This window comes from Cherax quadricarinatus, chromosome 15 (genome assembly GCF_038502225.1).
Source record: "Cherax quadricarinatus isolate ZL_2023a chromosome 15, ASM3850222v1, whole genome shotgun sequence".
In the NCBI taxonomy this organism is placed as follows: Eukaryota; Metazoa; Arthropoda; class Malacostraca; order Decapoda; family Parastacidae; genus Cherax; species Cherax quadricarinatus.
Window position 1 is genome coordinate 18460949 of NC_091306.1, and position 72089 is coordinate 18533037.

Sequence of the window (72089 nt, forward strand, 5' to 3'; positions counted from 1 at the left end):
AACGTACCACCTGCACGAGGCACGGCAGGTAGGAACGTACCACCTGCACGAGACAGGGCAGGTAGGAACGTACCACCCGCACGAGGCACGGCAGGTAGGAACGTACCACCTGCACGAGGCACGGCAGGTAGGAACGTACCACCTGCACGAGGCACGGCAGGTAGGAACGTACCACCTGCACGAGGCACGGCAGGTAGGAACGTACCACCTGCACGAGGCACGGCAGGTAGGAACGTACCACCTGCACGAGACAGGGCAGGTAGGAACGTACCACCCGCACGAGGCACGGCAGGTAGGAACGTACCACCTGCACGAGGCACGGCAGGTAGGAACGTACCACCTGCACGAGACAGGGCAGGTAGGAACGTACCACCCGCACGAGGCACGGCAGGTAGGAACGTACCACCTGCACGAGGCACGGCAGGTAGGAACGTACCACCTGCACGAGGCACGGCAGGTAGGAACGTACCACCTGCACGAGGCACGGCAGGTAGGAACGTACCACCTGCACGAGGCACGGCAGGTAGGAACGTACCACCTGCACGAGACAGGGCAGGTAGGAACGTACCACCCGCACGAGGCACGGCAGGTAGGAACGTACCACCTGCACGAGGCACGGCAGGTAGGAACGTACCACCTGCACGAGACAGGGCAGGTAGGAACGTACCACCTGCACGAAGGTATCAGAAACACTGCTAGAACAAGTGTAGAAGTCTTCAAGAGAGAACTAGACAAATATCTTCACCAGGTGCCAGATCAATTAGGCTGTGATGGATATGTGGGGCAGCGAGCCTCCAGCAGGAACATCCTGGTTGACCAGGCTAGCACCAGACGAGCCTGGCCCATGACCAGGCTCCGAGAGTAGAAAAACTCTCGAAACTCATCAAAAGTATATCAGAGGTGAAGGTATTACTACCGGACCAAAATCTTCACGTGTAGTGATCTGGTGTATACTTGATGTTGGGTTGGTACGTGTTCAGGCTGTGTCCCTTGTGATCCCATCGTCTCTCTCTCTCTCTCTCTCTCTCTCTCTCTCTCTCTCTCTCTCTCTCTCTCTCTCTCTCTCTCTCTCTCTCTCTCTCTCTCTCTCTCTCTCCCTCCCTCTCATCCTTCTCATCCTTCTCTTATCAAATCTTTTGTTTGTGTTGGGAGTGAACTCCTCTGGTGGTGTGGCTTAGGTCATGAGACAGTGTGATGCCTAGAAGGTGTGCCCTGACATACCATGGCACACTGGTGGATGTGGTCTGGCATACCATGACACACTGGTGGATGTGGCCTGACATACCATGACACACTGGTGGGTGTGGCCTGACATACCATGGCACACTGGTGGATGTGGTCTGGCATACCATGACACACTGGTGGATGTGGCCTGACATACCATGACACACTGGTGGGTGTGGCCTGACATACCATGGCACACTGGTGGATGTGGTCTGGCATACCATGACACACTGGTGGATGTGGCCTGACATACCATGACACACTGGTGGGTGTGGCCTGACATACCATGACACACTGGTGGGTGTGGCCTGACACAGTGGTGGGTGTGACCTGACACGGTGGTGGGTGTGGCCTGACACGGTGGTGGGTGTGGCCTGACACGGTGGTGGGTGTGGCCTGACACGGTGGTGGGTGTGGCCTGACATACCATGACACTGGTGGGTGTGGCCTGACATACCATGACACGGTGGTGGGTGTGGCCTGACATACCATGACACACTGGTGGGTGTGGCCTGACATACCATGACACACTGGTGGGTGTGGCCTGACATACAATGACACACTGGTGGGTGTGGCCTCACATACAATGACACACTGGTGGGTGTGGCCTGACATACTATGATACACTGATGGGTGTGGCTTGACACGGTGGTGGGTGTGGCCTGACAAACCATGACACACTGGTGGGTGTGGCCTGACACACCATGACACATTGGTGGGTGTAGCCTGACACACCAGGACACATTGGTGGGTGTAGCCTGACACACCAGGACACATTGGTGGGTGTGGCCTGACATACCATGACACACTGTTGGATATGGCCTGATACACTGGTGAGTGTGGCCTAACACACCATGACACACTGGTGAGTGTGGCCTAACACACCATGACACACTGCTGGTTGTGGCCTGATACACTGGTGAGTGTGGCCTAACACACCATGACACACTGGTGAGTGTGGCCTAACACACCATGACACACTGCTGGTTGTGGCCTGATACACTGGTGAGTGTGGCCTAACACACCATGACACACTGGTGAGTGTGGCCTAACACACCATGACACACTGCTGGTTGTGGCCTGATACACTGGTGGGTGTGGCCTGACACACCATGACACACTGGTGGGTGTGGCCTGATATACCATGACACACTGGTGGGTGTGGCCTGACATACCATGACACTGGTGGGTGTGGCCTGACACACCATGACACACTGGTGGGTGTGGCCTGACATACCATGACACACTGGTGGGTGTGGCCTGACATACCATGACACACTGGTGAGTGTGGCCTGACATACCATGACACACTGGTGGGTGTGGCCTCACATACAATGACACACTGGTGGGTGTGGCCTGACACGGTGGTGGGTGTGGCCTGACATACCATGACACACTGATGGGTGTGGCTTGACACGGTGGTGGGTGTGGCCTGACATACCATGACACACTGGTGGGTGTGGCCTGACATACCATGACACACTGGTGGGTGTGGCCTGACATACCATGACATACTGCTGGTTGTGGCCTGATACACTGGTGAGTGTGGCCTGACAAACCATGACACACTGGTGGGTGTGGCCTGACACACCATGACACACTGGTGCGTGTAGCCTGACACACCATGACACATTGGTGGGTGTGGCCTGACACACCAGGACACACTACTGGTTGTGGCCTGACATACCATGACACACTGGTGGATATGGCCTGATACACTGGTGAGTGTGGCCTGATATACCATGACACACTGGTGGGTGTGGCCTGACATACCATGACACACTGCTGAGTGCGGCCTAACACACCATGACACGCTGGTGAGTGTGGCCTAACACACCTTGACACACTGCTGGTTGTGGCCTGATACACTGGTGGGTGTGGCCTGACACACCATGACACACTGGTGGGTATAGCCTGACACACTGGAGGGTGTGGCCTGACACACTGGATGTTATGGCCTGACACACTGGTGAGTGTGGCCTGACACACTGGTGGGTGTGGCCTGACACTGGAGGGTGTGGCTTGACACACTGGAGGGTGTGGCCTGACACACTGGTGGGTGTGGCCTGACACACTGGTGGGTGTGGCCTGACACACTGGTGGGTGTGGCCTGACACACTGGTGGGTGTGGCCTGACACACTGGTGAGTGTGGCCTAACACACCATGACACACTGCTGGTTGTGGCCTGATACACTGGTGGGTGTGGCCTGACACACTGGTGGATATGGCCTGACACACTGGAGAGTGTGCCCTGACACACTGGAGGGTGTGGCCTGACACACTGGATGTTATGGCCTGACACATTGGTGGGTGTGGCCTGACACACTGGTGGGTGTGGCCTGACACACTGGTGAGTGTGGCCTGACACACTGGTGGGTGTGGCCTGACACACTGGAGGGTGTGGCTTGACATACTGGAGGGTGTGGCCTGACACACTGGTGGGTGTGGCCTGACACACTGGTGGGTGTGGCCTGACACACTGGTGGGTGTGGCCTGACACACTGGAGGGTGTGGCCTGACACACTAGTGGGTGTGGCCTGGCACATTAGTGGGTGTGGCCTGACACACTAGTGGGTGTGGCCTGACACAATAGTGGGTGTGGCCTGACACACTAGTGGGTGTGGCCTGACACACTGGTGGGTGTGGCCTGACACACTGGTGGGTGTGGCCTGACACACTGGAGGGTGTGGCCTGACACACTAGTGGGTGTGGCCTGACACACTAGTGGGTGTGGCCTGACACACTGGTGGGTGTGGCCTGACACACTGGTGGGTGTGGCATGACACACTGGTGGGTGTGGCCTGACACACTAGTGGGTGTGGCCTGACACACTAGTGGGTGTGGCCTGACATACTAGTGGGTGTGGCCTGACACACTGGTGGGTGTGGCCTGACACACTGGAGGGTGTGGCCTGACACACTAGTGGGTGTGGCCTGACACACTGGTGGGTGTGGCCTGACACACTGGAGGGTGTGGCCTGACACACTAGTGGGTGTGGCCTGACACACTAGTGGGTGTGGCCTGACACACTAGTGGGTGTGGCCTGACACACTAGTGGGTGTGGCCTGACACACTGGTGGGTGTGGCCTGACACACTGGAGGGTGTGGCCTGACACACTGGAGGGTGTGGCCTGACACACTGGTGGGTGTGGCCTGACACACTGGAGGGTGTGGCCTGACACACTAGTGGGTGTGGCCTGACACACTGGTGGGTGTGGCCTGACACACTGGAGGGTGTGGCCTGACACACTAGTGGGTGTGGCCTGACACACTAGTGGGTGTGGCCTGACACTAGTGGGTGTGGCCTGACACACTAGTGGGTGTGGCCTGACACACTAGTGGGTGTGGCCTGACACTGGTGGGCGTGGCCTGACACACTAGTGGGCGTGGCCTGACACACTAGTGGGCGTGGCCTGACACACTAGTGGGTGTGGCCTGACACACTAGTGGGTGTGGCCTGACACACTAGTGGGTGTGGCCTGACACACTAGTGGGCGTGGCCTGACACACTAGTGGGCGTGGCCTGACACTCTAGTGGGTGTGGCCTGACACACTAGTGGGTGTGGCCTGACACACTAGTGGGTGTGGCCTGACACACTAGTGAGTGTGGCCTGACACACTAGTGGGTGTGGCCTGACACACTAGTGGGCGTGGCCTGACACACTAGTGGGCGTGGCCTGACACTCTAGTGGGTGTGGCCTGACACACTAGTGGGTGTGGCCTGACACACTAGTGGGTGTGCCCTGACACACTAGTGGGTGTGGCCTGACACACTAGTGGGTGTGGCCTGACACACTAGTGGGCGTGGCCTGACACACTAGTGGGTGTGGCCTGACACACTAGTGGGCGTGGCCTGACACACTAGTGGATGTGGCCTGACACACTAGTGGGTGTGGCCTGACACACTAGTGGGTGTGGCCTGACACACTAGTGGGTGTGGCCTGACACACTAGTGGGTGTGGCCTGACACACTAGTGGGCGTGGCCTGACACACTAGTGGATGTGGCCTGACACACTAGTGGGTGTGGCCTGACACACTAGTGGGTGTGGCCTGACACACTAGTGGGCGTGGCCTGACACACTAGTGGGTGTGGCCTGACACACTAGTGGGTGTGGCCTGACACACTAGTGGGCGTGGCCTGACACACTAGTGGGTGTGGCCTGACACACTAGTGGGTGTGGCCTGACACACTAGTGGGCGTGGCCTGACACACTAGTGGGTGTGGCCTGACACACTAGTGGGCGTGGCCTGACACACTAGTGGGTGTGGCCTGACACACTAGTGGGTGTGGCCTGACACACTAGTGGGTGTGGCCTGACACACTAGTGGGTGTGGCCTGACACACTAGTGGGTGTGGCCTGACACACTAGTGGGTGTGGCCTGACACACTAGTGGGCGTGGCCTGACACACTAGTGGGTGTGGCCTGACACACTAGTGGGCGTGGCCTGACACACTAGTGGGTGTGGCCTGACACACTAGTGGGTGTGGCCTGACACACTAGTGGGTGTGGCCTGACACACTAGTGGGTGTGGCCTGACACACTAGTGGGTGTGGCCTGACACACTAGTGGGTGTGGCCTGACACACTAGTGGGTGTGGCCTGACACACTAGTGGGCGTGGCCTGACACACTAGTGGGCGTGGCCTGACACACTAGTGGGTGTGGCCTGACACACTAGTGGGTGTGGCCTGACACACTAGTGGGTGTGGCCTGACACACTAGTGGGTGTGGCCTGACACACTAGTGGGTGTGGCCTGACACACTAGTGGGCGTGGCCTGACACACTAGTGGGTGTGGCCTGACACACTAGTGGGTGTGGCCTGACACACTAGTGGGTGTGGCCTGACACACTAGTGGGTGTGGCCTGACACACTAGTGGGTGTGGCCTGACACACTAGTGGGTGTGGCCTGACACACTAGTGGGTGTGGCCTGACACACTAGTGGGTGTGGCCTGACACACTAGTGGGCGTGGCCTGACACACTAGTGGGTGTGGCCTGACACAACATGAGTGTGGTCTTGTGTATTTTTACCGCGTATTGCTACATTTATTCTTTTGTTGATAGTTCAATGTGTTTTTGTTTCTGTCCTGTCCTCTCTCTCTCTCTCTCTCTCTCTCTCTCTCTCTCTCTCTCTCTCTCTCTCTCTCTCTCTCTCTCTCTCTCTCTCTCTCTCTCTCTCTCTCTCTTTCTGTAAATGTTACTGGTAACGTTTAAGGTTTGTTAAAATTTTTTTTTTTTCTTTCCGTTGCGTGTGTTCCGTGTCTTTCAGTTAGCGGGTAAACGTTTGTTAAGCTGACTGATCCTCGCCTCATCTCATTGCTCTCTCTCTCTCTCTCTCTCTCTCTCTCTCTCTCTCTCTCCGGCTGTGTCTACATGCGCCACACACTTTAATACCTCTCTCATCTCGGGTAAACATTTTAAATCTTTTCCTTGGTTGTCGTTGGTGACCCCTCCCTCCCTTACCTCTCTCTCTCTCTCTCTCTCTCTCTCTCTCTCTCTCCCTCCCCCTCCCCCTCCCTCCCTCCCTCCCTCCCGCCCCTTGCCATTCCCTCCACGCCCGTTTCTTTGTGTGATAAACGTTATTTTTTTTAGTCTGACAATCCCCTTTGTTGTTTATCTTGGTGTTGAATGTAAGCCTGGTGATGACCGCCTCTTGTGTGGCCCTAATGCTGGGATTAAGGGTATCCCTGCTAGGATTGAGGGGTATCCCTGTTGGGATTGAAGGTATCCCTCTTGGGATTGAAGGTATCCCTCTTGGTATTGAGGGTATCCCTGTTATAGCTATGTTAGGCTATTTTGCTTCTCTTACTGGTTTCCATGCGACGACTTGAGGTAGTTTGACCACACATTCTCTCTTTCTCTTTTTCTTTTGCCTTCTCTGTTTCTCTCTCTGTGTAACAACAGCGTGGCGTCGTGCCGTGGCTGCTGAAGCAATATCTGGCGTGTGTTGTGCCATGCAGTAGTCCGTAAGGGTTAACGGATTGCTCTCCACTGCACGTTTTTCACCCTTTTCTCCGTTCACCAACTTTGTCCAAATTCCTCTTTTCCTGCACAACCTTCCAATATATTTCTTGTTTCCTCTTCCATTTGGGCTTTATATTTTGTTGAGTTTGGAACAGTGTTGGGGATAACCAGTTTGGTGGTACCTGTGGTAGTACTAGTGGTGGTACTTGTGGTAGTAGTGGTGATGGTACCTGTGATAGTAGTGGTACCTTTGGTAATAGTGGTGGTGGTAGTTATTGTGGTACCTCTGGTAATACCTGTTGAGAGGGTGGTACCTGTGGTAGTGGTGGTTGTGAAACCTGGGGTAGTACCTGTGGTAGTGGTGGTTGTACCTGTGGTAGCAGTGGTCGTGGGATCTGTGGTAGTAGTAATGATGTTGGTACCTCTGGTGGTGGTACTTATGGTAGTAGTAGTGGTGGTAGTACTTGTGGTAGTGGTGGTACCTGTGGTAATAATGGTGGTGGTGGTACCTGTGGTAATGGTGGTGGTGGTACCTGTGGTAGTAGCAGTGGTGGTGGCGGTATCTGTGGTAGTGGTGTTGGTAGTGGCGGTGGTACCTGTGGAGTGGTAGTGGTGATACCTGTGGTAGTAGTGGTTTTGGTGGTGGTAATACCTCTTGTAGTAGTGGAGGTTGTGGTACCTGTGTTAACAGTGGAGGTGGTGGTGTTAGTACCTGTGGTAGTAGAGGTGGTGGTGATACCTGTGGTAGCCGTGGTGCATGTGTTAGTAGCGGTGGTGATGGTAATGGTACCTGTGGTGATGGTGGTAACTGTAATATCAGTGCTGGTGGTACCTATGGTAGCCATGGTGCATGTGTTAGTTCCGGTGGTGGTGGTGGTAGTGGCACCTGTGGTAGTAGCGGTGATGGTGGTACCTGTGGTAGTGGTTGTGGTGGTTGAGACTGTCAGTAATACGTGCTCTAGACTGCACTCCCCTGAGCTAGGCTCACCTGTATTGGGCTCCTCTGACAGTTACACTGTCCGCTGGGTTCAGCTTAACACCTGTATGACATTCTGTAATGAGTCTGAAGTATTATCTTGCCGTGTGTGCACCCTCACCAGGTGAGGTAGAACTTGTAGGTTACTTGTAGTGGTTTGCTGGGCGTCATCGCCCGCCTTCCCTCCGGCGGCCTCGTCCCAGACTAGACCTGGTTGCTGACCTGATTGATCAAGCTGTTGGTGCCTGCTGTACACAGTCCAACGTTAGCACAAAGGCCGGCTAATCAGAACTTGCGGAGTTTGTCGAGTTGTCTCTTGAAGACAACCAGGAGTTTGTTGGTAATTAACCTTATGCACGAAGTGTGTTAAAGAGTCGTGGTCATCGCTCTCCTACTTTTTATTGGAGGTATCCTTCACCGTCTCTGCCAAGCCTTTTGCTTTCATATGTAGTGACTTTGGTGTGTAAGTTTGAGATCAGTCCCTCCAGAATCTTCCAGGTGTAGATTATGATGCATCTTTCTCTCCTTAAAGAGGGCCGTTAGTACATAGCAATATTCCAGGCAAGAAAAAGACGAGTGACCTGAAGAGTATCATCATTGGCTTGACATCTCTTGTTTTGAAAATTCAAGTTACAGAATGTCATTTTTCTCGTGGTTGTGATAATACTGGTGTGCTCTCTGAATGTGAGATTCCCTGGTACTTACTACCAAGTCTTTCATATTAGACTTTATGAAGTAGTGATTTTTGAGTTTGTCAGCTGCTCTGAGGTCCTTTCATTTCCTCATTTATACCATAACCTAGTAACTGGAATTCGTCCTCATTGAATATCATATTGTTGTCATTGGCCCATTGGAAGGAAGACTTACTGCGCATCATCTTGAGCGGGTAATCTCTCATTATTACCGTAATAGTTTACTTGTTTATGGTGGTTCGGCTGCTGTCAATACTGCTGCTCTTGGTTATAGAAGTGATAGTGGTGGTGGTACTAGTGGTGGTGCGAGCACCGCCGCGCTGCTGTTGGTCAGTGTGGTAGTGGTACTGCTATATTTTTATGGTGCTACTGCCTCTGGTGCTGCTGTTGCTGCTACTTGTGCTGCTTCTGATGCTGCTGCTACTCTTAGTCCAACACTGTATGTAGTGCTATTTTATTCAGGAATTAATCTGTTCAATAAAGACTGTAATACTTGGCTGGTGTATTTACGTGGCAGTGTAGTGACACGACGACGACCACCTGCCTCCCTGTTAATCTCTTTCCTTCAGCTCTACACTAACAACTTTCTCACCTCCCGCAGTCACTCCCTCTGTCACTGACTGGGAACCCACTCCCAATTTGCCGCTGGTCACTCCCAGAAGGACCTGTCTTAACGGAAGTAGCCGCCAGTGGCAGATAAGGAAAGGGAAGTGTAGATGGGTGGAGATTGGATGGCAGATACCGAGGGAAAGTGTAAAAGGGTGAAGATTGGATGGCAGATACCGAGGGAGAGTGTAGATGGGTGGAGATTGAATGGCAGATACCGAGGCAGAGTGTAGATGGGTGGAAATTGGATGGCAGATACCGAGGCAGAGTGTAGATGGGTGGAGATTGGATGGCAGATACCGAGGGAGAGTGTAGATTGAATGGCAGATACGGAAGATATTTTTTTTTAATCAATTTTGGGTTCATCACCATTGTCCTGGTCCTCTTATTTTATATAATAGTGAGATATTGGGAAGGAAGAGTAGGTATATCGCCGTGTCATATTCCATCGCACAGGATGGGTTTCCTACGTCATGTGATGAAATAGGACTGGAAGAGGGAGGGGGCCGAGTGGTAGATAGTTGAGGATAGGAAATTTATTGGTGGTGTGTGAGTGAGGGAGAGAATTTTACAGTCTTGTAAGGGGTGTGAGAATGAATAGAGAGAATAACAGTGTATGACAGCGGCAGTTGCCTGTGTTCACCTCTGTTGTTGAGAGTGAGTGAGCCAGAGTGTTGTTTGTTGTACTGTGCGCTATGCAGTGTCTTGCTCTGTAAGCTAAGCTGCCAGGTAAACTGAACATGTCTTATATAAACCTTCAGGGGACCTTTGATCATGATCCTGCATGACCCTGTCTGACACTGCCTGACACTGCCCGACACTCCCTGACCCTGTCTGACACTGCCTGACACTGCCCGACACTCCCTGACCCTGGCTGATCCTGCCTGACACTGCCTGGTCCTGCTTGACCCTGCCAGGCTCTGCCTGACCCTGCCTGACACTGTCTGGCTCTGCCTGACACTGCCTGGCTCTTCCTGACACTGCCTGGCTCTGCCTGACCCTGCCTGGCCCTGCCTGGCTCTGCCTGACGCTGCTTGACACTGCCTGACGCTGCCTGACTCTACCTGACACTTGCTAGGCTCTGCCTGACATTGCCTGGCTCTGCCTGACCCTGCCTGGCTGCCCGACCATGCCTGACCCTGTCTGGTCCTGCCTGACACTGCCTGGCTATGCCTGACTCTGCCTGGCTCTGCATGACACTGCCAGGCTCTGTTTGACACTGTTAGACTCTGCCTGACCCTGCCTGGCTTGCCCGACTCTGCCTGACCCTGCCTGGCCCAACCTGACACTGTCTGGCTCTGCCTGACCCTACCTTCCCTGCATGGCCCTGCCTGACCCTGCCTGGCCCTGACTGACCCTACCTGGCTCTACCTGGCCCTGCCTGGCTCTGCCTGACTGTGCCTGACCCTGCCTGACACTGCCTGGCCCAGCCTGACACTGCCTGGCTCTGCCTGACCCTGCCTGCCCTGCCTGGCTCTGACACTGCCTGGCTCTACCTGACCAGTATCCAGTATATGTGTGGTAAGTGTTGCGTGCATGAAGCAAGTCCTGAGGCAGGTGTGGCCTGCATGCGGCAGTACCCTCTGACGCAGTTGTAACACCTACAGGTTGTCGTAATAACTGTGGGTTTTCCCTCGAGCAGGATGTGATCCTCCTCGCCGTGTTAGCGATCCTCTCTAAGTACGTTCTGATCTTCCTATAAAAGCCTTGATCCTCCTGTATTGCTACCTCCCCCCCCTCCCCTCTTCTACCTCCATGCACTCTGCATCGTTGCTTCTTGCAGTAACCTGCTGAACAGCCTTGGCATCAGGAGGGTAGGGGAAAAGGGTGTGGACGAGTGATGGGGAGAGGGGAAGATAGGGCATGAAGGAGAGATGGGGAGAGGGGAAAATGGGGTGTGGAGGAGAGATGGGGCGAGGGGAAGATAGGGTGTGGAGGAGAGATGGAGAGAGAGGAAGATAGGGTGTGGAGGAGAGATGGGGAGAGAGGAAGATAGGGTGTGGAGGAGAGATGGGGAGAGAGGAAGATAGGGTGTGGAGGAGAGAGAGAAAGGGTGAGGAATGTGGGGGGGGGGAAGTTTGGATGGACAAGGTATAAGAATGGTGGGGTGGGGGAGGAAGAATGGAGAGGTGGTACTAATGGGGGGTGGTGAAGAAGTGGGGTTACGGGAGAGGGAAGGGGATGCTGCTGTTGTACACCAGATCCTCTTATTATACTCCTTGATCCTCCTTTAATTACACTGATGCTCCTATTATACTGATGTCGGATCCTCCTTTCCCCCCCTCCCAGTGCCTCCTCCCCTTCTAGTGCCTCCCTTCCCTGTTAATTGTTGCGCAGTTATTTAACTGTTGTGGTGGTTTTAGGGATTGTGACTGGTGACTATAATTGTTATTGCGGTGGTTATAGTTATTGATCGTGGTGGTTATAATGGTTACTGTGAATGGGGTGACTATAAAGGTTGTGGTAGATATATGGATGATTGTGGTGACTATAATGGTTGTGGTGCTAGGTATATTAGTCGTGATGACTGTGGTTATAGTTGTTGTGGTATATTGGTTGTTAAGTGTGGCAGTTATAATGATTGTTGTTGTATATTGCTTGTTGTGATGGGTGTGTTTTTTTGATTATATATTGTGATGACTGTGTTGGTTATAATGGTTGTTGTAGTTATAATGATGGTGGTTGTTGTTATAATGGTTGTTGTGGTTATAATGATTATAGTTGTGGTTATAATGGTTGTTGTGGTTATAATGGTTAACATAAGAATAGCTAGAGAGGAGAGTTAGTCTTCAGTGTTTCCACGAGCTTATAATGTCACTGGTGTTAAGATGATCCACTCTTAAGAACAGACAAGACTTGTGGTGGTGGTGTTGGTTACTGTGGTGGTGTTGGTTACTGTGGTGGTGTTGGTTACTGTGGTGATGGGTACTGTGGTGGTGTTGGTTACTGTGGTGGTGTTGGTTACTGTGGTGGTGTTGGTTACTGTGGTGGTGTTGGTTACTGTGGTGATGGTTACTTTGGTGGTGTTGGTTACTGTGGTGATGGTTATTGTGGTGGTGTTGGTTACTGTGGTGATGTTGGTTACTGTGGTGGTGTTGGTTACTGTGGTGGTGTTGGTTACTGTGGTGGTGTTGGTTACTGTGGTGATGGTTACTGTGGTGGTGTTGGTTACTGTGGTGGTGTTGGTTACTGTGGTGGTGTTGGTTACTGTGGTGGTGTTGGTTACTGTGGTGATGTTGGTTACTGTGGTGGTGTTGGTTACTGTGGTGGTGTTGGTTACTGTGGTGGTGTTGGTTACTGTGGTGATGGTTACTGTGGTGGTGTTGGTTACTGTGGTGGTGTTGGTTACTGTGGTGGTGTTGGTTACTGTGGTGGTGTTGGTTACTGTGGTGGTGTTGGTTACTGTGGTGGTGTTGGTGGTGTTGGTTACTGTGGTGGTGTTGTTACTGTGGTGGTGTTGGTTACTGTGGTGATGTGGTACTGTGGTGGTGTGGTTACTGTGGTGGTGTTGGTTACTGGTTACTGTGGTGATGGTTATTGTGGTGGTGGTGATGGTTACTTTGGTGGTATTGGTTACTGTGGTGATGGGTACTGTGGTGGTGTTGGTTACTGTGGTGATGTTGGTTACTGTGGTGGTGTTGGTTACTGTGGTGGTGTTGGTTACTGTGGTGGTGTTGGTTACTGTGGTGGTGTTGGTTACTGTGGTGATGGTTACTTTGGTGGTGTTGGTTACTGTGGTGATGGTTATTGTGGTAGTGATGGTTACTGTGGTGATGGTTACTTTGGTGGTATTGGTTACTGTGGTGGTGTTGGTTACTGTGGTGGTGTTGGTTACTGTGGTGGTGTTGGTTACTGTGGTGATGGGTACTGTGGTGGTGTTGGTTACTGTGGTGATGGTTATTGTGGTAGTGATGGTTACTGTGGTGATGGTTACTTTGGTGGTATTGGTTACTGTGGTGGTGGTTACTGTGGTGGTGATGGTTAGGTTGATGGTGGTTACTGTGGTGATCTTGGTTACATTGATGGTGGTTACTGTGGTGATGGTTACTTTGGTGGTATTGGTTACTGTGGTGGTGGTTACTGTGGTGGTGATGGTTAGGTTGATGGTGGTTACTGTGGTGATCTTGGTTACATTGATGGTGGTTACTGTGGTGATGGTTACTGTGGTATTGTTAATGTAGTGATGGTTACTGTGGTATTGTTAATGTGGTGATGGTTACTGTGGTATTGTTACTGGTGCCATATACTGACATTACCAATGAGGTTGGCTCTTTTCTCTTGTAAACACTGCAGCAGTACAATATTAGAAGAGTTCACGCTTTTCACAAGGATTCGATTCCCATCCTCTCCCAGAACGAGGGTCTCCAAGTAGCATCAAGTGCTACTTCCTATTTCTTATTACAATATAGTAGTAGTCACGAAAACACTTGGAATTTCACTATTTCACAGTGGTTGTTTTGCATATTTTAAAATCACCTGTTTACTGTGATCTTATTGTGTGTGTGTGTGTATATATATATCTATATATATATATATATATATATATATATATATATATATATATATATATATATATATATATATATATAGCACATACACACGCGGCGAATTTTGTTATTACCTGACTGTAATCTCTTTAAAATTGTTGGGTTAAATGATTTCGGCCGCTAAGTGATCATTGTATGCAGTATAACTATTTTTGATTAGCAATTATCGAGAATTAGAGTGACATTAATTACCAAACTGTTGCAGGGTAATTTAATGCTCTCGGTATAATTATGCATAATTGAGAATCGATTGAGATTTACTCAATCTGTTCATTGCAATCACACACTCAAGAATAAAAAAAAAAACACGGTTTACGTTAGACAGTCTCAGAAAGTTGATTATTAAGTTTGATCAGAATTGCACTTCGTTAGAGACGTTGATTTTAAATGATCTTGACCAGGCGGTAAACAATGTCTGGTTTCAGGCTGGTCTTCCAGGGAAGAGTAACTCTGGAAATGGTTTGTGGATATACAATAACTTTATTTTTTTGGGAAATATGAAACACATGACCATCTTCCTTACTCCCCCATTTTCCCCCTCATCCGTTGTTCTTCCTCTTCCTTCCTTCCTCTCCTCCCTCCCATCTTTCTCCCCGTGTCAACTGCACAGACTTTACCTTACAGTCTGAAGTGGCCGTCCCTTACCCTTGGCTAGACCATTACTGGCTCACACCTGTTTATGTTAGAAGACATTGGTCATACATCACCGGTGACGCCAGGTGCCTGGTCATACGTCACCGATGACGTCAACTGCCTGGTCACCTTGCAGGTCACATTATCACATCTGGCCACAACTAGTGGATGGGAATCGATTTAGATTTTCACTGAAGCGTTTAGTTTGTAGTGTCGGCCGTGATGATGGTGGGGATGGCAGCGCACGAGCATGTGCATCACCACCTTCATATATTTTAACTTCCATTAAATAATTACTGAAAACTTGTCCAAGTAGCTGTGTAACTGTTGCTCTTCCTTAGTTAACACTTGTTTCCCCTCCCCTCCCTCATCATTCATAGTCCTCACCATAGTCAGCCCTCCCTCGCTCCCTCAACTGTAGTCAGTACTCCATCCCTCGCCCATAACCAGCTCTCCCTCCCTCCGCTGGCTCATCTATAACCAGCTCTCCCTCCCTCCCTCCCTCCCTCCTTGACTCACCTATAACCATCTCTCCCTTCCTCCCTGACTCACCTATAACCAGCTCTCCCTCCCTCCCTGACTCACCTATAACCAGCTCTCCCTCCCTCTCTCCCTGACTCACCTATAACCAGCTCTCCCTCCCTCCGCTGGCTCATCTATAACCAGCTCTCCCTCCCTCCCTGACTCACCTATAACCATCTCTCCCTTCCTCCCTGACTCACCTATAACCAGCTCTCCCTCCCTCCCTGACTCACCTATAACCAGCTCTCCCTCCCTCCCTCCGCTGGCTCATCTATAACCAGCTCTCCCTCCCTCCGCTGGCTCATCTATAACCAGCTCTCCCTCCCTCCCTCCCTCCCTCCATGACTCACCTATAACCAGCTCTCCCTCCCTCCATCCCTGACTCGCCTATAACCATCTCTCCCTCCCTTCCTCCCTGACTCGCCTATAACCAGCTCTCCCTGGCTCACCTATGACCAGCTCTCCCTGGCTCACCTATAACCAGCTCTCCCTCCCTGACTCGCCTATAACCAGCTCTCTCTCCCTGGCTCACCTATAACCACCTCTCCCTCCCTGGCTCACCTATAACCAGCTCTCCCTCCCTGGCTCACCTATGACCAGCTCTCCCTCCCTGGCTCACCTATGACCAGCTCTCTCTCCCTGGCTCACCTATGACCAGCTCTCCCTGACTCACCTATAACTAGCTCTCCCTCCCTGGCTCACCTATAACCAGCTCTCCCTCCCTGGCTCACCTATAACCAGCTCTCTCTCCCTGGCTCACCTATAACCAGTTGTTCCTCCCTCCCTGACTCACCTATAACCAGCTGTCCCTCCCTCCCTGACTCACCTATAACCAGCTCTCCCTTCCTGGCTCAACTATAACCAGCTCTCCCTCCCTGGATCACCTATAACCAGCTCTCCCTCCCTGGCTCACCTATAACCAGCTCTCCCTCCCTGACTCACCTATAACCAGCTCTCCCTCCCTGGCTCACCTATAACCAGCTCTCCCTTCCTGACTCTCCTATAACCAGCTCTCTCTCTCCCTGGCTCACCTATAACCAGCTCTCCCTCCCTTCCTCCCTCCCTCCCTCCCTGACTCACCTGTAACCAGCTCTCCCTCCCTGACTCACCTATAACCAGCTCTCCCTCCCTGGCTCACCTATAACCAGCTCTCCTTCCCTCCCTCCCTGACTCACCTATAACCAGCTCTCCCTGGCTCACCTATAACCAGCTCTCCCTCCCTGGCTCACCTATAACCAGCTCTCCCTCCCTGGCTCACCTATAACCAGCTCTCCCTCCCTGGCTCACCTATAACCAGCTCTCCCTCCCTGACTCACCTATAACCAGCTCTCCCTGGCTCACCTATAACCAGCTCTCCCTGGCTCACCTATAACCAGCTCTCCCTCCCTGACTCACCTATAACCAGCTCTCCTTCCCTCCCTCCCTGACTCACCTATAACCAGCTCTCCCTGGCTCACCTATAACCAGCTCTCCTTCCCTCCCTCCCTGACTCACCTATAACCAGCTCTCCCTGGCTCACCTATAACCAGCTCTCCTTCCCTCCCTCCCTGACTCGCCTATAACCAGCTCTCCCTGGCTCACCTATAACCAGCTCTCCTTCCCTCCCTCCCTGACTCACCTATAACCAGCTCTCCCTGACTCACCTATAACCAGCTCTCCTTCCCTCCCTCCCTGACTCACCTATAACCAGCTCTCCCTGGCTCACCTATAACCAGCTCTCCCTCCCTGGCTCACCTATAACCAGCTCTCCCTCCCTGGCTCCCTCGCTCCCTGGCTCCCTCGCTCCCTGGCTCCCTGGCTCCCTGGCTCCCTGGCTCCCTGGCTCCCTGGCTCCCTGGCTCCCTGGCTCCCTCGCTCCCTGGCTCCCTGGCTCCCTGGCTCTGGTTCCTCGGAGTTTGGAGCTGGTAAAAAATGCTTCCTGGTATTTATAAAATGACTGCATCAGGAATCCTATTTTCCGGACGATTCCCCGCGTGTCGTCGACATCCTTCTTTCTTCCTCCCCTACCCTTTTCCTTCTCTCCCTTCCCCCTTCTCCTCCCATTTTTTCTTCCCCTCCTTTTTCTCTTCCACACCCTTTTACCCCTTCCTTTCGTCCCCTCTTGCTTTCCTTCCCTGTCCTTCTCCTATCACCTTTCCTTTCACTGTTCCAGTGCCTCCTCCACTTCTTTTCTTCATCTCTCCTCCTTTTCCTTCCATCCACTTGCTGCTTCTAATTATCTCTACTTCCTTTCTTCTCCTCCCCACATTTTCTTTAATTGTTCTTCCCCTCACCACCCTCTATTCCCCCCTCACGCCCTCCTTCCCAGCCCCCCCCCACCCGTCCCTGCGAGTTCTTTTATTGGTTTGAAGTGCCTCTTTTGTTGATCCTCCTTCACTTTCTCCCGCTTCTATTCCTTTTCCTTCCATCTCCTGCCTTTTCCCTGCTTCCATTTCTCTGCCGCCTCCCCTCCCTCACCTCCCTCCTTCCATTTCTCTCTTCCTGCTTCCCCCTTTTTGCAGCATCCCCATCCTCCCTCTCCCCCTCCCTCTCATTGCTGTCACTTTCACAGGGCTGACAGGGCATGGTGGGCCTCCCTCCCTCACACTGCTTCTCACTTCCCTCAGTTATACAACTTTCAGAATACTCTTCTCGTCACCTTCCAGTTGTGTCTTCTGGTGTTCCCTCACACCTCAGCTGTGTTTCACATGATAGTCCCTCGCCCCCAGTTGTGTCTCACCTGCTGTTCTGTCAACCCATCTGTGTCTCACTAAGTAATTCCTTTCCTCCGGCTAAGTCTCACTTAGTATTCTTCTTCACTAGTCTCTCACCTGGTATTCTCCAACAGTTTCTCGCCTGGTATTCTTCTCCAGCAGTCTCTTATCTGGTAGTCTCCAGTAGTCTCTTATCTGGTAGTCTCCAGTAGTCTCTCACCTGGTATTCTCCAGCAGTCTCTCACCTGGTATTTTCCAGCAGTCTCTCACCTGGTATTCCCCAGCTATCTCTCACCTGGTATTCTCCACCAGTGTTCTCACCTGGTATTCTTTTCCAGCAGTCTTTCACCTGGTATTCCCCTCACTCGCTCAACACATCGTGCGATGCTTCCTCCTTGAGCTTACTCCTTGCACGTTGTCTACCTGGAGTCTACCTGGAGGGCATTCCGGGGATCAACGTCCCCGCGGCCCGGTCCACGACCAGGCCTCCCGGTGGATCAGGGCCTGATCAATGAGGCTGTTACTGCTGGCCGCACGTAATCCAACGTACGAACCACAGCCCGGCTGATCCAGCACCGTCTTTAGGTATCTGTCCAGCTCCCTCAGGCTGTGTTCCGTGCCTGGTCTTTTTGTACTCCGATCTTTCATTACTTTGCGGCGTAGTCTCTGGTTATTAGTGTCTTCACATTTAACTCGTCCACCTGGTGGTGTAGTGCCAGTCTCTTCTTGAGTTCATAAGAGCATTTATTGTAGCAGTGAATGTGGTAGTGGGTGGCTCTCTTAGGTGACAGGTGGCAGCCCCAGTTGGCAGGTGGCTGTCCCAGATGGCGTCACTCTAGGTGACTCATAATACTAGGTTATAGCAGGAGGCAAGTAGCCGCCCACTGTTAAATTATATGTAAATACAGACCAGCATGGCGGCAGCCAGCTGGGGTGGGTGTTGGCGACCAGCTGAGGGTGAGTGGAAGCACGCTGCTGGGGGTGGGTGGCCGCGACCACCTTTGGGTGGGTGGCCTGTAGGATACATGAAGTCATTTCCGGAGGTCATGGCCCCCGCAGCCCGGTCCCAGACCACGCTTCCTGGTTGCGGGAGTGATCGATCAGGCTGTTGGTGGGCGCCACTCTGCTGTTCAGGAACTGATTTAAGAAATTTACCAAGGTCCCTCTTGAAGACAGCCGCGGAGGGGTGCGGGGTCGGTAATCTCCCTTGTGCATGGAGGGAGTTTCTATACCCTTATGAAATATTTGTCTTTACTCATCGCGTATCCGTATGTTATACCGGAGGTTTAACATACCTCCAGTGAAAGACTCTTGTATTCATAAGTAGTAATTTCGGTGTGCAGGTTTGGGACCAATCCCTCCAGTATCTTCCATATGTAGATTATAATGTATCTTTCTTGCTTACGTTCGAAAGAATGCAGTTCTAGGGGCTTCAAGCGCTCCCGGTAATATAGGTGTTCAAGTTTATACGAGCTGTGAAGGTTCAATGTGCATTTTCCAGCTAGGTAGTTTCACTTGACTTGAAGTGGGCCGTTAGTACACAGCAGTATTCCAGTGTGGAGAGAACGAGTGACCTGAAGAGTGTCATTCTTTATCCAGCAGATGATCCCAGGAATTGGAGCCACCCTTGCCAAAAATCAGATATATATGACTAATATATTACTTAGCACGCTAGTTAGCAACAGTGACTTTTAAGCAGGTCACTGTTGCCACCCTCAACATTGCTACAATAATCTGTATTTTTATTTATGTACTAAATTCGCCTCTCAGCGAACTTAAATATTCCAAGGTTTTGTAGGACTGCTCCATAAGTAAGACATATGTGCGTGCAGCAGTTACATATCTTTATTCCGAAACATTTCGCCTGCACAGTTAGCTTCTTCAGGCAGATACAGAGGAGGCAACTGCAGGAGTGGAGATGTAGAAACGATGATGGGTGATGGACTGGTTACATCGTCTCCATCTCTACTGCTCTGACTGAGGAAGTCTACTGTGTGCGCGAAACGTTTCCGAATAAAGATACCTAACTGTTGTACATGTGTCTTATCAACTTGTCGGCATTGTATACCATTATTATATTCACACTATCTGCTCCTTCAGCTTTATTTTTCTGAAAGTTAGTTAATAATTCCTTTACTTATAATTATTTCAGCAGTCCTTGTGTCAGTCGGCCTGAGAGGTAAATACCCTGTCCTGAAAATCCTTTTCTGTACATAGTCTTAAGACCTCGTATTTAATATTTCACATCTTTAATTTTCTAGGTCAGATATTTTGTTATCTTTCAGTATTCTTTGTATGTTTCCTATTTTTTTTCAGAACTTTATGAAAGCTCCCTCCATTAAGTCAAACACAGGTAGAGCCTCTGAAATCATTTCTCTCTCTCTCTCTCTCTCTCTCTCTCTCTCTCTCTCTCTCTCTCTCTCTCTCTCTCTCTCTCTCTCTCTCTCTCTCTCTCTCTCTCTCTCTCTCTCTCTCTCTCTCTCTCTCTCTCTATCTCTCTCTCTCCTCTCTCTCTCTCTCTCTCTCTCTCTCCTCGCTCTCTCTCTCTCTCTCCTCTCTCTCTCTCTCTCTCCTCTTTTCTCTCTCTCTCTCTCTCTCTCTCTCTCTCTCTCTCTCTCTCTCTCTCTCTCTCTCTCTCAGTCGATAATTAAAAGCTTTTACAAGCTAGATCGCCTTGCATTGTTTTACATTTTTTTAATTACATTAATATTAACAGAACTTTGTATACAAATCACACTTCTCTCTCTCTCGCGCGCGCGCGCGTGTGTGTGTGTTTGTTTTTGTGTACTCACCTAATTGTGTTTGCTGGAGTTGAGACTTGCATCTTGGCCCCGCCTTCTAAACTACTTTCATCGGCATCACTGATTTCTGGCTTCTTGGGCCTTATCATATCTAATCTTGAAGCTGTGTATTGAGGTTGCCTCCACTGCCTCGTCCAAGCCATTCCACTTTTCAACCACACTGAAACTATAGAGATACTTCCTGACGTCACTGTGGCTCATCTGTGTCTTCAACCGCCACTGTGTCTACCTACCTGGAGTCTACCTTTCGATCTTTCCCTATCTACTCTCTCAATTCATATTAAGATTTTGCATATCATAATCCTGTCTCCCCTTGTCCCTCTCTCAGTTATCTTACTAGCCTGATTGCGAACCTTTAGACCATCTCGAGTTTCTTCACGTGCGTGGCCAGGTGTGGGTTACCTGCTGGGGCAGAGTACACAGTGACTGGCCTAACATCTTCCTGTAATGTTCTGAAGAATTCTTTTGCTAGTTCCTGTATTCTGAGCTTTGTTAATCTTTCACATGCAGCTGAAGTTATACAGTTTATATAAAAATCTAATGCAAGTTTTACCTATTCGACACCACATATACACACACACATTATATATAATATGCTTAATAATTCGCAAACAGGCGAAATTGTTGACAAACATTGTCTCTACGTCCACAGTAGGACTCGAACCTGTAAACTCTGTGTCAAAGTCCACAGTACTTTACTAAGGTTTCGTGGTAAAGTACTGTTGACTCTGATATAGAGTTTGCAGATTCGAGTCCTGCTGTGGACGTAGAGACAATGTTATATATATATATAATATATATATATATATATATATATATATATATATATATATATATATATATATATATATATATATATATATATATATATATATATATATATATATATATATATATATATATATATATGTCGTGCCGAATATGTAAAACTGGTCAATTAGCAAGAACTCATTTAAAATTAAGTTCTTTCTGAAATTTTCTCTTATATGTTTAAAGATATATTTTTTTCATTAATGTTAATGTAAAAACTTTTAATTTTGCACCAAAAGAATCTTAGAAAACTTACCTAACCTTATTATAACAAGAGCAATTTATTTTAGCCTAACCAAACTAAATATATTTTATATTTGTTTACAGTAATTTAATACTAAACAAACACAGTGAAATATATTTTTTTCGTTAGGTTCAGAACGATTTTGGCGAAATTACTGCATACACAAATTTTCACTTGTCCTATATGGCAAGATTAACGTTGCTATTTAAGCCAAGATCGCAAGTTCTGCCTATTCGGCACGACATATATATATGTATATATATATATATATATATATATATGTGTGTGTGTGTGTGTGTGTGTGTGTGTGTGTGTGTGTGTGTGTGTGTGTGTGTGTGTGTGTGTGTGTGCGCGCGCGCGTTGTGTGTGTATGTCGTGCCGAATAGGTAAAACGTGCGATTTTGGCTTAAATAGCAACGCTCTCCTTGCCGAATAACACAAGCGAGAATTTGTTTATTCAATAATTTAGCAAAAAAACATTCTGAACCTAACGAAAAAATATATTTAATTGTATTTGTTTATTATTAATTACTGTAAACTTATCTAAAATATATTTAGTTGGATTAGGCTAAATTAAATTGCGCTTGTTATATTAAGGTTCTTTTGGTACAAAAAAAAATATACCTTTAAATGAAAAAAAATATACCTTTAAACGTATAAGAGAAAATTTTAGAAAGGACTTAATTTTATACGAGTTCTTGCTAATTGACCAGTTTCACCTATTCTGCACGACATGTATGGCGATGTGTTTAGTGTTATATTCACCCCAGGTCCTTTTCACTCTCCCATATTAGCAGTTTCTCTACTCCAGTTTACATGACCTTGCATTTCTTAGGGTTGAACTCGAGAAGCCACTTGTTTGACCATACCTGTAGGCTGTTATGGTCTCCATGAAGTTTATATATGTCCTCTGATGATCTTATAATTTTGTTAGTTTAACATCTGCAAACTGTGGCGCATATGACTCGGTTCCCTCTGATATGTCGTTCAAGTTTATTATGAACAATAGCAGTCCTAGTACTCATTCCTGCTGAACTCCACGTGTTACTTTCTCCTATTCTACTGTTTCATCCCTTAGCATTACTCTCTGCCTGCTGTCATTCAGGTACTCTCTGACCCACTTTGTGTGTGTGTGTGTGTGTGTGTGTGTGTGTGTGTGTGTGTGTGTGTGTGTGTGTGTGTGTGTGTGTGTGTGCGTGCGTGCGTGCTAGATGCAGACTGCAGCAGTTGGTGTAGGGTCAATACAAGACCCTGGGAGGGTGGGGCGGCGCATGGATGGGAGGGAGGGAGGGATTGCCCCGGGAAGGAAGGGAGAAATGGCGGGGAGGGAGGACGGAGGGAAGGCAGGAGAGGGGAAGGAGTGAGGGCTTTGGAGAGGGAGGACCCTGGGGAAGAAGGGTCCTATGATGTAGGAAGGGCTCATGGGAGGGATGTATGGAGAACTCAGGGGAGGAATGTAGGGAGGACTCAGGGGAGGAATGTAGGGAGGACTCAGGGGAGGGATGTAGGGAGGACTCATGGAAGAAAGGTAGGGAGGACTCAGGGGTGGGATGTAGGGAGGACTCAGGGGAGGGATGTAGGGAGGACTCAGGGGAGAAAGGTAGGGAGGATTCAGGGAAGAGATGTAAGGAGGACTCAGGGGAGAAAGGTAGGGAGGACTCAGGGGTGGGATGTAGGGAGGACTTAGGGGAGGGATGTAGGGAGACTCAGGGGAGGGATGTAGGGAGGTCTCAGGGGAGGGATGTAGGGAGGAGTCAGGGGAGGGATGTAGGGAGACTCAGGGGAGGGATGTAGGGAGGTCTCATGGGAGGGATGTAGGGAAGACTCAGGGGAGGGATGTAGGGAGACTCAGGGGAGGGATGTAGGGAGGTCTCAGGGGAGGGATGTAGGGAAGACTCAGGGGAGGGATGTAGGGAGACTCAGGGGAGGGATGTAGGGAGGTCTCAGGGGAGGGATGTAGGTAGAACTGAGTATACTACAAACTCTGATCATGCAATAGGGCGGAAAAGTAATGTGAGGGACCTGGGAGTGGTAATGTCTGAGGATCTCACTTTCAAGGATCACAACAGTCCCACCATCACAACTGCAAAGAAAATAATAGGATGGACAATGAGAACGTTAAGAACAAGAGATGCCAAGCCAGCGATGATCCTTTTCCAATCGCTTGTTCTCTCAAGGCTGGAATATTGCTGTACATTAACATCTCCATTCAAAGCAGGTGAAATTGCAGATCTAGAGAGTGTACAGTGAGCCTTTACTGCACATATAAGTTCTATCAAACACTTCAACTACTGGGAACGCCTGGAAACATTCGCCTTGTACTCGTTGGAACACAGGCGAGAGACATATATCATAATCTACACTTAGAAAATCCTAAAAGGAATGGTTCCGAATCTGCACACAGAAATCACTCCCTACGAAAGTATAAGACTGGACAGGCGGTTAAAATACCCCCAACGAAAAGTAGGGGCGCCATTAATACACTAAGAGAAAACACCGCAAGTGTCCGGGGCCCAAGACTCTTCAACAGACTCCCACCATGCATAAGGGGAATTACGAATAGGCCCCTGGCTGCCTTCAAGAGGGAGCTGGACAGATACTTAAAAGTCAGTGACGGATCAGCCAGGCTGTGGTTCGTACGTTGGACTACGTGCGGCCATCGGTAAAAGCCTGGTTGATCAGGTCCTGATCCACCAGTAGGCCTGGTCGTGGACCGGGCCGCGGGGGCGTTGTTCCCTAGAATACCCTCCAGGTAGGTAGACTCCAGGTAGGGGTAGGATGTAAGGAGGACTAAGAGGAGGGAAGTAGGGAAGACTCAGGGGAGGGATATAGGGAAGACTCTGGGGAGGGATGTAGGGAAGACTCTGGGGAGGGATGTAGGGAAGACTCAGGGGAGGGATATAGGGAAGACTCAGGGGAGGGATGTAGGGAAGACTCAGGGGAGGGATGTAAAGAAGACTCAGGGGAGGGATGTAGGGAAGACTCAGGGGAGGGATGTAGAGAAGACTCAGGGGAGGGATGTAGGGAAGACTCAGGGGAGGGATGTAGGGAAGACTCAGGGGAGGGATGTAAAGAAGACTCAGGGGAGGGATGTAGGGAAGACTCAGGGGAGGGATGTAAAGAAGACTCAGGGGAGGGATGTAGGGAAGACTCAGGGGAGGGATGTAGGGAAGACTCAGGGGAGGGATGTAGGGAAGACTCAGGGGAGGGATGTAGGGAAGACTCAGGGGAGGGATGTAGGGAAGACTCAGGGGAGGGATGTAAAGAAGACTCAGGGGAGGGATGTAGGGAAGACTCAGGGGAGGGATGTAAAGAAGACTCAGGGGAGGGATGTAGGGAAGACTCAGGGGAGGGATGTAGGGAAGACTCTGGGGAGGGATGTAAAGAAGACTCAGGGGAGGGATGTAGGGAAGACTCAGGGGAGGGATGTAAAGAAGACTCAGGGGAGGGATGTAAAGAAGACTCAGGGGAGGGATGTAGGGAAGACTCTGGGGAGGGATGTAAAGAAGACTCAGGGGAGGGATGTAGGGAAGACTCTGGGGAGGGATGTAAAGAAGACTCAGGGGAGGGATGTAGGGAAGACTCAGGGGAGGGATGTAGGGAAGACTCTGGGGAGGGATGTAAAGAAGACTCAGGGGAGGGATGTAGGGAAGACTCAGGGGAGGGATGTAGGGAAGTCTCTGGGGAGGGATGTAAAGAAGACTCAGGGGAGGGATGTAGGGAAGACTCAGGGGAGGGATGTAAAGAAGACTCAGGGGAGGGATGTAGGGAAGACTCAGGGGAGGGATGTAGGGAAGACTCTGGGGAGGGATGTAAAGAAGACTCAGGGGAGGGATGTAGGGAAGACTCAGGGGAGGGATGTAAAGAAGACTCAGGGGAGGGATGTAGGGAAGACTCTGGGGAGGGATGTAAAGAAGACTCAGGGGAGGGATGTAGGGAAGACTCAGGGGAGGGATGTAGGGAAGACTCTGGGGAGGGATGTAATGAAGACTCAGGGGAGGGATGTAGGGAAGACTCAGGGGAGGGATGTAGGGAAGACTCAGGGGAGGGATGTAAAGAAGACTCAGGGGAGGGATGTAGGGAAGGCTCTGGGGAGGGATGTAGGGAAGACTCAGGGGAGGGATGTAGGGAAGACTCAGGGGAGGGATGTAGGGAAGACTCTGGGGAGGATGTAGGGAACACTCAAGGGAGGATGTAGGGAAGACTCAGGGGAGGGATGTAGGGAAGACTCAGGGGAGGGATGTAGGGAAGACTCAGGGGAGGGATGTAGGGAAGGCTCTGGGGAGGGATGTAGGGAAGACTCTGGGGAGGGATGTAGAGAAAACTCAGGGGAGGGATGTAGGGAAGACTCAGGGGAGGGATGTAGGGAAGACTCAGGGGAGGGATGTAGGGAAGACTCAGGGGAGGGATGTAGGGAAGACTCAGAGGAGGGATGTAGGGAAGACTCTGGGGAGGGATGTAGAGAAGACTCTGGGGAGGGATGTAGGGAAGACTCTGGGGAGGGATGTAGGGAAGACTCAGGGAAGGGATGTAGGGAAGACTCAGGGGAGGGATGTAGGGAAGACTCAGGGGAGGGATGTAGGAAAGACTCAAGGGAGGGATGTAGGGAAGACTCTGGGGAGGGATGTAGGGAAGGCTCTGGGTAGGGATGTAGGGAAGACTCTGGGGAGGGATGTAGGGAAGACTCTGGGGAGGGATGTAGGGAAGACTCAGGGGTGGGATGTAGGGAAGACTCTGGGGAGGGATGTAGGGAAGACTCAGGGGAGGGATGTAGGGAAGACTCTGGGGAGGGATGTAGAGAAGACTCAGGGGAGGGATGTAGGGAAGACTCAGGGGAGGGATGTAGGGAAGACTCTGGGGAGGGATGTAGGGAAGACTCAGGGGAGGGATGTAGGGAAGACTCTGGGGAGGGATGTAGGGAAGACTCTGGGGAGGGATGTAGGGAAGACTCTGGGGAGGGATGTAGGGAAGACTCTGGGGAGTGATGTAGGGAAGACTCAGGGGAGGGATTTAGGGAAGACTCTGGGGAGGGATGTAGGGAAGACTCTGGGGAGGGATGTAGGGAAGACTCAGGGGAGGGATGTAGTGAAGACTCTGGGGAGGGATGTAGGGAAGACTCAGGGGAGGGATGTAGGGAAGTCTCTGGGGAGGGATGTAGGGAAGACTCTGGGGAGGGATGTAGGGAAGACTCAGGGGAGAGATGTAGGGAAGACTCAGGGGAGGAATGTAGGGAAGACTCAGGGGAGTGATGTAGGGAAGACTGGGGAGGGATGTAGGGAAGACTCTGGGGAGGGATGTAGGGAAGACTCTGGGGAGGGATGTAGGGAAGACTCTGGGTAGGGATGTAGGGAAGACTCTGGGGAGGGATGTAGGGAAGACTCTGGGGAGGGATGTAGGGAAGACTCTGGGGAGGGATGTAGGGAAGACTCTGGGGAGGGATGTAGGGAAGACTCTGGGGAGGGATGTAGGGAAGACTCTGGGGAGGGATGTAGGGAAGACTCTGGGGAGGGATATAGGGAAGACTCTGGGGAGGGGTGTAGGGAAGACTGGGGCGGGATGCAGGGAAGACTGGGGAGGGATGTAGGGAAGACTCTGGGGAGGGATGTAGGGAAGACTCAGGGGAGGGATGTAGGGAAGACTCTGGGGAGGGATGTAGGGAAGACTCTGGGGAGGGATGTAGGGAAGACTCTGGGGAGGGATGTAGGGAAGACTCAGGGGAGGGATGTAGGGAAGACTCAGGGGAGGGATGTAGGGAAGACTCTGGGGAGGGATGTAGGGAAGACTCTGTGGAGGGATGTAGGGAAGACTCTTGGGAGGGATATAGGGAAGACTGGGGAGGGATGTAGGGAAGACTCTGGGGAGGGATGTAGGGAAGACTCTGGGGAGAGATGTGGGTGAGGGATGTAGGGAAGACTCTGGGGAGGGATGTGTAGGGAAGACTCTGGGGAGGGATGTAGGGAAGACTCTGGGGAGGGATGTAGGGAAGACTCTGGGGAGGGATGTAGGGAAGACTCTGGGGAGGGATGTAGGGAAGACTCTGGGGAGGGATGTAGGGAAGACTCTGGGGAGGGATGTAGGGAAGACTCTGGGGAGGGATGTAGGGAAGACTCTGGGGAGGGATGTAGGGAAGACTCTGGGGAGGGATGTAGGGAAGACTCTGGGGAGGGATGTAGGGAAGACTCTGGGGAGGGATGTAGGGAAGACTCAGGGGAGGGATGTAGGGAAGACTCAGGGGAGGGATGTAGGGAAGACTCTGGGGAGGGATGTAGGGAAGACTCTGGGGAGGGATGTAGGGAAGACTCTGGGGAGGGATGTAGGGAAGACTGGGGAGGGATGTAGGGAAGACTCTGGGGAGGGATGTAAGACTCTGGGGAGGGATGTAGGGAAGACTCTCAGGGATGTAGGGAAGACTGTGGGGAGGGATGTAGGGAAGACTCAGGGGAGGGATGTAGGGAAGACTCTGGGGAGGGATGTAGGGAAGACTCTGGGGAGGGATGTAGGGAAGACTCTTGGGAGGGATGTAGGGAAGACTCTGGGGAGGGATGTAGGGAAGACTCTGGGGAGGGATGTAGGGAAGACTCTGAGGAGGGATGTAGGGAAGACTCTGTAGGGAAGGGGAGGGATGTAGGGAAGACTCTGGGGAGGGATGTAGAGAAGACTCTGGGGAGGGATGTAGGGAAGACTCTGGGGAGGGATGTAGGGAAGACTCTGGGGAGGGATGTAGGGAAGACTCTGTGGAGGGATGTAGTGAAGACTCTGGGGAGGGATGTAGGGAAGACTCTGGGGAGGGATGTAGGGAAGACTCTGTGGAGGGATGTAGTGAAGACTCTGGGGAGGGATGTAGGGAAGACTCTGGGGAGGGATGTAGGGAAGACTCTGGGGAGGGATGTAGGGAAGACTCTGGGGAGGGATGTAGGGAAGACTCTGGGGAGGGATGTAGGGAAGACTCTGGGGAGGGATGTAGGGAAGACTCTGGGGAGGGATGTAGGGAAGACTCTGGGGAGGGATGTAGGGAAGACTCTGGGGAGGGATGTAGGGAAGACTCTGGGGAGGGATGTAGGGAAGACTCTGGGGAGGGATGTAGGGAAGACTCTGGGGAGGGATGTAGGGAAGACTCTGGGGAGGGATGTAGGGAAGACTCTGTGGAGGGAGGGAAGACTCTGGGGAGGGATGTAGGGAAGACTCTGGGGAGGGATGTAGGGAAGACTCTGGGGAGGGATGTAGGGAAGACTCTGGGGAGGGATGTAGGGAAGACTCTGGGGAGGGATGTAGGGAAGACTCTGGGGAGGGATGTAGGGAAGACTCTGGGGAGGGATGTAGGGAAGACTCTGGGGAGGGATGTAGGGAAGACTCTGGGGAGGGATGTAGGGAAGACTCTGGGGAGGGATGTAGGGAAGACTCTGGGGAGGGATGTAGGGAAGACTCTGGGGAGGGATGTAGGGAAGACTCTGGGGAGGGATGTAGGGAAGACTCTGGGGAGGGATGTAGGGAAGACTCTGGGGAGGGATGTAGGGAAGACTCTGGGGAGGGATGTAGGGAAGACTCTGGGGAGGGATGTAGGGAAGACTCTGGGGAGGGATGTAGGGAAGACTCTGGGGAGGGATGTAGGGAAGACTCTGGGGAGGGATGTAGGGAAGACTCTGGGGAGGGATGTAGGGAAGACTCTGGGGAGGGATGTAGGGAAGACTCTGGGGAGGGATGTAGGGAAGACTCTGGGGAGGGATGTAGGGAAGACTCTGGGGAGGGATGTAGGGAAGACTCTGGGGAGGGATGTAGGGAAGACTCTGGGGAGGGATGTAGGGAAGACTCTGGGGAGGGATGTAGGGAAGACTCTGGGGAGGGATGTAGGGAAGACTCTGGGGAGGGATGTAGGGAAGACTCTGGGTAGGGATGTAGGGAAGACTCTGGGGAGGGATGTAGGGAAGACTCTGGGGAGGGATGTAGGGAAGACTCTGGGGAGGGATGTAGGGAAGACTCTGGGGAGGGATGTAGGGAAGACTCTAGGGAAGGGAGGGATGTAGGGAAGACTCTGGGGAGGGATGTAGGGAATACTCTTGGGAGGGATGTAGGGAAGACTCTGGGGAGGGATGTAGGGAAGACTCTGGGGAGGGATGTAGGGAAGACTCTGGGGAGGGATGTAGGGAAGACTCTGGGGAGGGCTGTAGGGAAGACTCTTGGGAGGGATGTAGGGAAGACTCTGGGGAGGGATGTAGAGAAGACTCTGAGGAGGGATGTAGGGAAGACTCTGGGGAGGGATGTAGGGAAGACTCTGGGGAGGGATGTAGGGAAGACTCTGGGGAGGGATGTAGGGAAGACTCTGGGGAGGGATGTAGGGAAGACTCTGGTGAGGGCTGTAGGGAAGACTCTTGGGAGGGATGTAGGGAAGACTCTGGGGAGGAATGTAGAGAAGACTCTGAGGAGGGATGTAGGGAAGACTCTGGGGAGGGATGTAGGGAAGACTCTGGGGAGGGATGTAGGGAAGACTCTGGGGAGGGATGTAGTGAAGACTCTGGGGAGGGATGTAGGGAAGACTCTGGGGAGGGATGTAGGGAAGACTCTGGGGAGGGAAGAACACAAATTTTTATAGTCATTGAGTTGATATCGCTGTTATCACTGTTGATACCTGTATTATCACTGTTGATACCTGTATTATCACTGTTGATACCTGTATTATCACTGTTGATACCTGTATTATCACTGTTGATACCTGTATTATCACTGTTGATACCTGTATTATCACTGTTGATACCTGTATTATCACTGTTGATACCTGTGTTATCACTGTTGATACCTGTATTATCACTGTTGATACCTGTATTATCACTGTTGATACCTGTATTATCACTGTTGATACCTGTATTATCACTGTTGATACCTGTGTTATCACTGTTGATACCTGTATTATCACTGTTGATACCTGTATTATCACTGTTGATACCTGTATTATCACTGTTGATACCTGTATTATCACTGTTGATACCTGTATTATCACTGTTGATACCTGTATTATCACTGTTGATACCTGTATTATCACTGTTGATACCTGTATTATCACTGTTGATACCTGTGTTATCACTGCTGATACCTGTATTATCACTGTTGATACCTGTGTTATCACTGTTGGTTCTTACCACTATTGGTGCCTGTGTTATCTCTGTTGGTTCTTGTACTTACCTATTTGTGGTTGCAGGGGTCGATTCACAGCTCCTGGCCCAGCCTCTTCGCTGGTCGCTACTAAGTCCACACACTCCTTGCGCCATGATCATTGTCGTATCTCTTCTTAAAGCTATGTACGGATCCTGCTTCCACTACATCATTCTCCAGGTTGTTCCACTTCCTGACAACTTTGTGGCTGAAGAAATACTTCCTAACATCCCTGTGACTCATCTGAGTCTTCATCTTCCAGTTGTGACCGCTTGTTGCTGTTTCCCATCTCTGAGACATCCTGTCCCTATTCACCCCGTCCATTCCTCTCAGTATTTTATATGTTGTTATTATATCCCCTCTATCTCTCCAGTGTCGTTAGGTCGATTTCCCTTAACCTTTCCTCGTAGGACATACCTCTTAGCTCCGAGACTAGTCTTGTTGCAAGTCTTTGCACTTTCTCTAATTTCCTGACGTGCTTGATCGGGTGTGGGCTCCATATTGGTGCTGCATACTCCAGCATGGGCTTGACGCACATGGTATACAGTCTTGACCGATTCCTTACTAAGGTGTGGAAACGCTATTCTTAGGTTTGCCAGGCTACCATATGCCGCAGCAGTTATTTGGTTGATGGTCGCCTCAGGAGATGTACTCGGTATTATACTCACCCTAAGATCCTTTTCCTTGAGTGAGCTATGCAATCTTTGGCTCCCTAGCTTGTGCTCTGTCTGCAGTGTTCTTTGACATTCCCCTATCTTCATGAATTTGCACTTGGTAGAGTTAAACCCTAGGAGCCAGTTGTTGGACCAGTCTTGCAGCCTGTCCAGATTCTTTTGTAGTTCTACCTAATATTCATGCACTTGAATTCTCAGCATTAGCTTCACATCGTCTGCAAACATATACCAGAAACAGCACCGGCGCTAGGACTGACCCTTGTGGAACTCCGCTCGTAACAGGCGCCCACTCTGATTCCTTGTCACGTAGAATCATCCATTGTTTCCTTTGTGTCAGGTATTCTCGTATCTATTGGAGTGCCTTTCCTGTTATTCCTGCCTGCTCCTCTAGCTTTTGTACTAATCTCTTGTGCGGAACTGTGTCGAAAGCCTTCTTACAGTCCAAGAATATGCAGTCTACCCACCACTCTCTCTCCTGCCTTCTGTCACCTTGTCGTAAAACTCCAATAAATTTGTGACATGGGATTTTCCTTCCGTGAATCCGTGCTGGTTATCGTGTATTAGCTCGTTCCTCTATGGTGCTCCAACAGTCTTTTCCTGATAATCTTCTCTATGACTTTGAATACTATGCATGTCACTGTTACTAGTCTGTAGTTCAATGCTGCCTGCTTGTCTCCTTAAAGATTGGGACTACATTTGCTGTCTTCCACACCACAGGTAGTTTCTCTGTTTCGATAGATGTGTTGAAGATTGTTGTTAGTGGCAAACACAGCACCTCTGCTTCTTTCACTCAGGCCCCACGGAGAGATGTTGTCTGGTCCCACCGCCTTTGATGTATCTAGTTCACTTAGCAGTCTTTTTACTTCCTCCTCGGTTGTGTGTAGTGTGTCCAGCACTTGTTGGTGTACCCTACCATTCCGGTTTATTGTAATCCAGTCTGTCTCCACTGAAATTACTTCCTTAAATCTCGTGTTTAGCTCTTAATATATTTCTTTGTCGTTTCTTGTGATCTCTCCTTCATTCCTCACTCTGATTATCTGGTTGTTTTCCTCCTGATGTGGCTGTTAGATTTGGCTTTCGATGCTGTCATTCTTGTATTGCCACTGGGCTCCCTCCTTATCCATACATATTCATTTCAGGCTTTTCGGCTTATCTTATTTTCATGGGTTCTTTGTCTTCTGTACATTTTTCATTCTAGATTTAGCGCACTTAGTTTTGGCCTCTCTACACCTATCGGTGAACCAAGGGCTCGTTCTGGTCTTACTTTTGTTTCTGTTGCCCTCAGATACGAACTCTCTTCTCCTCTTTTCATTTTGTGGTCACGTATTCCATCATTTCGTTCACTGTTTTTCCCACCAGTTCTCTTTCCCACTGTACCTCATGTAGGAAATTCCTCATACCTGTGTAATCCCTTCTTTTATAGTTTGGTTTCTCTCATCTTACTTGTGCTGTTTCACTCTCCATTTTTAGCTCTGCAATGTAATCGAAGCTCAGGACCATGTTACCGTGTTATCACTGTTGATGTCTCGGTTATCACTGTTGTTTTTTGTGTTATCACTGTTGGTTCTTGTGTTATCACTGTTGGTTCTTGTGTTATCACTGTTGGTACTTGTGTTATCGCTATTGGTGCCTGTATTATCGCTGATGGTTCTTGTGTTATCACTGTTGATGTCTGTGTTATCACTGTTGATGCCTGTGTTATCACTGTGGTGCCTGTATTATCACTGATGCCTATGTTATCACTGTTGATGCATGTTTTATCACTGATGCATGTGTTATCACTGTTGGTGCCTATGTTATCACTGTTTCTTGTGTTACCACTGTTGATGCCTTTGTTGGCACTGTTGATCTTAGTGTTATCACTGTTGGCTTCTGTGTTGTCACTGTTTTCCCCTGTGTTATCACTGTTAGTGTCTGTATGTTTAGTACCTGGAGAAGGTTTCGGGGTTCAACGCCCCCGCGGCCCGGTCTGTGACCAGACGTGTGTGGTGTGTGGCGTGTGTGAACATTCAGCAGATTGAGTTCACTCCAGAGTTTCAAGAGTGAGTATAATAATGCTCAAGAGGCCAGAAATCCTTAACGCCTGGCGATCGACGAGGCTTCAAAATTGATGCCAGAGCCAAAACTACCGTTCACATTCCTACGAGCATAATTCAACCAGTGGAGGTTTATTGGTTAGGAAAACATCTCCTGAATCTTGTCTTCTTCACTTGGTGACCCGTTTAGTGATTGAGCGATCACTGCAGTGGCAGAGCTGATGATTGCTGCAGTAGCAGAGCTTTTGTTTGCTGCAGTAGCAAAGCTAATCTTTGCTGCAGTAGCAGAGCTGATGTTTGCGGCAGTAGCAGAGCTGATGATTGCTGCAGTACCAGAGCTCGTGTTTGCTGCAGTAGCAAAGCTAGTGTTTATTGCAGTAGCAGAGCTGATGATTGCTGCAGTAGCAGAGCTCGTGCTTGCTGCAGTAGCAGAGCTGATGATTGCTGCAGTAGCAGAGCTCGTGCTTGCTGCAGTAGCAGAGCTGATGATTGCTGCAGTAGCAGAACCGATGATTGCTGCAGTAGCAGAGCTAGTGTTTGCTGCAGTAGCAGAGCTAGTGTTTGCTGCAGTAGCAGAGCTGATGATTGCTGCAGTAGCAGACCTTGTGTTTGCTGCAGTAGCAGAGCTAGTGTTTGCTGCAGTAGCAGACCTTGTGTTTGCTACAGTAGCGGAGCTAGTGTGTGCTGCATTAGCAGAACTAGTGTTTGCTGCAGTAGAAGAGCTATTATTTGCTGCAGTAGCAGAGCTGGTGTTTGCTGCAGTAGCAGAGCTAGTGTTTGCTGCACTATCAGAGCTAGTGTTTGCTGCACTATCAGAGCTAGTGTTCGCTGCAGTAGCAGAGCTAGTGTTCGCTACAGTATCAGAGCTAGTGTTTGCTGCATTATCAGAGCTAGTGTTTGCTGCACTATCAGAGCTAGTGTTTGCTACAGTGTCAGAGCTAGTGTTTGCTACAGTATCAGAGCTAGTGTTTGCTGCATTATCAGAGCTATTGTTTGCTACAGTATCAGAGCTAGGGTTTGCTGCATTATCAGAGCTAGTGTTTGCTACAGTAACAGAGCTAGTGTTTGCTGCAGTAGCAGAGCTAATGTTTGCTGCAGTAGCAGAGTGAGTGTTTGCTGCAGTAGCAGAGCTAGTGTTTGCTGCAGTAGCAGAGCTGATGATTGCTGCAGAAGCAGACCTTGTGTTTGCTGCAATAGCAGAGCTAATGATTGCTGCAGTAGCAGAGCTAGTGTTTGCTGCAGTAGCAGAGCTAGTGTTTGCTGCAGTAGCAGAGTTTTGCTGCAGTAGCAGAGCTAGTGTTTGCTGCAGTAACAGAGCTAGTGTTTGCTACAGTAGCAGAGATAGTGCGTGCTGCTGTAGCAGAGCTAGTGTTTGCTGCAGTAGCAGAGCTAGTGTTTGCTGCATTATCAGAGCTAGTGTTTGCTCCATTATCAGAGCTAGTGTTTGCTGCAATATCAGAGCTAGTGTTTGCTGCATTATCAGAGCTAGTGTTTACTACAGTATCAGAGCTAGTGTTTGCTGCAGTAGCAGAGCTAGTGTTTGCTGCAGTAGCAGAGCTAGTGTTTGCTGCAGTAGCACAGCTAGTGTTTGCTACAGTAGCAGAGCTAGTGTTTGCTGCACTATCAGAGCTAGTGTTTGCTACAGTATCAGAGCTATTGTTTGCTGTTTTATCTGGGCTAGTGTTTGCTACAGTAGCAGAGCTAGTGTTTGCTGCAGTAGCAGAGCTAGTGTTTGCTACAGTAGCAGAGCTAGTGTTTGCTGCAGTAGCAGAGCTAGTGTTTGCTGCAGTAGAAGAGGTAGTGTTTGCTACAGTAGCAGAGCTAGTGTGTGCTGCAGTAGCAGAGCTAGTGTTTGCTGCAGTAGCAGAGCTAGTGTTTGCTTCACTATCAGAGCTAGTGTTTGCTGCAGTATCAAAGCTAGTGTTTGCTGCAGTAGCAGAGCTAGTGTTTGCTGCAGTAGCAGAGCTAGTGTTTGCTGCAGTAGCAGAGCTAGTGTTTGCTGCAGTAGCAGAGCTAGTGTTTGCTGCAGTAGCAGAGCTAGTGTTTGCTGCAGTAGCAGAGCTAGTGTTTGCTGCAGTAGCAGAGCTAGTGTTTGCTTCATTAGGAGAGCTAGTGTTCGCTGCAGTGGCAGAGCTAGTGTTTGCTACAATATCAGAGCTAGTGTTTGCTGCATTATCAGAGCTAATGTTTGCTGCAGTATCAGAGCTAGTGTTTGCTACAGTATCAGAGCTAGTGTTTGCTGCAGTAACACAGCTAGTGTTTGCTACAGTATCAGAGCTAGTGTGTGCTGCAGTAGGAGAGCTAGTGTTTGCTTCAGTAGGAGAGCTAGTGTTCGGTGCAGTAGCGGAGCTAGTGTTTGCTGCATTATCAGAGCTAGTGTTTGCTGCAGTAGAGCTAATGTTTGCTGCATTGGCAGAGCTAGTGTTTGCTATAGTATCAGAGCTAGTGTTTTCTGTAGTATCAGAGGTAGTGTTTGCTGCATTATCAGAGCTAGTGTTTGCTACAGTATCAGAGCTAGTGTTTGCTACAGTATCAGAGCGAGTGTTTGCTACAGTATCAGAGCTAGTGTTTGCTACAGTATCAGAGCTAGTGTTTGCTACAGTGTCAGAGCTAGTGTTTGCTACAGTATCAGAGCGAGTGTTTGCTACAGTATCAGAGCTAGTGCTTGCTACAGTATCAGAGCTAGTGCTTGCTGCAGTATCAGAGCTAGTGTTTGCTACAGTATCAGAGCGAGTGTTTGCTACAGTATCAGAGCTAGTGCTTGCTACAGTATCAGAGCTAGTGCTTGCTACAGTATCAGAGCTAGTGTTTGCTACAGTATCAGAGCTAGTGCTTGCTACAGTATCAGAGCTAGTGCTTGCTACAGTATCAGAGCTAGTGCTTGCTGCAGTATCAGAGCTAGTGTTTGCTACAGTATCAGAGCGAGTGTTTGCTACAGTATCAGAGCTAGTGTTTGCTACAGTATCAGAGCTAGTGCTTGCTACAGTATCAGAGCTAGTGCTTGCTACAGTATCAGAGCTAGTGTTTGCTACAGTATCAGAGCGAGTGTTTGCTACAGTATCAGAGCTAGTGCTTGCTACAGTATCAGAGCTAGTGCTTGCTACAGTATCAGAGCTAGTGTTTGCTACAGTATCAGAGCGAGTGTTTGCTACAGTATCAGAGCTAGTGCTTGCTACAGTATCAGAGCTAGTGTTTGCTACAGTATCAGAGCGAGTGTTTGCTACAGTATCAGAGCTAGTGCTTGCTACAGTATCAGAGCTAGTGTTTGCTACAGTATCAGAGCGAGTGTTTGCTACAGTATCAGAGCTAGTGCTTGCTACAGTATCAGAGCTAGTGCTTGCTACAGTATCAGAGCTAGTGCTTGCTACAGTATCAGAGCTAGTGTTTGCTTAAATCCTCCTTCAGTCATGATACGAAGAATGGGGAGGAATAGCATGCGAAGCATACCCCAACTGTGACGTTACTAGTGTGGAGGGATGAGGTAACAAACTAGCGTGGTGGTGGGGTATGGGGATAGAAGCATCTTCCAGCGTTTGGGCACAGCATTGATCTCTTGTGATTAACAGAGTGTAATGAAAACTCTGGAGATTTAAGATAAGACGGGCCGTCCGTTGATATTGGAGAATGTGTACGTGTGTGTAGGTTGTGTGCGTGTGTGTAGGTTGTGTGCGTGTGTGTAGGTTGTGTGCGTGTGTGTAGGTTGTGTGCGTGTGTGTAGGTTGTGTGCGTGTGTGTAGGTTGTGTGCGTGTGTGTAGGTTGTGTGCGTGTGTGTAGGTTGTGTGCGTGTGTAGGTTGTGTGCGTGTGTGTAGGTTGTGTGCGTGTGTGTAGGTTGTGTGTGTGTGTGTAGGTTGTGTGCGTGTGTGTAGGTTGTGTGCGTGTATGTAGGTTGTGTGCGTGTGTGTAGGTTGTGTGCGTGTGTGTAGGTTGTGTGCGTGTGTGTAGGTTGTGTGCGTGTGTGTAGGTTGTGTGCGTGTGTGTAGGTTGTGTGCGTGTGTGTAGGTTGTGTGCGTGTGTGTAGGTTGTGTGCTTGTGTGTAGGTTGTGTGCGTGTGTGTAGGCTGTGTGTGAGTGTGTAGGTTGTGCGCATGTGTGTAGGTTGTGTGCGTGTGTGTAGGTTGTGTGCGTGTGTGTAGGTTGTGTGCGTGTGTGTAGGTTGTGTGCGTGTGTGTCGGTTGTGCGCATGTGTGTAGGTTGTGTGCGTGTGTGTAGGCTGTATGTGAGTGTGTAGGTTGTGCGCATGTGTGTAGGTTGTGTGCGTGTGTGTAAGTTGTGTGCGTGTGTGTAGGTTGTGTGTGTGTGTGTGTGTGTAGGTTGTGTGCGTGTGTGTAGGTTTTGTGCGCGTGTGTAGGTTGTGTGCGCATATGTAAGTTGTGTGCGTCTGTGTACTGTGTAGGTTGTGTGCGTGTGTGTAAGTTGTGTTTCAAGAATTTAAGAAAGAAGGAACACTGCAGCAGGCCTACTGACCCATAAGAGGCCCACTGACCCAAGCTAGTCATGTCCAGATCACATCCACTTAAAGAAGGAGCACGGCATCAGACCTACTAGCACAAGCTAGTCAGGTCTAACTCACACCCACCCACACCAACTCATATATTTATCTAGCCTATTTATTTGAAACTACAGAATGTTTTAGCTTCTGTGGCGGTACTCAGGAGTTTGTTCCACTCATCCACAGCTCTATTACCAAACCGGTGCTTTCCTATATCCTTCCTAAATCTGAATATTTCCACCTTGAAACCACCGCTGCGAGTCCTGTCTTGGCTAGATATTTTTAGCACACTACGTATTTACATTCTCTTTATTTATTCCTGTTTTCCATTTATACACCTCAATCGTATCCTTCCTAATTCTACGCCTTTCTAGAGAGTGCAGATTCTGGTCCCTCAGTCTATCCTCATAAGGAAAATTTCTGATACATGGGATCAACGTTGTCATCCTTTGTACGTTTTCCATTGCATTTATATCCATTTTGTACAAGAATGGTATATAATACCGACAAGATGAAAATTAAGACACATGTGCAACATCTGGGTATCTTTATTGTAGACGTTCACCATCCAGTGGCTTTATCAATACAAATTCTAGGACATAATTTGAAGACAGTAGAACTATGTACAAAAGATGAGGTAATCAGTCCCTCAGCCTTGGAGTTGGTGTGAAGAACACCGTAGCCGTGAAGATTCTGGTGCACAGGCAAGAAGGCTGGCACTCACATACTAACGTCAGGTGGAAAGGGACGGGTAGCAGACAAGGGCATAGTTACTGGTAGGCGGGGTTTCCAAGTGGAAGTAGGTCATACCCAAACGGATGGGTTAGTTATAGTATTAGTTGTAGCAGCCGTGAAGAAGGTTATGTAGATGTCCTCTGAACCAAGATTCCATGATGCTGCAGCTTTCAGTAAATTTTACAATTCCTTTACACTGCTGCTTCTGATGCCCCCAACTCTCCCTGCTACCCTAACCTCTCCAGCTCCCGCTACTCTTGCCTTCCCCACCTCCACTGGTCCTCCTATCCCTTCTCCCTCTACCTCTGCTCCTGTTCCATCAACTTGCCTCAACTCTGTCTTATTTCGTTCTGGTCAGCTGGTGGACGTCACCCTTGGTTGTCTTACCAGCTACTGAGGGAGACATTTCCTGAAAGACTGGAATTCCATGGGCACTCCAGGGAGTGAGAGAAGTAACAAGGGAGAGATGAGAATGGAGAATTACCAGGGAGGGAGGGGAAAGGAGAATCACCAGGGAGGAAGGGAGGAGTCACATGAAAATGTACCTGTGACCAATTTCGAGGGATTTTCTACCCAACCAGTTCGGCCTTTGCCAGACTTCCTTCTTGAGTGCTTGTTCAGTCAGACTATTGCTGTTAACGGCCCACTGACCCACGTAGCCATCACAGCCGGGTTAATCTGACACCTGACGGAGGTAGTGATTCACTTTTTTTTTTTTTTGACGACCTCTATAGTTGTCCCGGCAGAAATTCTGATATTGGTATATGGTTGAATAGTCTTGGACGACGGATATTGACATATTGCTCTCTTATTTTCCGTCCCTTTTCACTGCGTCTACTTTACACATCCTCCCATATTTCTCACTCCAATAAGTTGTTATTAAACTGTGTAGATTTGGGAACTTGCCCACCAATACTTCAGTTGTTTATTTTCTCTTATCTCTTCTTCGTTTGATAGAGTACATTCCAGTGCGTTTCCTAAGCTTAAATGGCTCCTTTCAGCTCTGTAGAAGGCACAAAGAACCTTCATTGCACAATTAAGTTCAGTCAAGCATCTTAATCGCTGGGAACATTTGAAGTCCCTTGACCTGTTCTTCTTGGAACGCAGTATTTTTATAAGTACCTGGCCAACTGGGCTGTGGTTTGTACGTCGGTTTACGTGCGGCAAACAGTAACAGCCTGATTGATCAGGCTCTGATCCACCACGAGCCTTGGTCACAGACCGGGCCGCGGGGTCGTTGATCCCCGAAACACACTTCAGGTATACCCCAGGTATAAGAGTGAGAAACAGTTAATGTCTTAGGAGCGTACCTTGCGGTCCTGAACTATTCATTTTGCTGAGTTTCGACTTCATTTTGTTTCCTACCAGTCTCTGTTATGTTTATTAGAAATCTCAGTATCTATTTCCCTACTTTTCCTGTTATAAATATTGTCCTCATTATATGTTATCATTCTGTGGTCACATTTATCAAAGTCCGTCTAAACCACATCTGAGATTAGGTTTCCTTCCGAAGGCTCTGTGATTGTGTCATATTGATTTAATAGTTGTGACTAGTACGATTTCCTGCTGCTCTATATCTGAGTGGTGCTGCTGGTAATATAACTCGTATCTGCATTGTCTTTTGTTCATTATTATGAACGGTAATTGTATTGCTTATTCCACGAATTGCTAAACCCGTGTGGGTCATTCAGATGACTAAGTGATGTGTAAGAAGTCGGTGTGATGTACCTGGCGTGGATGTGAGCATCACTTTAGTCTAGAGAGATATCACAGAGATGTTGCACAACACTGACTACCAGCCAGTAGCCATGGCAACACACATACTTGCACACAGAATAACTCTCTCTTGGCCACGTGCATCCCTCAATCTGTTTGCCTTCTCCCTACCTTCCTCTTTCCTTCCCTCTTTCCTATATCTTACCTTAGTTACTCAAGCTGTTCAGATTTCTGCGGATGAAAGTTTTTTTTTTTTAAACTCAGTGTGAGGCCAGCGCCTCATCGTTGTCTTTGGAGGGACAGTAAAATGACTTTTACCAATTTGGGAGGTCGGCCTCGTCTTCCGTCGTTCACATTTCATCAGCAGAATCGTCCCGAGAAAGCCTCGGTTATCAAGAGCTTTTAACTGGAAATTCCCTTGGTCAGCTGGTTAGTTTTGGAATCCATCAGGAACCTTTCATAACTTCGTAGACTCGCTGATTTACTTAGCGGAATAAGATTTTTATCGTTAGCTAAGTTATTGGGCAGTTGAGGTCCGGCTGTCTTTCCTCCAGCCGGACTTCACAACCCAAGCCTTCGATCCTTCCCCAACTTGCCCTGTGCGCATGGTCACTCAATGCTCGGGTTAGGCCAAGTAACAACAGGATATTAAATCACATTTAGTCTGACATACCTATGAACAGGTTTGCCAGGTCAAACAGGCTGTTGCTTCTAGCACCCCGCAGACCCACATAGTCGTCACAACTTGGCTTATCAGATTTGTAATAAATATTAGTCGTAACTTTTGGCAGAAGTTTGTGTCCGTCGAGGAAGAGGATTTTTTTTTTAGCAAAATTGGATACATTATCAGTGTGCTGCTACACTTTTCCATATGTTAGGTAGTGGGAACAGTAGCTATGTTTCCCTTCCATATTCTGTCACACAGGATGGGGTTACGTGATGACATCTGTCAAGGTGAACTAGGAGACTTCACCGGTCTGGAGGGGGGGGACAATGTTCAGGGAGAGAAGAGGGAAGAGGTGGGAGGGACTGGGTAAAGAGTATGGGGAAGGAATAATGGTGGTGGGAGGATGCGAATTCGACGTAAAGGGAAGGGGGTTATGACACGCTTAGCAAAGGGAGGTTCTAGCTTTCAACACTCCCAGCCCTCAGTGACCTCCCAGCGCTTTACAACTTCCCATAAAGTATAATATAATGATGCGGGTTGGGGCGGGACTGCTATCACAAGTGTCTTGTGATAGTTATTGTATCTTGTGATGGTTATTGTATCTTGTGATAGTTATTGTATCTTGTGATGGTTATTGTATCTTGTGATAGTTATTGTATCTTGTGATAGTTATTGTATCTTGTGATGGTTATTGTATCTTGTGATGGTTATTGTATCTTGTGATAGTTATTGTATCTTGTGATAGTTATTGTATCTTGTGATAGTTATTGTATCTTGTGATAGTTATTGTATCTTGTGATAGTTATTGTATCTTGTGATAGTTATTGTATCTTGTGATAGTTATTGTATCTTGTGATGGTTATTGTATCTTGTGATAGTTATTGTATCTTGTGATAGTTATTGTATCTTGTGATGGTTATTGTATCTTGTGATGGTTATTGTATCTTGTGATAGTTATTGTATCTTGTGATAGTTATTGTATCTTGTGATAGTTATTGTATCTTGTGATGGTTATTGTATCTTGTGATAGTTATTGTATCTTGTGATAGTTATTGTATCTTGTGATAGTTATTGTATCTTGTGATGGTTATTGTATCTTGTGATAGTTATTGTATCTTGTGATAGTTATTGTATCTTGTGATGGTTATTGTATCTTGTGATGGTTATTGTATCTTGTGATAGTTATTGTATCTTGTGATAGTTATTGTATCTTGTGATGGTTATTGTCTTGTGATGGTTATTGTATCTTGTGATAGTTATTGTATCTTGTGATAGTTATTGTATCTTGTGATAGTTATTGTATCTTGTGATGGTTATTGTATCTTGTGATAGTTATTGTATCTTGTGATAGTTATTGTATCTTGTGATGGTTATTGTATCTTGTGATGGTTATTGTATCTTGTGATAGTTATTGTATCTTGTGATAGTTATTGTATCTTGTGATAGTTATTGTACATTGTGATGGTTATTGTATCTTGTGATGGTTATTGTATCTTGTGATGGTTATTGTATCTTGTGATAGTTATTGTATCTTGTGATAGTTATTGTATCTTGTGATGGTTATTGTATCTTGTGAGACTTATTGTATCTTGTGATGGTTATTGTATCTTGTGAGACTTATTGTATCTTGTGATAGTTATTGTATCTTGTGATAGTTATTGTATCTTGTGATAGTTATTGTATCTTGTGATGGTTATTGTATCTTGTGATGGTTATTGTATCTTGTGATGGTTATTGTATCTTGTGATGGTTATTGTATCTTGTGATAGTTATTGTATCTTGTGATAGTTATTGTATCTTGTGATGGTTATTGTATCTTGTGATGGTTATTGTATCTTGTGATGGTTATTGTATCTTGTGATGGTTATTGTATCTTGTGATGGTTATTGTATCTTGTGATGGTTATTGTATCTTGTGATGGTTATTGTGATAGTTATTGTATCTTGTGATGGTTATTGTATTGTATGGTTATTGTATCTTGTGATGGTTATTGTATAGTTATTGTATCTTGTGATGTTATTGTATCTTGTCATAGTTATTGTATCTTGTCATAGTTATTGTTATTGTATCTTGTGATGGTTATTGTATCTTGATGGTTATTGTATCTTGTGATAGTTATTGATAGTTATTGTATCTTGTTTATTGTATAGTTAGTTATTGTATCTTGTGATGGTTATTGTATCTTGTGATGGTTATTGTATCTTGTGATGGTTATTGTATCTTGTGATGGTTATTGTATCTTGTGATGGTTATTGTATCTTGTGATGGTTATTGTATATTGTCATAGTTATTGTATCTTGTGATTGTTATTGTATCTTGTGATGGTTATTGTATCTTGTGATAGTTATTGTATCTTGTGATAGTTATTGTATCTTGTGATAGTTATTGTATCTTGTGATAGTTATTGTATCTTTTCATAGTTATTGTATCTTGTGATAGTTATTGTATCTTGTGAGAGTTATTGTATCTTGTGATAGTTATTTTAACTTGTGATGGTTATTGTATCTTGTGATGGTTATTGTATCTTGTCATAGTTATTGTATCTTGTGATTGTTATTGTATCTTGTGATTGTTATTGTATCTTGTGATAGTTATTGTATCTTGTGATTGTTATTGTATCTTGTGATAGTTATTGTATCTTGTGATGGTTATTGTATCTTGTGATAGTTATTGTATCTTGTGATAGTTATTGTATCTTGTGATATTTATTGTATCTTGTGATAGTTGTTGTATCTTGTGATGGTTATTGTATCTTGTGATAGTTATTGTATCTTGTGATAGTTATTGTATCTTGTGATAGTTATTGTATCTTGTGATAGTTATTGTATCTTGTGATGGATATTGTATCTTGTGATAGTTATTGTATCTTGTGATGGTTATTGTATCTTGTGATGGTTATTGTATCTTGTGATGGTTATTGTATCTTGTGATGGTTATTGTATTGTGATGGTTATTGTATCTTGTGATGGTTATTGTATCTTGTCATAGTTATTGTATCTTGTCATAGTTATTGTATCTTGTGATGGTTATTGTATCTTGTGATAGTTATTGTATCTTGTGATAGTTATTGTATCTTGTGATAGTTATTGTATCTTGTGATGGTTATTGTATCTTGTCATAGTTATTGTATCTTGTGATTGTTATTGTATCTTGTGATGGTTATTGTATCTTGTGATAGTTATTGTATCTTGTGATAGTTATTGTATCTTGTGATGGTTATTGTATCTTGTGATAGTTATTGTATCTTGTGATAGTTATTGTATCTTGTGATATTTATTGTATCTTGTGATAGTTGTTGTATCTTGTGATGGTTATTGTATCTTGTGATAGTTATTGTATCTTGTGATAGTTATTGTATCTTGTGATAGTTATTGTATCTTGTGATGGATATTGTATCTTGTGATAGTTATTGTATCTTGTGATGGTTATTGTATCTTGTGATGGTTATTGTATCTTGTGATGGTTATTGTATCTTGTGATGGTTATTGTATTGTGATGGTTATTGTATCTTGTGATGGTTATTGTATCTTGTCATAGTTATTGTATCTTGTCATAGTTATTGTATCTTGTGATGGTTATTGTATCTTGTGATAGTTATTGTATCTTGTGATAGTTATTGTATCTTGTGATAGTTATTGTATCTTGTGATGGTTATTGTATCTTGTGATGGTTATTGTATCTTGTCATAGTTATTGTATCTTGTGATTGTTATTGTATCTTGTGATGGTTATTGTATCTTGTGATAGTTATTGTATCTTGTGATAGTTATTGTATCTTGTGATGGTTATTGTATCTTGTGATGGTTATTGTATCTTGTGATAGTTATTGTATCTTGTGATAGTTGTTGTATCTTGTGATGGTTATTGTATCTTGTGATAGTTATTGTGTCTTGTGATAGTTATTGTATCTTGTGGTAGTTATTGTATCTTGTGATAGTTATTGTGTCTTGTGATGGTTATTGTATCTTGTGATGGTTATTATATCTTGTGATGGTTATTGTATCTTGTGATGGTTATTGTATCTTGTGATGGTTATTGTATCTTGTGATGGTTATTGTATATTGTCATAGTTATTGTATCTTGTGATAGTTATTGTATCTTGTGTTAGTTATTGTATCTTGTGATAGTTATTGTGTCTTGTGATGGTTATTGTATCTTGTGATGGTTATTATATCTTGTGATGGTTATTGTATCTTGTGATGGTTATTGTATCTTGTGATGGTTATTGTATCTTGTGATGGTTATTGTATCTTGTGATGGTTATTGTATATTGTCATAGTTATTGTATCTTGTGATAGTTATTGTATCTTGTGTTAGTTATTGTATCTTGTGATAGTTATTGTATCTTGTGATAGTTATTGTGTCTTGTGATAGTTATTGTATCTTGTGATGGTTATTGTATCTTGTGATGGTTATTGTATCTTGTCATAGTTATTGTATCTTGTGATTGTTATTGTATCTTGCGATGGTTATTGTATCTTGTGATTGTTATTGTATCTTGTGATAGTTATTGTATCTTGTGATAGTTATTGTATCTTGTGATAGTTATTGTATCTTGTGATAGTTATTGTATCTTGTGATAGTTATTGTATCTTGTGATAGTTATTGTATCTTGTGATAGTTATTGTATCTTGTGATAGTTATTGTATCTTGTGATGGTTATTGTATCTTGTGATGGTTATTGTATCTTGTGATGGTTATTGTATCTTGTGATAGTTATTGTATCTTGTGATGGCTGTTGTATCTTGTGATAGTTATTGTATCTTGTGATAGTTATTGTATCTTATGATAGTTATTGTATCTTGTGATAGTTATTGTGTCTTGTGATAGTTATTGTATCTTATGATAGTTATTGTATCTTGTGATAGTTATTGTGTCTTGTGATAGTTATTGTATCTTGTGATGGTTATTGTATCTTGTGATGGTTATTGTATCTTGTGATAGTTATTGTATCTTGTGATTGTTATTGTATCTTGTGATGGTTATTGTATCTTGTGATAGTTATTGTATCTTGTGATTGTTATTGTATCTTGTGATAGTTATTGTATCTTGTTGTATCTTGTGATAGTTATTTGATAGTTATTGTATCTTGTGATAGTTATTGTGTCTTGTTGTTATTGTATCTTGTGATGGTTATTGTATCTTGTGATAGTTATTGTATCTTGTGATTGTTATTGTATCTTGTGATAGTTATTGTATCTTGTGATAGTTATTGTATCTTGTGATAGTTATTGTATCTTGTGATGGTTATTGTATCTTGTGATGGTTATTGTATCTTGTGATGGTTATTGTATCTTGTGATAGTTATTGTATCTTGTGATGGTTATTGTATTTTGTGATAGTTATTGTGTCTTGTGATAGTTATTGTATCTTGTGATAGTTATTGTATCTTGTGATAGTTATTGTCATAGTTATTGTATCTTGTGATGGTTATTGTGTCTTGTGATGGTTATTGTATCTTGTGATGGTTATTGTATCTTGTGATAGTTATTGTATCTTGTGATGGTTATTGTATTTTGTGATAGTTATTGTGTCTTGTGATAGTTATTGTATCTTGTGATTGTTATTGTATCTTGTGATTGTTATTGTAATTTGTGATAAATAATATATCAAACACTCGAAGAGTTTTTCTCGTTTATTATTATTACACATATTTGTGTTTAGCGAGGGAAGAAGAAACATGAATGGGTGTTTTGTTGATGGGGCCAACGTGACTTGCGGTGGGTGAGAGCAACATGGTTTTAGGAACACTGTATCTTGCCTTGCATGTGTGACCTCTGAGAGAATTTGCATGTCATTAGTCTTGAGAGGAGAGAGAAAATTCCCAGTCGCCAGAAGTTAGTACTCATTACCGGTGGACCAGCCTCCCTCCACTCTTACTGGTGGACCATCCACCCTCCACTCTTACTGGTGGACCATCCACCCTACACTCTTACTGGTGGGCCAGCTTCCCTCCACTCTTACTGGTGGACCAGCTTCCCTCCACTCTGACTGGTGGACCAACTTCCCTCCATTCTTACTGGTGGACCAGCTTCCCTCCACTCTTACTGGTGGACCAGCTTCCCTACACCCTTACTGGTGGACCAGCTTCCCTCCACTCTTACTGGTGGACCAGCTTCCCTCCACTCTTACTGCTGGATCAGCTTCCCTCCACTTACTAGTAGATCAGTTCCTCTCATCCCACACGTCTCTTCTTTCCCCCTCATCCCACACGTCTCTTCACCCCCCCTCTCATCCCTCACTCTCATATCTCACTCTTTCTCTCCTTCACTACCCACATATATATTTCTTCCATGTATTCTGCCTGTCACATCACGCTCCTTTCCACCCCTCCTTCCAAGTGGTGTCCCCTTCATGCCTTCTCTTTCTCCTCCCTCCCTTCTCTCCCTTCCCGAAGATGCCGGCACCCTCCCTTCATCCCCGGCTCACCTCCTTCAAGAGGAAATTTGGTGGTGGCCAATATTTTTCGAGGTGGAAAGTGCTCTCCGTCCCACTGGGAAGATGCTGGGTCCTTCCCAGCCAGCCTCCAGCCTCTCTGGTGCGCACACCTCTCAGCCTCTTGCTGAGTCCTCTTGCCTTTTAGAGAGACATCTTGCTTTTGTTAGTGAGTCTTTTTACTGAGTCCTCTTACTGAATCTTCTTATCTCTTTTACAGAGTCGCCATCTTGCTTTTGTTAGTGAGTCCTCTTACCTCTTTTAGAGAGTCATCCTTTTTTCTTGGAGAATCCTCTCACTGAGTCCTCTTGATTCTTTCAGTGAGTCTTCTTGCTTTTGTTAGCGAGTCCTATTGCTTTTGTTAGTGAGTCCTATTGATTTTGTTAGTGAATTTTCTTGCTTCTGTTCGTGAGTCCTCTTGCTTTTGTTAGTGAGTCCTATTGCTTTTGTTAGTGAATTTTATTGCTTCTGTTAGTGAGTCCTCTTTTGTTAGTGAGTCCTTTTGCTTTTGTTAGTGAGTCTTCTTGGTTCTCTTGGAGAGTTCTCTTGCTTCTGTTATTGAGTCTTTTTGCTCCTGTTAGCCCTCTTGCTTTTGTTAGTGAAGCCTCTTGGAGAGTCCTGCCCAGGAGCTGGGTGCGGGTATAGCAGAACTCTAGAAACTCTTCAAAGGTATCCCTCAGCAGGGCCAAAGTTAGTATTGCTTCTCTGTTTACCTATTTAAGAAAAAAATTGTTGGAACACTCTTTCTTTAGAGAAGGAAGGGTAGGAGAAGGAAGGGTAGGAGAAGGAAGGGTAGGAGAAGGAAGGGTAGGAGAAGGAAGGGTAGGAGAAGGAAGGGTAGGAGAAGGAAGGGTAGGAGAAGGAAGGGTAGGAGAAGGAAGGGTAGGAGAAGGAAGGGTAGGAGAAGGAAGGGTAGGAGAAGGAAGGGTAGGAGAAGGAAGGGTGAGAGAAGGAAGGGTGAGAGTAGGAAGGGTGAGAGAAGGAAGGGTGAGAGAAAGAAGGGTAGAAGGAGGAAGGGGACTGGTTACTGAAGGACGGGACGCCTCGACCCTCCAGCTACATCAATATATCTAGGTAGGACGGTCGTTTTCTTACGGTATCAAGACAAATACAATAATAAAAGAAGTTTGGTATTCTAGATTGGGTTTTGTTAACGTATATTACCTTATTTTCATGTAAAGTTATCCCCTAATAAGGAAATAAATGTAGATGGGTATACCCGAGGGACACCTTTAAGAGGCTAATTGTTTTTCTTTTGTATCCCTCTAATTTGATTCTATTTTATTTTATTCTGACAACTCGAGAACGTCTCATCCAATCGGCTTCAGACTTTCAACACTTGTGTACGGTAAAGAGAACCAAATTCTTGGAACAGCTGGCATGTTCACGTGCCCCAGGACCAAAGTTGTTGAACCTATTCGCAGCATCCTGGATTGGCTCGGATATCTTCAAGAACCCTCAGTGACCTACCCTCAGAAAAAAAAAGTGTAAAAAAAATACGACGACGGCGGAGAGGGAAACTGACATTTTTTGAAAAGAGAAAAACAAATATGTGCTGCTTTTCATGTGTTAATTTCCGAGTGTCGCATCTGATCAGCTTCAACTGTTCCAAGCTTATTACTTAATAATGCAACTTAAGAGCGGTTTTAAACTTATTGTGCTTGTGTGGTTTAGTTATTGGTCTTGTTTGGTCTCTTGGAAAGGTTTGAATTAGATTTGGGATGTGTAAGATTCTGATTTACCATTATTATTGAAGGAATTTGGATATAAATTTCCTTATGATGACCTGCGAGTACCTCTTCTGATTTCCTTTAAATCCTTACTGTTTAACTGCATCATCAACTTATGCCACACACTGCACAGTGCCAATCGCGAACATTGAGGTAGCTGAGACTGAGGTTATGGAATACGGGAATACCTTTATCGGATCTCGCAGCCACCGAAATACACCTAGTTAATTAGTGTTGGTATTCCGACAAGCGATGTTGTATTTGAAATACGGGGCTCACTAGTTACAAGGATTGTCGATCATACATTATGATATAAAGGTGGGAAGGAAGATTAGAGAAGGCTAGAAAACCATTATATAAGGTGTGGGATATATACATGTAGTAGGAGCAAGACAAAACATTACTGGCCTCTGCACTTTGATATGTAATTTCGTGTGCTTTATATCAATAATTTATCAATAATTTATATAATATATTAAATAGTTCCTCAGAATCTTCCCCATCTCGCGCTATATTAAGTTTCTGCATTTGTTTCTTAGAGTTTAATTTCAGTTACTTGTAGATATTTGTGTTGGCAATATTGTTGTGTATTAAAGTCCAGCTGGTATAATGTGTTGTCTTCTGATTTACTTCCTGCAGTATCTGCCGTCTCTCTCGCTTTAAAATATCTCTTGAGCTATTGTCTTTTTTTTTATGTATGCTTAGTATATAACTATATATATATATATTTGTTTATATTTTTTTGCGATTTCCTGCTATTTTCAATTAATTTTTTTTCATTCACTGTTTGGTGCACAAATGGTCCCCTCGTACCCCGGCAGATGGTTCAGTTACTTCATAGGAAAAGTGTTATTTTCTTCCTTTTCTTTTTTTTTATATAGTTCTTTAGCCTCTTGTATATGTTTTTAATTTTGGATGTATCTTCTTTAAAAAAAAAACTCTTGTATAATTGTTATGTTTGTGTTTTTATGCTCAGATCCCTGGCACTTAAGATAGAAGGAGAGAAGTGGAATGGAAGATAGGGACGAAAGGCAAAGGTGAAAGAAAGATAAAGATACTGCAGAAGAGGGAGCAGGAGAGGATGAGGAGCAAAAGAGATGAAGGAAAAGGACTGAGGGAAGGACAGGAGAACGAGAGGGAAGGATTGACGAACTCGAGGAAGGTGGACGGGAAATGAAGGAACATGAAGAAAACGGTACCTTCAGCTTTGAACAAAAGATTATTTAGGTTCTGTGACGTGGAATATAATGGAGCTATGAGAGTATATCTGTCATGTGTGAGTCTAAGGTATTGTGCGAGTCTTGTCATGACTTTTTTGTGCGAGGGTGAGCTGCAGTGTGTACTCTCCTAGTTGAGGTTGCAGGGGTCGAGTCCAAGCTCCTGGCCCCGCCCCTTCACTGGTCGCTACTAGGTCACTCTCCCTGAACCATGAGCTTTATCGTACCTCTGCTTAAAACTATGTATGGATCCTGCCTCCACTACATCGCTTCCCAAACTATTCCACTTCCTGACTACTCTGTAGCTGAAGAAATACTTCCTAACATCCCTGTGATTCATCTGTGTCTTCAACTTCCAATTGTGTCCCCTTGTTACTGTGTCCAATCTCTGGAACATCCTTTGTCCACCTTGTCAATTCCTCTCAGTATTTTGTATGTCGTTATCATGTCCCCCCTATCTCTCCTGTCCTCCAATGTCGTGTGTGTGTGTGTGTGTGTGTGTGTGTGTGTGTGTGTGTGTGTGTGTGTGTGTGTGTGTGTGTGCGTGCGTGCGTGCGTGCGTGCGTGCGCGCTTGCGCGTAATTACGTGAGTTATTGCTCTGTATTTGGGGGTACTGATTGGTGTGTGCTCGGCAAGTTGTGTTTGCAGTGGCTGATTCAGTGCTCCTGGCCCTGTTTCTGAACTACTGTCGATGGCTTTTACTGATTCCTGGCCTTCTGGGAATATTATGTATATATATATATATATATATATATATATATATATATATATATATATATATATATATATATCTATATATATATATATATATATATATTAGATTTCATTTCTTTGCTTCTTCGTTCATTTCACGTGCTTGAGATTACAAATACATTTCCTACCATCTCTGTGTCTCGTGTGCATTTGTAGCTGTCATCTGTGTCTCCTGGTTCCATCTCCTCGCATCGAAAACATCCTTTCCCTATACACTGTGTCTAAGCCCTAATATTTACCTATCCTCATCATGTCCTTCCAGGTGTTGCTCTTTCCATGGTTGTTAATTTGGATTCCTTCTCTCACTGGACTGCATTCCCTTTAGTTCCAGTCTGAAGTCTGAAGTCTTCTCACTCTCTAGTCTCATTGTTTTTCACTTTTTAGGATTGAATTCAAGTATTCTCCTTTCTACAGTTGTAGCCACAGACTGTTTTATATAACACTTATGTAGAGGATTTCACTCGTCACTGGGGCCTACTCTAAAAATCTTCCTCGCCATTACTCTCTGCCTTCCATTAACTAGGCATTCCTGCTACCCTTGCATAGTTTTCTAGTTGATATATCAGTCTCATGTATGGTGTTGTGTCAAATGCTTTCTTAGAGTCTTCGCTCTCTTCCTTTGTTTTCTTACTGTCATAATACTGAAGGAGATTTTTGAAACAACATTTGTCATCTCTGAACCCCTGCTGATTTTCTTTTATGTACATTTTTTTTTCTTTCAAGGTGCTTAAGAATTTTTTTTATATATTACTTTAGTCAGCATGTCAGAGAGGTATTAGGTTTGTCAGAAGAAATGTGAAAAATTTTCCTGACGCACTTCTTAATCTGATGGTGAGGCTTTTGATAACTGAAGCGAGACTTTTTTGCTGACTTACTGGGATCATATTTGAAACACTCTCTCGTTTTTTTTTAATTTTTAGTTAATCTTTGCTGTTCGTGAACTTTCTCCCATTTCTGGCATCTTCTTGGATTCCTCAGTAAATACATCTCATTAAACCTTCTATTCAGTTATTTGCACACCTTTCGCTTGTTAGTTAATTATGCTCTTAGTGGGACTAGGGTCTACTTGAGCACTGTCTTTCCCTACATCAGTGCCAATGTTGCTTACTATAGACATTCATCTTTTGTTTATTACTAGGATACAGAAGTAAACTGTGACCCATGTCCTCTAGGGTCGCATAAGCGAGATGGAGGAGGATGGATCGCAGATCACAGCCCTGGTCGTGAGGACTCCCCTAGTGGGATATTAAGGTTCGCGCTGGGGAAATTCCTGCATATCACTCTGAACCCCTATGTCAGGGTGACGGACGCCGGTGGCGACGTACAACCAGGCGACGTCGGCGTCGGCGTCGGCGTCGGCGTCGGCGTCGGCACGAGTCCTGACGACAGTGGTGTCCTTCATATACTTCCCTTGCTTGCCTGCAACTCTGTACTCTGTTTTATACAAATATTTGTCCTCAAAGTTTATATTTGTCATTGACATATACAGATCTGTGTATATTAAGAAGAAATGTGAAATACAAGTCCCATGACTATATTCCTTATGTTTATACCTCCCCAGTCCCCCCTTTCCCCTGTAAATGCATATTGTAGTGCACAGATATTAAACGTTACTACAGCCATGCTGGAAAGGACGCCATCGAAGCGGCTATTGCTGCAGACCCCATAGTGAAATACTTGGTGATATCCTCATCGCAGTACTGAAGTCTCCCAGCTGAGGCTGACAGATTTCGTTGAATTTTGCAACCCATCCTGTGTGATGGAATATGAGAGGAAAACAGCTTTTGTTCCCATTATGTTAATCATATAATAATAATGTTACCGCATACTGTGGGTGTTCCCGCATTGTAACTCCGAATATACAGTATAATCGCAAGCGGCGGTTTACAACATACACGACTTCCCTGTCCCCTCCCCCCGCCCTCATCCTCTCTCTCTCTCTCTCCCTCCTTTAGTACCTTGTTTCCTTCTCCCTCGCTGGCTACCTTTCTTCCTCTCCCCTTCCTCTTCCTCTGTCTTCTTCTCCCTCCTCCCTCCCTTCCTCTCTTCCCTTCCTCCCTGGCTTTCAGCCTTCTTGGCTCTTTTGCGTAATTTATTTCACTTGCACATTTTCAGTTCCTCACTGCTTGCGTTCCTTCTGTCCTTCCTCAGTGTTTCTTTCTCCTTTTCCGTGCAGTCGCATGGATTCTTCTCTTCCCCTCCCTCCCCGTCCTGACTTCCTTCATTCTTCACCATTTTATTGTGTTTTCCCTGGTCGTTGTGTTGATGTGTGTGTTCTTGTTTGTATCGGCGTGTTGCCTGTTTGCTTGGTAGTTTATCGGGCTGGCGCTTCGTCATGCTTTTATCCCTCCCTCTGTGTCACTTGCTTCGCTCTTTGTCTTTCTCCACCACCCACTATTATTTTTCTTTCTTTTGTTGCTGCTCTTCCTGCTCCTGCTCCTCGTCTTCATTCTCATCCTTCTGTTTCTCCTCATTTTCTTCGTGCTGCTGCTTCCCATCATCTTCCTTATATTGTCTTTTCCCATCTTCCTCGTGCTGTTCCTCCCCCCCCCCATCTTTCTTGTGCTACTGCTGCTGCTTCTCTTTGTCCTCCTCCTCCTCCTTCCAAGTGCTGCTGTTCCGTCTTCGCCTTCTCTTGTTGGGGTGCAGTGAGCCGTAGAGGAAGTTTATGCTTGTTTGTACTCTCCTGACCCGTCCCCTGCCAGTGTTGTTAACTCTAAGAGTGGCTGCTTAACCGTATGCGTTGTGGCACCTTGTCATGCTGCCTCTGTCCGCTTTCTATTGTAGTAATTATTATAAATCCTGCTGTTGGTGTTGTTGCTGCTGCTGGTGGTGGTGTTGTTGTTGCTGCTGCTGCTGCTGCAACTGCAGCTGCAGCTTTTGGCGGTGAATAACCACACTGGTTCAGATGCAGTTATTTGTTAGTGGTAGTGGGTATTATCTTCCTGGTCTCAGGCCAGGCCTCCGAGGTTGGAAAGTTAATTTTACAAGCTTAAGAAACATTAAAAAGGAAAGTGAAGGTATGTGTACACTGTAAGTAGAAGGTTCTAAGATTCATATGTCATCTTAAAAGTGTCCAGGAGACTGAAAGAAAAGATCAGCAATCCTTCCAGAAGCAAAACATTTGCCAGGTTTCTGTCACACTCATTTGACAGGACGGTAGTACCTTCCTGGGCGGCTGCTGTCGACCAGCCTATCGCCTGTAAATATTACAATTTCTTTCCTCCTCTGAAATTCACTACCCAGGATGTTCACGAGCTGTGTCCATCTAATCCACATCATTTCATATCCCACCTCCACTCCGCCCCCACACTACCTCCACTTCCACCACAGGACGCCTTTCCCCACCCCACCCTACAGCACCTCCATGCTCTCTCTCCACGCCAAGGCTCGCCTAGGTAAAAAAAAAAAAGGGGGGGGGGGGCAGAATAGTGTTATTTGATTTTTGTCAATTTCCATTCGTGGAAGTGTGTAATTGGATTGTTTTACAAGGTTACCATTTTAAAGTTGCTGTCGTTAGCAGTGTGTGTGTGTGTGTGTGTGTGTGTGTGTGTGTGTGTGTGTGTACTCACCTACCATTTTGATGTTCATCTTGTCAGACACTGCAACACGTGGCATCTTGGTACAGAAAACACCTTGGACAGGCTTTTCAAGTGAGAGGGGTTGGATCTGAGAGGGACGTGACCTCTCAGTTGCCTCTCACTACTGCTACTACTACTACTACTACTACTGCTACTACTACTACTACTGCCCTGCACCTCTCCTTCTGACAGTGTTTGAGTCTCCGCACTGTCGCTTGATCTTCAGATGGTTCCTGACTGTGGAACTGAACTTCTCCAGGCCGAGGGACTGACAACCTCAAATTCTACGACTTTAAGGGTGATGGACTGATTACATCGTCTTCACATCTCTACTGTTCCTGCCTACTTTCTGTATTCGACTGAAGAAGCCTACTGTGTAGGCGAAACGTTTCGGAATAAAGTTGTCTAACTGTTGCATATGTGTCTTACCTAACAACCTGTCGGTATTGTATACCATTTTGATGTTCATCTTGTCAGACACTGCAACACGTGGCATCTTGGTACAGAAAACACCTTGGACAGGCTTTTCAAGTGAGAGGGGTTGGATCTGAGAGGGACGTGACCTCTCAGTTGCCTCTCACTACTGCTACTACTACTACTACTACTACTGCTACTACTACTACTACTGCCCTGCACCTCTCCTTCTGACAGTGTTTGAGTCTCCGCACTGTCGCTTGATCTTCAGATGGTTCCTGACTGTGGAACTGAACTTCTCCAGGCCGAGGGACTGACAACCTCAAATTCTACGACTTTAAGGGTGATGGACTGATTACATCGTCTTCACATCTCTACTGTTCCTGCCTACTTTCTGTATTCGACTGAAGAAGCCTACTGTGTAGGCGAAACGTTTCGGAATAAAGTTGTCTAACTGTTGCATATGTGTCTTACCTAACAACCTGTCGGTATTGTATACCATTTTGATGTTCACCTAGATGTGTTCATCTAGTTGTGATTGCAGGGGTCGAGTCATAGCTCCTGGCCCCGCCTCTTCACTGGTTGCTACTAGGTCACTCTTCTTGCTCCATGAGTTTTATTATACCTCTTCTTAAAGCTATGTATGGATCCTGCCTCCACTACATCACTTCCCAGACTATGCCACTTCGTAACAACTCTGTGACTGAAGAAATACTAACATTCCTGTGATTCATCTGAGTCCTCACCTTCCAACTGTGACCCCTTGTTGCTGTGTCCCATCTCTGAAACATCCTGTCTCTGTCCACCTTGTCAATTCCTCTCAGTATTTTACATGTCGTTATCATATCCCTTCTGTCTCTCCTGTCTTCGTATCGTCAGGTCGATTTCCCTTAACCCCTCCTCGTAGGACATACCTCTTAACTCCGGGACTAGTCTTGTTGCAACCCTTTGCACTTTATCTAGTTTCCTTACACGCTTGGCTAGGTGTGGATTCCAAACTGGTGCTGCATACTCCAGTATGGGCCTAACGTACACAGTGTATGGGATTCTGAACGATTGCTTATTAAGATGTCGGAATGCTGTTCTTAGGTTTGCTAGGCGTCCGTATGCTGCAGCAGTTACTTGGTTGATATACGTCTCAGGAGATGTGCCCCCAAGATCCATTTCCTTGAGTGAGGTTTGTAGTCTCTGGCCCCCTAGACTGTATTCCGTCTGTGGTCTTCTTTGCGCTTCCCCAGTCTTCATGACTTTGTACTTGGCGGGGTTGAACTCCAGAAACCAGTTGCTGGACCAGGCCTGCAGCCTGTCCAGATCCACTGTAGTTCTGCCTTGTCCTCGTCCGATTGAATTCTTCTCTTCAACTTCACATCATCTGCAAACAGGGACACTTCTGAGTCTATTCCTTCCGTCATGTCGTTCACATATACAAGAAACAGCACCGGTCCTAGGACTGATCCCTGTGGCACCCCGCTAGTTACAGGCACTCACTCTGACACCTCGCCACGTACCATGACTCGCTGTTGTCTTCCTGACAGGTATTCCCTGATCCATTGTAGTGCCTTCCCTGTTATCCCTGCCTGGTCCTCCAGCTTTTGCATTAATCTCTTGTATGGAACTGTGTCAAAAGCTTTCTTACTGTCCAAGAAAATGCAATCTACCCACCCCTCTCTCTCTTGTCTTACTGCTGTCACCCTGTCATAGAACTCCAATAGGTTTGTGACACAGGATTTCCCATCCCCGAAACTGTGCTGGCTGTCACTGATTTGCTCATTCCTTTCTAGGTGCTCCACCACTCTTCTCCCGATAATCTTCTCCATGACCTTGCATATTATACATGCCAGTGACACTGGTCTGTAGTTTAATGTTTCGTGTCTCCTTTTTTAAAAATTGGGACTATACTTGGGGTCTTTCATACGTCAGGTATTCGCCCTGTTTCGATAGATGTGTTAAAGATTGTTGCTAGAGGTACACATAACTCTTATGCTCCCTCTCTCAGGACCCATGGAGAGATGTTTTCCAGCTCCCATTGCCTTTGAGGTATCTAGCTCGCTTAGCAGCCTCTTCACATCCTCCTCGGTTGTATGTATTGTGTCCAACACTTGATGGTGTACCCCACCTCTCCGTCTTTCTAGAGTCTCTGCTGTCTCCTCTGTGAACACTTCTTTGAATCTCATGTTGAGCTTCTCACTTACTTTGCGGTCGTTTCTTGTGACCTCCCCCCCTTCATTCTTCAGCCTGATTACCTGGTCCTTGACTGTTGTTTTTCTCCTGATGTAGCTGTGCAACAGCTTAGGGTCAGATTTGGCTTTCGCTGCTATGTCATTCTCGTATTGTCGTTGGGCCTCCCTTCTTACCTGTGCATATTCATTTCTGGCTCTACGACTGCTCTCCTTATTCTCCTGGGTCCTTTGCCTTCTATACGTCTTCCATTCTCTAGCACACTTTGTTTTGGCCTCCCTACACCTTTGGGTAAGCCAAGGGCTCATCCTGGCTTTCTCGTTATTTCTGTTACCCTTGGATACAAACCTCTGCTACTGAATAAACACTTCCTTGCATATTGTTGTCACATATTTCATCATCTCGTTTACTGACTTCCCTGTCAGTTCTCTATCCCATTGAACCCTATGCAGGAAGTTCTTCATGCCTGCGTAATACCCTTTCTTGTAGTTTGGCTTCATTCGTCCAGCCCTTCCTGCTTCCCTCTCCACTTGTAACTATAGTGTGTATTTGATGCTCAGGATAATGTGATCACTAGCCCTGAGGGATCTTTCATAAGTGATGTCCTCAATATCTGCACTCCTCAAGGTGACTACTAGGTCCAGTCTTGCTGGTTCATCTTCTCTCTCTCTTGTAGTGTCCCTTACATGTTGGTACATGAGGTTTTCCAGTACCACCATCATCATCTTGGCCCTCCACGTTTCTGGGCCCCCATGTGGCTCCAGGTTCTCCCAGTCAATTTCCTTGTGGTTTAAGGCACCCATAATCTGCAGCGTTGCCCTGCTCACATGAGCCCTCTAGCCACTTCAGCCAGTATGTAAACCATTGCTATACTACTCTCATCATACTCTTGCCTTGGCCTCCTGCTATCCTGTGGTGAGTTATACGTCACTGTAATTACCACCTTGGGACCTCCAGACCGAAGTGTTCCTATTATGTAATCTCTTGCTTCTCCTCTGTCTCCTCTCTCCAGTTCATCAAAATCTCATCGGTTTTTGATGAGCAGTGCCACTCCTCCAACCCCTCTGTTTCCTCTGTCTCTCCTGAGGATCTGATATCCCATTGGAAAGATGGCATCTGTTATCCCTGCGAGCTTCGTTTCTGTGAGAGCTATGATGTTCAGTGATGCCTCTTTGACTCTTTTGTGCCACTCCTCCCACTTATTATTCCATTAGCGTTGGTGTACCATACCTTCAGCTTTCTCTCCATCACTGTTTTGGAGGGTCTGTGAGGGTGGGGGACCTGGCAGTGTGCTGTGGGATTCTACAGTGTATTGTGGGGTGGGGGCTGTAAGTGTGGATTGTAGTTTGTGTTGGGATAGCCTGTTTGGTTGTGGGATTCTGGAGGGTGGTTCTTTGTGTGCTTGCACTTGTTGCTCTGCCCTGCTCTGGTTGTCCTCTGCTGATTCTGTCCTTGTTTCTCTTCCTATCCCCTTACACTTTTGTGTCCTCTCCCTCAGCTGTTGTCATTCTGCTTTTATTCTGTCTCGGTCTAGAAACACCCTCTTGTATGTTGACGATTGATTCAGCCATGGTTTCTCTTGCAGGATCCTTTTTCACACTGTTTCTGTCTTGAAAATCAGCTTGACCGGCCGATTTCTTCCCTTCAGGTACCCCCCCCCCACCCCCATTCTCTGAAAATTTACTATCTCAGTCATGTCCTCTTCACCTATTTCTTTGATGATGTTTTCAACCTCCTGTTTTTCTTCCTGCCATCTTTCATTGTGTGTCCTCCCCTCGCTCTCCTGAAGCCCATGAATAAGCACTGACCTCTCCCTCTCCTCCCCCCATCTGTACATGGCCATTTTCTCCCTTGTTTTTTCCTGTAGCTCTTGGTGGCATGGTCGTGCCTCTGCATGTGACCTATCCCCCTCTCCACCTTCGCCCCTCTCCCTTACCACTATCCCTGCTACTGAATAAAGACTGACCTCTCTCTCTCCTCCTCCCACCTGTACATGGCAGTTTTCTCCCTTATTTTTTTCCTGTAGCTCTTGGTAGCATCGTCATGCCTCTGCATGTGACCTATCCCCCTCTCCACCTTCTCCCCTCTCCCTTACCACTATCCCTGCTCCCAACTGCTCTCCCTCTTCATTCCTTGACCCTGCTTGGTGGGCTGATAGGGCTCGTGTGTGTGTGTGTGTGTGTGTGTGTGTGTGTGTGTGTGTGTGTGTTTACTCTCCTACTTGTACTCAGCTAATTATAGTTGCTCCTGGCCCCGCCTCTTCACTGGTCGCTATTTGGTCCACTCTATCCCCACCCCACGAGCCTTATGATCCCTCTTCTTAAAGCTGTGTGTGGATCCTGTCTTCACTACCTCACTTTACAGACTCTTCCACTTCCTGAAGAAATACTTTCACTTGACTGAAGAAATACTTCCTAACATCACTGTGACTCATCTGAGTTTTTAACTTCCATTTGTGACCCCCTTGTTGCTGTGTCTCATCTCTGGAACATCCTATCTCTGTCCACCTTGTCAGTTCCTCTTAGAATTTTATATGTCGTTATCATGTGTCTCCCTCATTCGTCTGTCCTGTTCTCCAGTGTCGTCAAGTTGATTTCCCTTAACCTTTCCTCGTAGGACATGCCCCTTATCTCCGGGACTAATCTTGTTGCAAACCTTTGCATGTTCTCAAATTTCTTGACGTGCTTGACCAGGTGTGGGCTCCAGACTGGTGCTGCATAATCCAATATAGGTCTGACGTACATACTGTACATTGTCTTGAACGATTCCTTACTCAGGTGTCAAAATGTTGTTCTTAGGTTTGCTAGGCGCCCATATGCTGCAGCAGTTATTTGGTTGATGTGCGCCTCAGGAGATGTACTCGGTGTTATACTCTACCTGGAGTCTACCTGGAGGGTATTCACCCCAAGATCCTTTTCCTTGAGTGAGGTTTGCACTCTTTGACCCCCTAGACTGTGTGTGTGTACTCACCTAATTGTGCTCACTTAATTGTGGTTGCAGGGGTCGAGAGTCAGCTCCTGGCCCCGCCTCTTCGCCGAGTGCTACTAGGTCCTCTCTTTCACTGCTCCATGAGCTTTGTCATACCTCATCTTGAAGCTATGTATGGTTCCTTCCTCCACTACCTCATTTGCTAGGCTTTTCTACTTCCTGACTACTCTATGACTGAAGAAATATTTCCTAACATCCCTTTGATTCATCTGGGTCTTCGACTTCCAATTGTGACCCCTTGTTTCTGTGTCCCCTCTCTGGAACATCCTGCCTCTGTCCACCTTGTCTATTCCACCCAGTATTTTGTATGTCGTTATCATGTCTCCCCTAACCCTCCTGTCCTCCAGTGTCGTCAGGCCGATTTCTCTTAACCTTTCTTCATAGTATATTCCCCTTAGCTCTGGAGCTAACCTTGTCGCAAACCTTTGCACTTTCTCTAATTTCTTGACGTGCTTGATCGAGTGTGGGTTCCAAACAGGTGGTGCATACTCTAGTATGGACCTGACGTACACGGTGTACAGTGTCTTGAACGATTCCTTACTAAGGTATCGGAATGCTGTTCTCAGGTTTGCCAGGCGCCCATATGCTGCAGCAGTTATCTGGTTGTGTGCTTCCGGAGATGTGCTCGGTGTTATACTCACCCCAAGATCTTTCTCCTTGAGCGAGGTTTGCAGTCTTTGGCCACCTAGCCTATACTCCGTCTGCGGTCTTCTGTGCCCTTCTCCGATCTTCATGACTTTGCATTTGGTGGGGTTAAATTCGAGAAGCCAGTTGCTGGACCAAGTGTCCAGTCTGTCCAGGTCTCATTGAAGTCTTGCCTGATCCTCATCTGATTTAATTCTCCTCATTAACTTCACATCATATGCAAACAGGGACACTTCTGAGTCTAACCCTTCCATCATGTCATTCACATATACCAAAAATAGCGCTGGTCCTATGACCGACCCCTGTGGGACCCTGCTCATCACAGGTGCCCACTGTGATACCTCGTCACGTACCACGACTCATTGTTGCCTCCCTGTCAGGTATTCTCTGATCCATTGCAGTGCCCTTCCTGTTATAAGCACCTGATCCTCTTGCTTCTGCACTAATCTCTTGTGAGGAACTGTGTCAAAGGCCTTCTTGCAGTCCAAGAAGATGCAGTCAACCCACCTCTCTCGTGTCTTCTGTTACTTTAGCATAAAACTCCAGAAGGTTTGTGACACAGGATTTGCCTTCCATAAATCCGTGCTGGTTGTCGCTTATACTCTTCTTCTGTTCCAGGTGCCCCCATCACTCTCCTCGTGATAATCTTCTCCATGACTTTGCATAGTATACACGTCAGTGACACTGGTCTATAGTTTAGTGCCTCTTTTCTGTCTCCTTTTTTAAAAATGGGAGCTATATTTGCCGTCTTCCATACCTCAGGTAGTTGCCCAGTTTCATGGGATGTGTTGAAGATTGTGGTTAGTGGCACATACAGCATATCCGCTCCCTCTCTAAGGACCCACTGGGAGATGTGTGTGTGTGTGTGTGTGTGTGTAGGTTTTATAATTATAGGGTGAACCATTTTATTGGGAGTTTTAAGTCATGCTGATTATTTTAACTTGGAATGATGGTATTTACTAGTTTGTATTAATTTATTTTTTCCTTCAGTGTGTATGTGTGTGTGTGTGTGTGTGTGTGTGTGTGTGTGTGTGTGTGCGTGCGCATGTGTGTGTGTGTGTGTGTGTGTGTGTGTGTGTGTGTGTGTGCGTGCGCATGTGTGTTTGTGTCTGTGTGTGTGAAGGAGAGGAAGAGATAAAGTAGAGAAGAGAAAATACTTCGCCTGAACATTCATGTCTCAAATGGCGGTGTTAAAGTGAGACTTTAAGTTTTCAGTGTCTGAGTCTGTTTGAACAACTGCTGGATCATCTCCTCCGTTCCTCCCTTCTCTCCTGTCGTTCATTTTTTCTTTCTCGTTTGTCTTCCATTTTCCCTTACCATTTACCTCTTTCCCATCATTATTGCAACTTCTTTTTTACGTATTTTTCAAACCTTACTACTTTCTACCACTGGCGCACTTTATTCATATTTTCCCCTCTTGTTAGGTCTTCTGCAATGTAAGTTTACTGCTCTTAATCTACTTTCACAATCATAATTTATTATACGGGGGGATTATTAACTTTGTCATCCTTCTCTGTGTGTTTTAACATGTTTATGTTGTGTTGTCTGTGTGTGTGTGTGTGTGTGTGTGTGTGTGTGTGTGTGTGTGTGTGTGTGTGTGTGTGTGTGTGTGTGTGTGTGTGTGTGTGTGTACTCACCTAGTTGAGGTTTCAGGGGTCGAGTCCATGCTCCTGGCCCCGCCTCTTTGTCGTGGGGGTTCTTAAAAGGAGATTTGAGGGTTGGTAACGATATATATTGTCAGACTGTGATGGGAGACGAAGCCCAGCCTGCCGTGTCAATGCCTGGACGTCTATCTGCCGACTGAGAGGGAGGCAGAGGTACGAACGTACACATGCGCATCCTGTGACATCACACAAACAGTCACTCGGCCTGAAAGGGATCTTCTATATAAAGCACATGTGTTGAGAAATGGCATTACCAGCTAAGCTTAATTTATAAATATAAATATAGTGAACACTTAGCTGATAAAAGACAGCAAATCGTCTACACAGCCGCCCCTGCAGACGAGGTCTAGAAGCTGTCGAAACCATCTTTCAACGGGCTGTAAAGATTTATAATTTGTAAAATTATAAATTACCCCTAGGGGGTGTTATGTCAGCATATTTCATTCACTGATGGCTGACAAAATACATACTTGTTTGGACTCAAAAGTCCACACCTTACTGCCGACTATAGGCTGATTACAAACTCCTTGCGACCCAAGAACTGCGCAGTCCCCCGTACCACAAGAAATTCGTAACATACCTTGCTCTTGTAACGTGAGCTATGGTGTTCTTCACACCTTCGACAGGTATCGGTGACTTGATAGAAGCTGAAGTGTCCTTGGATGTCCACGTCTTCCATTGTCTAGGAAACGCACACTGGTACACTATGTTCCACAAGATTTGTCTTTATTGTTCACAATCTTATCACAAGAGAAGCTGATCACACTTCTCTCAAGTGTTTATTGTGTTTTGTGAGACACTTTGTTCACACTAACGCACAGATCGTTGTTCTTTGTTGGTTATCCTGGTGTCAGTGTCACTCTCAGTAGAGTCAAAAGTAATCTGAAGACGCCACAGCACCCCATGCCGTCACTGCCCCTTGCACAAAAAAAAGCTGACCTAGTACTTTTGCTTCCTTGCCACTTCCTCAATGAAGCAAAGCAGAATGTTTGATTCTTGCTGTCTTAAGCATAGACAACAATGTCCACTATCTTTACTATGGTAATAAAGTGGGAGCAGGATTTTCCTTAATTGTCCTGCTAAAGTAAGAGATGAACTGTCTTTTATTAAGATACACTCTGCAACACTGGACTGCAAGGAGCAACGGTCACTTGACCACGTCGCATACTCGTACGGCATCTGTGATCAATTACTCACTGTAGCAGTAAACAAGACGCTTGCCCCTTCTGAGAGGGCTGGGCCCCTCAGGACTGAAAGGGGCTCAAGGGGCTGAAGGGGGCTGATACCCCCCTCCTGGAGAAAATTTCTCCACAACATGGATGGTACTATGATGTGCTATACAACACATATAAGGGGATCAGCAACTATGCTGACATCTTCACTGGTCGCTACTAGGTCACTCTCCCTGAACCGTGAGCTTTATCATACCTCTGCTTAAAGCTATGTATGGATCCTGCCTCCACTACATCGCTTCCCAAACTATTCCTCTTCCTGACTACTCTGTGGCTGAAGAAATACTTCCTAACATCCCTGTGATTTATCTGTGTCTTCAACTTCCAACTGTGTCCCCTTGTTCTTGTGTCCCATCTCTGGAACATCCTGTCTCTGTCCACCTTGTTAATTCCTCTCAGTATTTTATATGTCGTTATCATATTGCCCCTATCTCTTCTGTCCTTCAGTGTCGTCAGGTCGTTTTCCCTTAACGTCTCCTCGTAGGACATATCCTTAGCTCTGGGACTAGTCTTGTTGCAAATCTTTGCACTCTCTCTAGTTTCTTTGCGTGCTTGGCTAGGTGTGGGTTCCAAAATGGTGCCGCATACTCCAATATGGGCCTAACGTACACGGTGTACAGGGTCCTGAATGATTCCATATTAAGAGGTCGGAATGCTGTTCTGAGGTTTGCTAGGCGCCCATATGCTGCAGCAGTTATTTGGTTGATGTGTGCTGTGTGTGTGTGTGTGTGTGTGTGTGTGTGTGTGTGTGTGTGTGTGTGTGTGTGTGTGTGTGTGTGTGTGTGTAAATCCATATTTATGCATTGATTCAAGAAAGATTTTCATCAGTACTGTCTCTGCCACTTTATAGTAAGTCTCTTCTATAGTACCTTATCGGTGGCTTTGGAGAAAAAAGATATGCTAGTTAATGAAGACTTGCCGCATTTGAAGCTTTACTGACAGTCACCCCATCTTGAGAGTCAAGAAATGGTTATAATCATAACAACAATTTTTAAATGGGTTTACCGGTAAGCCAGCGTAAGGCCTCGGTTAGATGACCAAAAGCTCCAACTGCGGTTCACCATATGTCTAAAACCAGCATCAGGAAACATTTTTCTTGTTTCCTGACAAACCTTGCCAAACCTAACTGGTCACATTTAAAGCTGTACTGAGTGTCACTGATTACATTTGAAACTGTACTAGTAGTATTACTGATTATAATTAAAGCTGTCTAGTAGTCACTGGTTACATTTAAAGCTGTACTAGTAGAGAGTCACTGATTGCATTTGAAGCTGTACTACTAGAGTCGTTTATTACATTTAAAACTATACTAACAGAGAGTCACCGATTACATTTGATTGAAGATGCATTCAGACTGCATCTGCTACTAATGAAACTGCAGCAGTTCACCTACTATCGAGGCCTAGTTGATGGGGCAGTAATTTGAAGCTAAGGTTCTGTCTATTGTTTTGTAAATATATTTATCACATTGGGTATCATCCACATCGCCAGCACGATACCCGTTGACAGCAGCAGCAGCAGCAGCAGCAGCAGCAAGCAAGCAAGCAAGCAAGCAAGCAAGCAAGCAAGCAAGCAAGGGAAGGTGTGCTGGTGACACGGCATATATTGATAAGAGGCTTCCCGCTTAATATCTGCTCCTAACTGGCCATTCTGTGCGTCTCAGCGCTCACACATGTTGTTAATGTTCACCTCCCTCACACTCTCCCTTCAGACCTTCCTCCATAGTACGTACCTCCCTCTCCATGGCCTCCTGGCACCACCACCTCCACCTCCTCCTCCTCCTCCTCCTCCTCCTCCTCCTCCTCCTCCTCCTCCTCCTCCTCCTCCTCCTCCTCCAGGGCCTCCTGGCACCACCACCACCACCTTATTATCTCCCTCTCCATGGCATCCTTTCACCTACCTCCAGGGCATTCTAGCAGTTCTACTTGGGGAGGTAGGAAGGGCAGTGGATGAGAGAGAGAGAGAGAGAGAGAGAGAGAGAGAGAGAGAGAGAGAGAGAGAGAGAGGGTAGGGGGAAGAGAAAGGGGGGAAGGTAAACATTGGACACCTCTATCATCCACTCATCTATCAGTTCTTTCATCCACTCATCCAGCTGCCTCACCCACCCACCTGCCGGGCCACACCGCCCACACACACACACACACACACACACGACCACCCAACCTTGATTACCCTCCATCACTCATCAGCTGACTGATGGCTGCCTTCTGTTGAAGTTCCTATTGATGGTGGTGGTAGAGGGAAGGTTGTGTAAAGGGGAAGGGTGGGGTTGGTGGGGAGAGGAAAGGGGGTCATGTTCAGAGATTGGAGGACATACCGAAGCAGAACTGACGTAGAAATGATGTATTGAACGGGAAGACTAGGAGAATTGAGAGATGCAGCAAGAGGGAGAGTGAGAAAGAGGGAGGGAAAGAGAGAGGGAGGGAGGGAGGGACAGAGAGATGGTAACAGGGTAATAGACTGATTAAATCATGATAAGAAAGAAATGCATGATGTCTGAGGGGTGTGGTAAAGCAGAGAAAGTAGGTGGTGTGAGGGGTGTGGGTGTTGTCTGCCAGGGTGTTGTGTGGAGACGTGCTTGTACTTGACATTGTGTGTAGTGGTGACGTACTTGAGGACGTCCTCTTTTGGTTCACTACACGCGACACCAGCAAACACTCCTTCTGGTCTACCTCCGCCGTGCACACTCATAACTATGTCAGTTGCTATAGTCTGAAAATTACACATGTGTAGAGCTATGGTGAATGTTTGTACTGGCTCACTGGAATTGGCAGGGAGCAAGATCAAGTTCTTGGGAGAATTAGGCAAGGTTGAAGTCTCTTGTCAACCGTACGAAGCCACATGTAGGACTGCAAACCTAAATTGTAACAGCGTTTTACTGTACATGTGTCTTTAGCTTCATACTTGTCAATAGTTCTTTTTCCAAGTAACTTTTCAATTTCGTGATGGAAAAACGTGACAGAGGCAGGGAGCTGAGACCATACTCTTCAAAGATGTCTATGAAGTGCGTTGACTTTTGTAATTAACATTGAAATACGTATATAAAGTTATTATATACTCCAGTATTGCATTCCTGCTTCTCACCGCTCTCACTCCTTGATGTTTATTTTGTTTCTTAATTTGTGCAGTCTGAGCAGCTAGTTGTTTGTAAACCTCAGTGGAATACAAGACTTCATTATGCCCTTCGAGAATTGACTGGGAAAAATTAAACCAAGAGCTATCAGACATATCCTGAGAATCAGACATGAGCTCCCTAAATCCCCACCAGTGCCTATAGAACCTGAACATAGAACCATACAAGGTCTGTGTTAAACACGTACCATTGAGGAATCCCACAGTTCAGGAAGAAGGAAGATGAGAGTTAATAGAGAAGATGTGAAGGTAGCAAATCGATTCTCTGTTCTCCAAGACGAGTGTACTTCAGTGTTTAGTGAGGTTGAAGGTACCACTGATTCCCCTGCTAATCAAAGTAAGAATATTTTAATAGTAGGCGATTCTCAGGTAAGATATATGGACCGTGCATTTTGTAACAGAGACAGAAAGGTCAGACAGAGAGTGTGCCTTCCAGGAGCTGGTGTTGGTAACATAGTCAGCAGGTTGGATAATATTATGGCAGGTAATGGGAACAAGCCCATTATCTGTCTTAGGGCAGGAGAGTGGAGCTACTGGATAAGTACAGGTCAGCCATAGAAGTAGTTAGGTCTTAGGGAGGGATCCCAGTCATATGTAGCATCTTGCCTAGAAAGGGAGTGGGCAATGAATGGATGTCTAGGGCAATTGGTATAAATTGTTGGCTAGACAGGTACTGCAAGGAACTTGCAATCCCATTCATTGATAACTGGGACCTATTCTTTGGCAAACGTGATATGTATGCAAGGGATGGGGTTCATCTCTCTGGGGATGGAGTGGTTGCATTAGCCAATTCAGTTGAGAGGATAATTGATGACTTGTCTAGGAATTTAAACTGATAGATTATAGAGGTATGGGTGTTTGTGGGAAACAATCAGGCTGCAGCATTAGGGTTAAAAACAGCAGTTATTACCGGGATACCTCAGGGATATGTTTAAAAGACAATATTCAAAATAAAGTTGCTAGTAATGGCAAATCAATTGATCAACAAAGAAAGATAGAGGGCAACGAGTGACTAGCTCCCTTAAGGTTTACTATACAAATTGTAGGAGTCTAAGAAATAAGATAGATGATCTAAGATTACTTGCAAGTACAAGTAATATAGATATTATTGGTATAACAGAGACCTGGTTCAACCTGAAAGATTATAAGATTAGAAACATCGAACACAAAATCTGTTTGGCTACAGTTTCTCGAGGGACGTGATAAATTAATTTTGGGTGTGATTTATAGGCCCCCAAAGCTTGATAGGGAGGGCAGTAAGCTGTTATGGGACGAAATTCATTAGGCATCTAGATATGAAAATATTGTGATAATGGGAGAGTTAAACTTCAGACAAATTGATTGGAACAACATGACAGGAAATCTTGAGTCTAGTGACTTTCTTGATACGGTTCAGGATTGCTTTTTAGAACAGGTTGTGACAGAACCAACTAGAAGAAACAATCTGCTTGACTTGGTTCTTGCCAACAAAGAGTCACTAATTAATAATCTTGAGGTTTTAATTAATGATGAGCTTGGGGAAAGTGATCACAAATCACTTAGTTTCAATATATCATGGAATTACCCAGATAACGGCAATCAAATCTCTGTCCCAGATTTTAGCTTGGCCGACTTCATGGGACTGAAAAATTACCTGGGTGGGCGAAATTGGGATGTCCTAACTATGGGTCAGGTAGGTGATCTTGGTTGCCAATATGACGTTTTTCAGAGCATAGTTCTAGCTGCCCAGACAACTTTTGTTCCGAGTAAGGAAATTAGATCTAACAAAAATGATCCCAAATGGATGAACAATAGATTAAAACATCTCATTGGTCAAAAGAGAGGCATATATAGGCGTATCAAAAGAAGGGATGGGCAGTTAAGAAATCATATTCAATTAAAGAGAGAAATAAAGAAAGGAATAAGAAAAGCAAAAAGGGATTATGAGGCTAAAGTCGCAAGGGATTCAAAGACTAACCCAAAAAGGTTCTTTCAGGTATACAGAAGTAAGATTAGGGACAAGATTGGCCCACTTAAGAGTAACTCTGGTCAGATCACCGACAGTGATAAGGATATGTGTGAAATTCTCAATACCTACTTCCTCTCAGTTTTCACCAAGGAAAATACTAGCGATATTCCTGAAATAATAGATTATGTAGAACAGGATGATAATAAACTATGTACGGTTGCGGTAACTAGTGACATGGTCCTCAGACAAATAGAGAAACTAAAACCTAACAAATCCCCAGGTCCTGATGAACTGTTTGCAAGGGTGTTAAAGGAATGTAAAGAGGAACTTAGCATACCTTTGGCTAATCTTTTTAACATATCACTACAAACTGGCATAGTGCCTGATAAGTGGAAAATGGCAAATGTAATACCTATTTACAAGGCAGGTGATAGGTCCTTGGCTTCGAACTATAGACCAATAAGCCTTACCTCCATAGTGGGAAAATTTATGGAATCAATAATTGCCGAAGCAATTCGTAGCCATCTTGACAGGCACAGATTGATTAATGAATCTCAACACGGTTTTACAAAGGGGCGTTCCTGTCTTAAGAATTTACTAACTTTTTTCACTATGGTGTTTGAGGAGGTAGATCATGGTAATGAATATGATATTGTGTATATGGACTTCATTAAGGCTTTCGATAGAGTTCCACACCAGAGGCTATTGAGGAAACTTAAGGCACGTGGAATAGGAGGGGAAATTTTTTCCTGGGTAGAGGCTTGGCTGACAAATAGGCAGCAGAGAGTTTGCATAAATGGGGAGAAATCAGAATGGGGGCACGTCACAAGTGGTGTTCCTCAGGGGTCAGTGTTGGGCCCATTGTTGTTCACAATTTACATAAAGGACATAGATGAGGGAATAAATAGCGACATAAGCAAATTTGCTGATGACACCAAAATACGCCGTCCAATTCATTCTAATGAGGACACTAGAGCACTCCAGGATGATTTGAATAGACTGATGCAATGGTCGGAGAAGTGGCAGATGCAGTTTAATATTGACAAATGCAAAGTTCTAAATGTTGGACAGTTAAATAACCATGCCACATATAAACTAAATAATATAGATCTTAATACTACTGATTGCGAAAAGAATTTAGGGGTTCTGGTTAGCAGTAATCTAAAACCAAGACAGTGCATTAGCGTTCGCAATAAAGCTAACAGAATTCTTGGCTTCATATCTAGAAGTATAAATACTAGAAGTCCTCAGGTTGTTCTTCAACTCTATATATCCTTGGTTAGGCCTCATTTAGACTATGCTGCTCAGTTCTGATCACCGTATTACAGAATGGATATAAATGCTCTGGAAAACGTACAGAGGAGGATGACAAAGTTGATCCCATGTATCAGAAATCTTCCCTATGAGGATAGACTGAGGGCCCTGAATCTGCACTCTCTCGAAAGGCGTAGAATTAGGGGGGATATGATCGAGGTGTATAAATGGAAAACAGGAGTAAGTAAAGGGGATGTAAATAGCGTGCTGAAAATTTCCAGCCAAGACGGGACTCGCAGCAATGGTTTCAAGTTGGAAAAATTCAGATTCAGGAAAGATATGGGAAAACACTGGTTTGGTAATAGAGTTGTGGATGAGTGGAACAAACTCCCGAGTACAGTTATTGAGGCTAAAACGTTGTGTAGTTTTAAAAATATGTTAGATAAATACATGTGTGGGTGGGTGTGAGTTTGACCTGACTAGCTTTTGCTGCTGGGTCTGGTGCCGTGCTCCATCCTTGAGTGGAGGTGATCAGACTGGGTGGGTCATTGGGCTAATCTGGGGGGGGGGGTTCATTGGGCTAATCCGGGGGGGGGACATGGACCTGCTCCGCATGGGTCAGTAGGCCTGTTGCAGTGTTCCTTCTTTCTTATGTTCTTAGAAGATCAGATATATAGAGAGCGTAGATGATACTGAAGAAGAAAAGGGGTTACCGAAATGCAGATGCGATTTACACAGATTTTGCACAGGCGTTTGACAAATCAGATCATTGACTGATAGCACACAAAATGAGAGCCATAGGCATTAAGGGGAAGGTAGGCAGATGGATTTTCGAGTTCCTAACACACAGAACACAAAAAGTAGTAGTAAGCAGAGCAATCAGGGAGATAAAAAACTTAGTTCCCCAAGGCACCGTCATGGCAATTCTGCTGTTTCTCATCCTCATAGCAGACATAGGAAAAAAACACCCGTCACATTTTTGTATCATCATTTGCAGATGACACTAAAATAAACATGAAAGTCACTACGGTTGAAGACACGGAAAAATTACTGGAAGACATAAGCAGTGTTTTCCAGTGGGCAGTGGTGAACAACATGATGTTCAATGGTGATAAGTTCCGGCTGCTTAAGTATGGAAAAAATGAAGAACTCAAAAGGAACACTATATATAAAACTCAAGAGGGTCATCAAATAGAACGAAAGGAGCACGTGAAAGACTTGGGAATAATTATGTCAGCTGACCTTTCTTTCAGAGAACATAACAAGACAAAGATCACGACAGCCAGGAAGATGACAGAGTGGATATTGAGAAATTTCAAAACAAGGAAAATAATGCCACTGGTGACACTCTTCAAATCGCTAGTGCTCCCTCATTTAGAATATTGCTCAGTACTGACAGCACGCACACACAGAACCAGTATAGCACTTAGATTACTTGGAACGTCTTAGTCTTGAACATGTACTCACTGGAGCGGAGGAGAGAGAGATACATGATAATATATACCTGGAAAGTACTCGAGGGCCTGGTCACAAATCTACACACTGCCATAACATACTGGAGTGAGAGATATGGGAGGAAATGCAAAATAAACCCAGTAAGGAGCAGGGGTGCGGTGGGCACAATATCTTATCAGACGATATCAGAAACACACTTGGAACAAGTGTAGAAGCCTTCAACAGGAAACTAGACAAGTATCTTCACCAAATGCCGGATCAACTAGGCTGTGATGGATATGTGGGA